This window comes from Ascaphus truei, chromosome 11 (genome assembly GCF_040206685.1).
Source record: "Ascaphus truei isolate aAscTru1 chromosome 11, aAscTru1.hap1, whole genome shotgun sequence".
In the NCBI taxonomy this organism is placed as follows: Eukaryota; Metazoa; Chordata; class Amphibia; order Anura; family Ascaphidae; genus Ascaphus; species Ascaphus truei.
Window position 1 is genome coordinate 18,902,263 of NC_134493.1, and position 72,089 is coordinate 18,974,351.

A 72,089-nucleotide genomic window follows, 5' to 3' on the forward strand; every position below is an offset into this window, starting at 1 on the left:
CAAAGTCACTTCTTGCTCATATACCAGCAGGGAGAGTGTGAGTTTGTTACAATTCCCCTCTGTGTTGTTTGTCTTCATGAGTAAATGTTAATACACTATACCCTTTGCATTTGTGTTCTTGTCTTCATATGAGGTTAACTAGGAGTCCGCAGACCTGAGAATTTCACTATATTGAGCAAAAGTATTTTGTGTATTTCAGTGCTATTTATCACTGGGTTTATTTGCACATTTAACTGTACACTTTTTGTCACTTTGCGCCACGAGCACTTTTTGGTTTAAGGCGTCCTATTACACAGCCGATTGAGGTAGAGGTGGGACCTCGAGAGAGCGCGCGCGTAACCCGCGCATCACTCTGGTGACCCGGTCGCGTGCCATTCGTGCGCGCCACGACACTCGCGTCAGCTTGGGGGCGGAAACCGGAGCCGGGACCCGCAGAGACCGCCGGGGAGAGCACACATATCGCATGCGTCGCGCGTCAATGCTGCAGGTAGGAGAGTGCACCCTGGACACGGGAATCGCGGAGACCGACGGAGCCAGTGCACTGCCCGTGCCGCGCATGAGTACCACCACTGAGATGCCCTCCTTGAGTGCCACTGGATCCTGACGGACAGGTGAGGGTTAAGGAAACAGAACAGCCAGAATGGCGAATCCTCACAGTACCCCCACCCCCCCTCTAGGAGCGACCTCCGGGCGACTCCATGAAGGCTTTTCTGGAAAATGAAAATGAAATCTCCTGACCATTCTTGCCACATGAACCCGATGACTAGGAACTCAAGACCTCTCTTCTGGACCGAATCCCTTCCAGTGAATGAGATAGTACAAAGAGCCTCTGAAAAGTTTGGAATCTTGGATAGATTGAATTTTGTATTTGGGCTGACCCTGTACCTAACACGGAGGTGGTGGGTAGAACAGGGACCGAGTGTGCGTTCTGGATCACTGGTTTGAGTAGCGACACATGGAAGACCGAAGGAATTCTCTTGGATGTAGGTAAGGACAAACTATAAGCTACCGGATTAATTTTTTCAGAAATAGAGAACGGACCGAGGAATCTAGGTGCGAACTTCATCGACGGGACCAGACTTTGTCGCCAGGCCTGAATTGAGGAGCTGGTCTGCGATGGAGATCAGCCTGACATTTCTGTCTCTCGACGGCTGACTTGATATTCCTTTGGATCCTTTTCCACGGAGTTTGAAGCTCCTTGATCCTGTCGTTGACGGCTGAGAACCCTGAGGTAGCAACTGTAAGAGGAAGAGTAGCGGGATGGAACCCGTAATTAAAGAAAAAAGGAGATTCAGTGGTCGATTCACTACGAAGATTATTGTGTGCGAATTCCGCCCAAGGAAGAAGCTACGACCAACCGTCCTGGGAATCGAACACAAAGCACCGAATGAATTGCTCCAAAGACTGGTTGGTCCTCTTCATCTGCCCATTAGTTTGTGGGTGGTACCCAGAAGAAAAGTGAATAGATATGCCCAACTGAAGACAAAAAGAGCGCCAGAATTTAGATACGAACTGCGATCCTCTATCAGATACAATCACTGTCGGAACCCCATGCAGACTAAAGATCTCCTTGATGAATATCTCTGCAAGTTTGGGAGAGCTAGGCAGGCCTTTGAGCGGTACAAAATGTGATTGCTTGGAGAACCGATCTACTACAACAAGAAATGGATAAGTGTCCATGGCCGAACCGGAAAAGGTAATGGCTGAAGTAAACTAGCAGGGAGGTTTCTGGAAGTCTTAGTCCTGGCACAAGTTGGGCACGCAAGTACAAAGTCCTTAACATCCTTCTGCATCCCATGCCACCAGAAGGTCCGGGAGATGAGATCCAATGTCCTCTTTGCCCCGGGATGACCTGCCGTTTTGGAAGAATGTCCCCACTCCAGGACTTGTTTGCGCAAAGGAGGAGAGGTAAACAGACGACCCCCAGGAACCATAAGGTTGTCAGGAATCTGGTTTTGCTGAAGAACGATATTCTTTAAAGCCTCAAAGTTAGTGGAAGAAAGGATGAGTTTAGATGGAAGAATAGGGAGAAGGGGGAGAAGGGTGCTCCACCGTTGACAAACTTCATCCAGTAATCAATAAATCTTGAAGGGCCCCAAATAGACTATAACGGAGTGGGTATATTTCAAAATGGCCTGTGAGTCACCCATATACACCAAGATCAATAGTAATGAGGAAGCATACCTTATATAAACGATCCAGGTAGAGGTACTCAGCTATAATGGTCATAAAGAATAATTGTAAGCTTCTTACCCACTCCTGTAGTCTCTGGTGGTCCACTGTGGCGTGCCAGCCATTGAAATAGAAATCCAGAGCAAAGAGAAACAAGGAGCAAATAGCGCACTGCCAGGGAGTCAGGTGGTGAAAAAAGTTAAATCCTATTTATTTCAGTACATCAACGATAAAAACATCACCCCAGAAGGGGAACAAAAATCCTCCTACGAATTTCGGACGGGTAGGTCCTTTATGAAGGAGTATAAAGCATGGAGCAAACTGGGTGTCTTATATACCCCTCTCTTAATAATAAATAATTGAGGTTGATTGAAAAAATTGACACACCCCTTCACTGCGCATGCGCATGACGTCACGCGAGGCGCCACCATCTCGGACAAGGTGCCAATGGGTAAACACGCCCCCCGTCCACCCGTGCATGCCCACTAGGGTGCTACAATCATTATATACCTCACCATGGGCCTGTCAGTACGCAATACATCCCCGCCCCCAGGACATGCCTTCGGGCCACCGATTGGTCTGTGCGCCGCATCTCAGCCAATAGAAACTTAGGTCAGAGACTGCTACACGCCCACCCGTCAGTGCCACTCCGGACGGCCCAGAGTCCCTCGGAACCTGCACCACGATCTCTGGCAGAGCCACCCTGCAAATAAACACAATGACTGATCAAAGAAAGAAAAATCCCCTTACCACTATGTCTGTAGATGCAGGGTGACGTCACCGCTGGCGACCACCCACCGTTGCTCCAAGTCCCACACATACAACATACAACAATACAGTTTATACACATCCCCTGTCACTATTATGATACCTGGATGACAGGGGCGATTTAAAAGCAGTACATAGTCCACAAATGGACAAGAGATATCACAACACATTTTAACATCATTATTAAAAGATTATATATCGTTCTGCTATCTTGTACATATGTTCATCCTCCTAGAGTGATGAACCGATGACACAACAATGTAACTTCATGATGATTCATAACATTTCTATTTAAATTTAATTTCAATACTAATAACACACCTTTGAGTGGCACTAAATGACTTGAGTGGTGAAAAACCTACAGACCAAAATACCAAACATTAATTAAATAAACTCCTAAAATCGGTATACCATTATTGACTTACAGAATAACCCCTTCAGGGCCACAAAAAAGATCGGAAAAGGAAAGGGGTGAGAAAAAGGGATTACAAAACACAGAACCCCAGCAAGCTCTTTTTGGAAACCCCTGAGCCCCCACAAAATATATATATGTATATGTGTCAAAATGGAGTGCTATTGAGCACTCATTCTGTGTTTTGTTAACCCATTCTCAGCTGTTCCAGCTGGTGGAGGTTAGTGGCTCCTCCTTCCCAGGTTTTAAGCCCGCCCCTGCCCACTTGCCTAGTTTGCAAGTTCCTCATTCTGCTGGATATAGACCCACTGTGGTCTTTCTCCCTCCTAATAGAGGTAAATGAGAATTTTAATCCTAATAGAGGTATATTAGTATTTTATCTGGTAGTGTTAGGACTTGCGAACAGGTGTCTGCCTTGACGTAGCTCGCAAGCTTACAACGCTTTGGCCAAAGGGTTAAACTAAATGACCCTATTTCAAGAGTATATATAAGTATTTTACTGTGTATTTCTGTCATGTTGGATGTAGCATTGGGCTTCTCTGTCATCTGTTGTATTGATGCACATATTAAATGGAGAAAAAATTAAAAGGGCAGCTTGCACTGCTGCTTTAAAGCCTGAGCATCATGACAACACATGAGATCACATAACACAGGAAATCACATGACCACGATATGAATGTGCAATTGGTCCAGGACTCAGAGCTGCTGGAGATTGAAATTGAGCCAAAGGTATTTATTCACTGTCACAATTGCGAATGCGTTTCTAAATGTTTATTTCTAAACAAGAAATATTGCACAGTTGGAGATTGTTGGCTTTCTTGTACATAGTATACTTAAAAAAAAAGTATCCAGTTTCATCGCAAGAGACAAAAAAACAAGAACGTACTGTAGGGAGGTAAAAAAAGCTTAATCAACAACCGGTTTTCTCAAAACAGACTTTCAGTTTCATTTCCTGGCTTTGTTTTCAGATGGAGCCTGCAGAGTGGACTTGCTCCCTATGCCTGAGAATTTGTACACATCCAGTGAAGCTGATATGTGGCGATACCTTCTGCAAGAACTGCATTGAGGATGAGTTTGATTGCCAGCAGAGAGCCGGAGTTTACACCTGCCCTGTATGCAGAAATCAATTTGAGAGCCGTCCTGAACTGATTACAGAGGTACTGTTAGATCCTTATCTTTCTAGTCAGAGACAGCAGGCTGAGATTGTCTGCATTTATTGTGAATACTCTGCAGTACCTGCTGTTAAAACATGCGTCCAGTGTGAATCCTCCTTCTGTGATAATCACCTGAGAAAACACAACAAGTCACTGAACCATATCTTAATTGAACCTACCGCTTCCCTGGGAGGTAGAAAATGTTCCATTCACAGGGAAATCCTAAAGTATTTTTGCTGTGAGGATGCTACCTGCATCTGTACTTCATGCTCTGAGACTGGAAAACACAAGGGACACCAGACAGAGTTGCTGACTGAGTCTTATGAAAAGAAGAAGCTGAAGCTGCAAACTTTTTTAGAGAAACTTACACGTACTTCAAAGAGGGAGGTAACTGAGGAAAGACTCCGTGAGCTGCAGAAAAATAAAAGGGATGTGGAGGAAAAAGCAGCGGAGATAAAAGACAGAGTCAATACTCTGGTTAAGGACATCAGAGAGCACCTAAATCTTCTGGAGATCCAAATCATGAGTGACATCAATGGTCAGAAAGAACACATTTTACTTCAGATCACTGATCAAATCCAGCAACTTGAAATGGAAAATGACACACTGTGCAAGAGGGTTTTTCAAATCAAGGAGTATTGCAATATTGCAGATCCTTTAATCCTCTTAAGACGGAGTGAACCTGCTACAACTGATGCTGAAGAGGCAGACAGTGAGAACGGACAGCAAGATAACCAGAAGGGTGGTGCTGATAATAAACTGGATGAAGTACTGATAACACTGACCTTAGAGAGATACTTTCACAGGTTCACTGACATCATGGCTGAGCTCAAGGTGAAAGGCGGGTTTCATTTCAGAAATGCCCATGATATATCACTGGAGCTCAACACAGCTGCGGGCAACATCGTTATATCAGATGATTTAAAACAGGCCCATTCCAGTTTACTACAGGTACGTGATCAAAGGCCAGAAAGGTTCAAAGTATTTCAAGTACTAAGTACTAGAAGTTTTTCTTCAGGGCAACATTTTTGGGAAGTGGAGACCAGTCAAACTGGACACTGGAAAATTGGTGTCACGTATCCCAGTATACTGAGGGAAACGGAGAAGTCATATTTGGGATATAATGAGAAGTCCTGGTGTCTGCGTTTTTGGAACACTTTAATCCTTAGAGCTCAGCATAATTATACATCCAAAGATGTACACGTAGATTCTCCGCTAAAGAGCTTTGGAATATATCTTGACTATGAGGCTGGAGTTCTATCATTCTATCAGTTGTCTGACCCAATCCGACACCTACACACCTTCACTACCACTTTCACAGAGCCTCTTCATGCTGCCTTTTTTCTACACAACAATAGTTGGGTTAAAATCAAAAACTAGACACATTTACCAATATTCTCCAGCAACAGAAGACCAGTCACCAATACTACAGACATCAAAAGCAAACATGTTCAGCACTAACAAATACGAACATAAAATACAGACACTGATATATGCTTAAAGCATCTTCACCGGGCATTGACACGTTGGCTATTTGTGATTATGGTCACAATAAACTAGAATACCATGGTGTTTGCATACGACTGAAGCTAGTGTTATTGCAACCCGTGGCACGCTGCAATAGCACATACACAACGCGCCAGTGGGAGAAGCAGACATTGTTTTTAATCAGGGGGACCGGGCTATCACGCAGTTTCACCCACACCAGCACACCACGGTTTGCAATACCCTTGCCACATCGGTATATCGGAGTGTTTGAATTTGTTCTTTTGATGCTATTGAGATCCGCATACATCACATCTGTTTGGTTAAGATGTACAGTATATTATTTCAGATTCGTTGTCTTCTTCTTTGGAGACTACTATTCTCATAGCAGCAACAACTAATTCCATGTATCTGTAGCCCCGGTCGCCTTGGGCTCCCAGTGACCCCCCCCCCTTACCTCCGCAGTGGCAGCGGGTGTTGTCGGAAGGTACTGACAGATGGGGGCAAGAGCAGGGAGCGCCATCCGGTTAGCGGGGGCCGCCATCTTTAGTTACGCATGCGCAGAAGGGGTGAGCAGTGCTGCAGCCAAGTGAGGGCTTTTGCGCAGGCGCACGAGTGCAGGAGCGTCTGCCATTGCTTATAGGTTCCGCATGGGGAACTACAATCCCCAGCAGCCCCAGGGGCTGTTAGTCATCTGACCCATGACAGCCAATAGGGTGCTAGGATTCCCTGCAGCAGGGAATAGATACTTTTGGCATGCTGTGAGCCACACCAGTCGGTGCTGGGACAGTATAGGGGTAGGAGGTATGTGAACAGGGGTCAGTGACCCTCTGTACTAAACCAGATTCCCCCTAGGCCCCAGCTAGACCCCGACTCCCCTCAGCTAGTGGTTGCTGCAGAGACCGGCCCATAGTAAAGGGACACGGCCCCGTAGTACCAGAGTGAGTGTGGGACACAGACAGGACACGGCGGTCTCCTGTTCAAAGGTGTTTTGGGACCAGACACCTACTACCTGGACACTCCTAATGGTGGTACCATCCACACGAAACCCACCCACCATAGAGACGAGGACATTGTGGCTCTCAAGTACAGCAGCAGCGTGACCGGGTGTGGACACACCCGGCAGGTACCTTCCTCACGTGCACCAACATAAACTGTACAGTGACGGTGCTGATCCCGCCTAAGGGGTGGGGGTATATTGTGGACACTTATGTGGTAGAGTGCCCGAGGGCCTCAAAAGGTACTGTGGGGACTGTGGACAGAGTGGGGGAGATTGGTGGGCGGTTACAGCCGTGTGTGGCAAGTGGGTAGCTGTAACCAGTAGCCATAATATATATACTGCTATCAGTAAACTGTTATTCTGTGTTGCCCTGTGTGTTCATTGTGTGATCATATGCCTACATACGTATATGGGTCCTGTAACGGGAAAATCCACATAGTAGGATCCGTTATAGGTGGAGGCACTGATGAAGACGGTTCCAGAGTTCACCCCCGGCAGCGGAGGCTCAGACCTCTTGTGAGCCACAGGTATTGCACCACACATACACCGTAGACACATATCTCACAGAGGGTGGGGATACATGTGCTACATATCCTTTAATGTACAGATATAACCAACGTTATTGCAACCACTGGTACGCATCAGCAAGAGAAGCGACCATTGTTTGAAAATAGCCGTGTGCAAGAATGGCAACAGTGGATGCGATAACATTGGCTACATCTGTATGAAGTCACTACTGTTATCATTACATTTACATTTGATGTTTTGGTAAATCTGTAAAAATCAGTTGTGTTTAGCATTGTGTTAAAGATGTAGGTTTATATAGGTCCAAATACCAAGCTTAATAAAGTAAACATGTCAATGGATTTAGTTCATTTTGGTCCTACACAAGACTGTATACCATATTTACTAAGTGGTGCTACTCCATAAGGGGATTTATAGTGCCGGAAGACACCTAATCCACTTCAAAATGTGTCTAATGGAATAGTACCTTTTAGTAAATATGGTGCATGGTCTTGTGAACCAATATGAATACATTTTCATGTTTATTCCATACGCTTGTTACCATATTGAAGCCCATGCCTGAATTTGTTGTTCTTTGTGGGCCCTTACAAACCTCCCAGAGCTTCCTAGGTTATAACTAACCTCCCAGTGCTTCCTAGGCCCTTACAAACCTCTCAGTGCTTCCTAGGTCATAACTAACCTCCCAGAGCTTTCTAGGCCCTTACTAACCTCCCAATACTTCCTAGGTCATAACTAACCTCCCAGAGCTTTCTAGGCCCTTACTAACCTCCCAATACTTCCTAGGTCATAACTAACCTCCCAGTGCTTCCTAGGCCCTTACAAACCTCCCAGTGCTTCCTAGGCCCTTACAAACCTCCCAGTGCTTCCTAGGCCCTTACAAACCTCCCAGTGCTTCCTAGGTCATAACTAACCTCCCAGTGCTTCCTAGGTCATAACTAACCTCCCAGTGATAGAAGACACATTAATGCCAAAGGGTAGGGTGACCAGATTTTGAAAATGAAAAACCGGCACAATTTTTTTTTATTAATACAAGTGACATTACTAAAAAATGAATCTTATAATGATATTTATCTAATACTGTCACCATTGATTCATTCTACCTCTTCCCATTCTCTCTCTACCTTCTCCCCCATTCTCTCTCTACCTTTCCCCCTTCTCTCTATCCCTCCCCCTTCTCTCGATCCCTCCCCCTTCTCTCTATCCCTCCCCCCATTTTCTCTCACCCTTCCCTCCCCCATTCTCTCTCTCACTTCCCTCCCCCATTCTCTCTCTCCCTTCCCTCCCCCATTCTCTCTCTATCCCCCCCCATTTTATCGCACTCTCCTCCCCCATTCTCTCCTTTCCCTCCCCCATTCTCTCCCTTCCCTCCCCCATTATCTCCCTTCCCTCCCCGATTATCTCCCTTCCCTCCCCGATTCTCTCTCTCCCTTCCCTCCCCTAGTCGCTCTCTCCCTTCCCCCCCATTCTCTCTCTCCCTTCTCTCCCCATTTACCCTCTCCCTCCCCCTTCTCACCCACTCTCCCTTCCCCCGTTCTCTCCCTTCCCACCCCCATTCTCTACCCCCCATCTCCCCACTCTCTCTCTCTCTCTTCCTCCGCTCCTCCATCATCTCTCTTTCTCTCTCCGCTCCTCCATCATCTCTCTCTCTCTTCCTCTGCTCCTCCATCATCTCCCTCTCTCTCTTCCTCCACTCCGCCATCATCTCTCTCTCTCTCTCTCTCTTCCTCCGCTCCTCCATCATCTCTCTCTCTCTCTCTCTCTTCCTCCACTCCTCCATCATCTCTCTCTCAATCCCCTCCTCTATCATCTCTCTCTCAATCCCCTCCTCTATTCTCTCTCCCCCCAATTCTGTCCCCTTCCCTTGTCCATTTTCTCTCTTCTCTCCCTTCCCCCCATTCTCTTTTCTTCCCTTGTCCATTCTTCTCTTCTCTCCCTTCCCCCCATTCTCTCGCTGACCTGCACAGACACACAGCCACTGACTGACACACACAGCCACTGACACACACACACAGCCACTGACACACACACACAGCCACTGACTGAAACACACACACACAGCCACTGCCTGACACACACACACAGCTACTGCCTGACACACACACACACACAGCCACTGACACACACACACACACAGCCACTTACTGACACACACACACACACACAGCCACTGCCTGACACACACAGCCACTGCCTGACACACACACACAGCCACTGCCTGACACACACACAGCTACTGACTGACACACACACACACACAGCCACTGACTGACACACACACACAGCTACACACAGCCACTGACTGACACACGCACACAGCCACAAACACACACATACAGCCACTGACGGACACACACACAGAGCCACTGACTGACACACACACACACAGCCACTGACAGACACACACAGCCACTGACATACACACACACACACAGCCACTGACTGACACACACACAAAGCCACTGACTGAAACACACACACACAGCCACTGACTGACACACACAGCTACTTACACACACACACACACACACACACACACACACACACACACAGCCACTGACTGACACATACACACACACAGCCACTGACTGACACATACACACACACAGCCACTGACTAACACACACACAGCCACTGACTGAAACAAACACACAGCCCCTAACACACACATACTGACACACACACACAGCCACTGACTGACACACACACACATCCACTGACACACACACACACACAGCCACTGACTGACACACAGCCACTGACTGACTCACACATACACAGCCACAGACTGACACACACACACAGACACACCAGCTCTGAGGAGCAGCTGCAGGGGGAGAGGGAGGGTGTCCTAGTGTGTCCAACCTTTCACTGTGGAGTATTGGAGGAAGCCATCTTGGGCCCTGGCCGCAGGCACCTCACTTCCGGCTCTCACTGCTGAGGCTCCGCTGTCACTAACCCCGCCCCCACCCTCTGCAGCTAACCCCGCCCCCACCCTCTGCAGTCAGACCGGCCTCAGCTCTGTTCCTTCTCTCCTCTCTGTCTGCATTCTCTGCTCTATGCTGCCCCCCTGCTCTGATGGCCAAAACCGGGACAGCCACAAAAACCCGGGACATTTTAAATAATGTCGGGCAGCCGGGACAGACATTCAAAAACCGGGACTGTCCCGGCTAAACCGGGACATCTGGTCACCCTACCAATGGGAGTAAATGGGCCTAAGGTGTTTTCTGCATTTTATGGAGAAACACCACTTATTAAATATGGCTCTTGATGCCTTTAAAAAACATATATAGAAGTAATTTTAAATAATGTTTTTAAAATGTGTTGTATTTATGTACAATGAGACTTTTAATCCGAGGTACTGTAGTGCCGACGAATATTCTAAAACAAATCTGGGCCAATCACCAACAAGACCCAGGTACATGCTGGGTACATCCTGGGTACATGCTGCAACATTTCAGTGACATTTCTGCAGACGGACTAATGGACCATCGCTGTGGTCCCTGGCAGTCCCATTCAAACTGAATGGGATAGCCAGGGACCCCTGCTGTGTTAATCAGATGGGCCATTAGTCTCTGCAGAAATGTCACTGAAATGTTTGCAGCATGTACCCAGCATGTACCTGGATCTTGTTGGTGATAGCCCCAGATTTTCCAAGGCAAGATTTAGAATACTAGTCGGCGCACCTGTACTTATCAATCTTCTTTACTCCAGCCCAATGATAATGTACTCTAAAACCCTAACCGTAACCCCTTGCCCATAAACCCTTAACCCCTTACCCTAAAAACCCTAATCTGTTACCCTAAAAAAACTTAACCCCTAATCCTAAAGCTAACCACCTATTGCAGGGCTGAAATGGGCGGTTACCAAGTGTTCCTCTGTGTCTGAATGGCCAAGGCTAAAAGTCCCTTTCCGTGCGGCAAGTGGGTAAGGAGACAAAAAAGTTGCTACAAATTCTTATAAACATATGTTAATATACTGTATGCATATACTTGTAAAAATGTAAAATAAATGATATTTTTTCTTCGCTAAGAATTATATATGCAGGACAATTATGCATTATGTATCTGCTTTTGCATATGGCTTTTTAATTCCAATTTCCTGAATAATGCCAAAAGTTCACATACAATATATGTAATGGGAATATACCCACACCACTCTACATGAATGACTTGCACACACCGGAACGAAGAAAAATTCTGTAAAGACACATCAAGAGAAAATGTAACAAGTAATCAATATACAAGGTGATGCTGAAAAGACAGTGTCCCAACGACCCCACTCTAGTCTGAGCGCCCAATAAATGGGGGGGTGGGGGGGAGGAGAGAGGGGACACTAGAAAATAGAACATCCAGGGAAAGACCACCAACAACACCACTTCGTAGTGCTAGAGAAATGTCTGACAAACCCCTAAGGACAACAAAGTGTTAATGCCCACCTCTCTCCCCTGGGGGTGGGGGTGGGCTACACTGCAATTTGCTAAATCTGGGGTGTTCACCATATTCAATAATAAAAAATAAAAAAGTAAATCAGGATTGAAAATCCAGACAAGGATTGCATGTTGTTTTCAACCAATTTGCTGCAGTACCGGGTGAATGCACACAAACATCTTGTCACTACAATTGCATGCCATATAGCAGGCCTGCCCAACTCGTAAAGTGAGAAGTGCCGAACTGCTCCAAGGAAAAAAAATTTGGGCCGCACGGGTTAAATCATCATCATCATCATCATCTCTCCTCCAGCACCTCTCCGTCATCATCATCCTCATCTATCTCGCATACCCCCATCTTTCCCCCTCACCCACACAGTACCACCCTCCACATCAAAAACACAATACCCCCTCCACATCCCCCCAGCCCATTCCATGTCAGCAGCCCCCCCCCCCAAGTCAGCATCCCATGTCAGCATCCCCCCCATGTCTCTCTTCCCTCAATATAACACTCTCTCCCCTCCCCTAAATCACACCCTCTCCCCCTCCTCTCAATGACACTCTCCCCCTCCCCTCAATATGACACACTCTCCCCCTCCCCTCAATATGACACTCTCTCCCCCTCCCCTCCATGTGACACTCTCTCCCCCTCCCCTCAATATGACACTCTCCCCCTCCCCTCAATATGACACACTCTCCCCCTCCCCTAAATCACACCCTCTCCCCCTCCTCTCAATATGACTCCCCCTCCCCTCAATATGACTCTCTCCCCCTCCCCTCAATATGACACTCTCCCCCTCCCCTCAATATGACACACTCTCCCCCTCCCCTCAATATGACACTCTTCCCCTCCCCTCAATATGGCACTCTCTCCCCTTCCCCTCAATATGACACTCTCTCTCCCTCCCTCCCCTCAATATGACACTCTCTCTCTCCCTCCCCTCAATATGACACTCTCTCCCTCCCCTCAATATGACACACTCCCCCTCCCCCCTCAATATGACACACTCTCCCCCTCCCCTCAATATGACACTCTCCCCCTCCCCTCAATATGACACACTCTCCCCCTCCCCACAATATGACACTCTCCCCCTCCCCTCAATATGACACACTCTCCCCCTCCCCTCAATATAACACACTCTCCCCCTCCCCTCAATATAACACACTCTCCCCCTCCCCTCAATATGACACTCTCTCTCTCCCTCTCTTCAATATGACACTCTCCCCCTCCCCTAAATGACACTCTCTCCCCCTCCTCTCAATGACACTCTTTCCCCCTCTCCTCAATATGACACTCTCTCCCCCCTGCAACTCACATCATACACCCCTGCACCTCACATCACTTCCCCCCCCTGCACCTCACATGTCAGCAGCCCCCCCTCACATGCCAGCAGCCCCCCCTCACATGCCAGCAGCCCACCCCCCCTCACATGTCAGCAGCCCACCCCCCTCACATGTCAGCAGCCCACCCCCCTCACATGTTAGCAGCCCACCCCTCACATGTCAGCAGCCCACCCCCCCACACGTCAGCAGCCCACCCCCTCCCACACGTCAGCAGCCCACCCCCTCACGTCAGCAGCCCACCCCCCCTCACATGTCAGCAGCCCACCCCCCTTACATGTCAGCAGCCCACCCCCCTCACATGTCAGCAGCCCACTCCCCCTCACATGTCAGCAGCCCACCCCCCCTCATGTCAGCAGCCCACCCCCTCTCACATGTCAGCAGCCCACCCCCCCTCACATGTCAGCAGCCCACCCCTCCTCACATGTCAGCAGCCCACCCCCCCTCACATGTCAGCAGCCCACCCCCCCCTCACATGTCAGCAGCCCACTCCCCCTCACATGTCAGCACCCCCCCCCTCACATGTCAGCAGCCCACCCCCCACCTCTGCACCAGCCCGTTTTTCACACCCACCCCCCACCAGCCCGTTTTTCTCTCACACAGAGACACACACACACACACACACACACACACACACACACGTGTGTGTATATATATATATCTTATACTATATAATTGAAATTTGTGAGATTGTTACTAGATGTGGTGAATCTGATTGGTCCGTGGGTCTGTCACTCAGCCTCTGGCCAATCAGATTGGTCCATGGCCTGGCCCCGCCCCCGCAAGCCTCTTATTGGCTTGCTTCCTTCTATGACCTCACCCAACCACCCAGTCTCTATCCTCTTCTCCTCCTCACCCCGCGGCCTGCCACCCGGCCACTCTCCTCTTTCCTCTTCACCCCTCCCATCACTCCCCCCCTCACCCGCAGCTCACCTCCCCGCTACCTTCCCCCTCAGCTCTACTCTGGCTCCCAACCCCCGCCGAGGGCGCTCCCCCCTCCCTGCCCCCCACCACGAAAGACCATTTGCCAAACGGCACAAGCCTCTCAGCGGTAGCTCTGCCAGCCCCCTCTCCTCCTCTCCCCACGACAGCTCCAGCGAGAGGCAGGCAGTGAGCAGGAAGCGTCAGTGTCACTCCGAAGAGCGCGTTCTGAGGAGCACATTCACAGCCACACCAGCCAGTGACACAGTCTCCTCCCGCCCCCCAACGCTCCCCAATACTCCCAGCAGCCACAGAGGCAGGAAGGCATTTAACCCCATGGGGAGAGCCCCCCCTCATAGACTGGAGGGAGCCACAGACGTCACAGGCAAGAGACTCCAACAGACTGGCACTGTGTGTGTCACTGTGTGTGTCACTGTGTGTGTCACTGTGTGTGTCACTGTGTGTGTCACTGTGTGTGACACTGTGTGTGTGATACTGTGTGTGTGTCACTGTGTGTGTTTGTAACACTGTGTGCTGCGCAAGGGGCGAACCAGAGCTGCGCATGGGGGGGCCAGAGCTGTGCAGGGGGGGGACCAGAGCTGCACAGAGGGGGGGGGGTGGGAGACTGGAGATGCGCAGGGGGGGGAGAAGCAGAGAGAGAGGGGAAGCGGAGAAAGACTGGGGGAGCAGAGAAAGAGACAGGGGGAGTGGAGAGAGGAGGGAGCGGGAAATTTTAATCCCGGGCAACGCCGGGTCTCTCAGCTAGTGTGTATATATTCTCTCCCGTCTTGATTACTGTAACCTCCTGCTGTCCGGCCTTCCTGCCTCTCACCTGTCTCCCCTACAATCTATCCTAAACGCTGCTGCCAGAATCATTCTACTCTTTCCTAAATCTGTCTCCGCGTCTCCCCTCATGAAATCGCTCTCCTGGCTTCCGATCAAATCCCACATCACACATCAATTCTCCTCCTCACTTTTAAAGCTTTACACTCTTCTGCCCCTCCTTACATCTCAGCCCTAATTTCTCGTTATGCACCATCCCAACTCTTGCGTTCTGCTCAAGGATGTCTTCTTTCTACCCCTTTTGTATCTAAAGCCCTCTCCCGCCTTAAACCTTTCTCACTTACTGCCCCGCACCTCTGGAATGCCCTTCCCCTCAATACCAGACTAGCACCCTCTCTATCCACCTTTTAAGACCCACCTTAAGACACACATGCTTAAAGAAGCATATGAATAGCACGGTGGATTATACTGGACACATGATACATAAAGCTTGGTCCCCTGCAGATGCACTTACCAGAATTCCCTCCTACTGTCTCTGTACGTTCTCCATACCTACCAATTAGACTGTAAGCTCCTTGGAGCAGGGACTCCTTTTCCTTAATGTTACTTTTATGTCTGAAGCACTTATTCCCATGACCTGTTATTTATATTATCTGATATTTATTTGATTACCACGTGTATTACTACTGTGAAGCGCTATGTACATTATTGGCGCTATAGAAATAAATACATACAATGGGGACTATGCACTAAGCTCAATGGCTTTGCGTTCTGATTTAGCCAAAAAACAGGTTCGTTAAAAAGTGAGGCCGGGGACGCGATGCACTAAGGGGCCATTTTTTAACGTACCTGCTCAAAATAGCTCAAACAGCTACAGCGTACGTGTTGCTTTTTCCCCCCCTGCTAGCATTCTGAACCTCTCCGTACGCTAGCTGATAGAAAAAAAAGCTGCATGTAACATTTGCATGGAGATTTGCCATCTCCATGCAAGGCTGTTACAGGCGATCGTACACTAAATAAATACATTTTCATAATAGTGTACATGAGCAGGCGGTCTCCCGAGCTGAACCGCATTGGTTTCAGGTCCGAGGACCCCCTACTTCAGGAGTTACAGGCCCCGTTATGGGGTGCCGGTATCCCCTGCACTTTAAAGCTCCCGCGTCACGTGACCGGGTTATTTACATTCTGCAGGGGATACAGGCACCCCATAAAGGGGCCTGTATCTCCTGAAGTTGGGGGTCCTCGGACATGAAACCAATGCGGTTCAGCTCAGGAGACCCCCTGCACTAGTATTAAAACACACATAACAATAAATAATAATTCATTACCTTAGCGGCTATCCGCTATGGCAATGAAGCAGCATTAATGTATTTTTAATAATAGTGTGCGGGAGCAGGGGGTCCCCTGAGCTGAACCGCATTGATTTCTCCCTCAGAGACCCCCTGCTTCCAAGTTACAGGCCCCGGTATGGGGCATCGGGTGCCAGTGCCGCCGCCATCTTTATTTTTTGTGGGGGGGTGAGAGTGTTTTTTTGGGGGTGGCGAGTGACTTTGTTTTGGGCAAGCGCGGTTTTTTAGACTTTGTTGAGCCCTGTTAATGACTATTTGCCTCAAGGAACATTATAGATAAGTCACAAGAATGCTTTTGGGGCCTATTCTAGTAGGTTTGATAACTTTGCTACCATCTCGAATGACGGGACATGTTCCCACCGAACTGTTTGTTATTTGAGTTATCACGGTACTCAGAAAGAATCTGAAAGCATTTCCACAAGTCTCAAACCGTGAGGTAGGAAAATGCCAATACCGCTCGGGACAGCAGCGATGAGATCTCAGCCTCCCTCAAAGTTCTCCCCCGTACAATCGGGCCGCAGTCAGTAAGAGCTGCACAGAGAGAGGCCTCTCCCTACACCAGCGGTGCGCAAACTGGGTGGCACAAAATTATGTAGGGAGGGCGCGGGCTGCTTGCAGGGAAACCTGGGGGTGGGCAGAGCTGTGCACGGGCGGCCAGAAGCTCCGTGGTGCTGCTTCTTTGTGTCAGTGTCTTGCAGAGGGGGCGGGGCTTCTCTCTGCACACAGTCAGCCCCTCCTTCTCTTCCTGTCTTCTTCCCGCACCAGTTTTCAGCAGCATGGGGGGTTGGGGGATCGGAACATGTCGCCCCCCCAGGTGAAAGTATCTGTGTGTGTGTATTGTGTGGGGGGGGGGGATTATGTGTGTGTGTGGGGGGGGGTTGTGTGTGTGTGGGGGGGGGTATTGAGTGTGTCTGTGGGGGGATTGAGTGTGTGTGTGGGGGGGGGGATTGTGTGTGGGAGGGATTGTGTTGGGGGATTGAGTGTGTGTGTGTGTGGGGGGGGGGATTGAGTGTGTCTGTGGGGGGGGATTGTGTGTGTGGGGGGGGATTGTGTGTGTGGGGGGGGATTGTGTGTGGGGATTGTGTGTGTGTGGGGGGGGGATTAAGTGTGTGTGTGTGTGTTGGGATTGAGTGTGTGTGTGGGGGGATTTAGTGTGTGTGGGGGGATTGAGTGTGTGTGTGTGGAGGGGATTGAGTGTGTGTGGGGGGATTGAGTGTGTGTGGGGGGATTTTAGTAGACCATGTGACAGAGGCTTGGGGGAGAACGGATGTGATGTCTTTGAAAGCCTGTCACATGGTACTAGAGCCAATCAGAGTTGAGATGTATTTCCCACGCTCTGATTGGCTACCGTACCATGTGAGACCGGCCATGTTTCTTTTAATGACGTCATCTTAAAGGCAATTGAAGCAAAGCCATTCTGATTGGCTGTGCTTTCATTGCCTTTATATGACGTCATTTGGCTCGGCCAAATCACATGTTTTTCACGGCCCAATCAAGACCGTGGGAAACATTTGACCAAAATGTGACGTCATAGGCCTATAAAAGCCTATGTCGCCTCATTTTGAAGCTAGTCGCCGAGGAGGGAACATCTCCCCTCCTAAGAAGAGAAGAGGGCGTGGCGTAAGAAGACGGAAGAAGCCGGAAGAAGACCCCAGAAGACCCCAAAAGACCCCAAAGAAGAAAGAAAACACAGACGTGGATTTGTTATGGTTTTTATTTTATGACTTACCTGTAGATTGGTTCCTGTGCTTCTGGGTCGCTTGGATTTCGGTGAGTGGACATCTAATGGTGAGTAAACACAAGAAAAGTTTATTATTTTTACTTTTACAGGTTTTTATGATTTTTGATTAATGTCTTTTATTTTTTCACTCCCATTTAATGCCAGTTAATGTATCTATGTATATAATACATTCACGGACACTGAATGTATGTGAATTTTATGCTGTATTATTGCCCCTGTATGTTATGTTTATCTATCTGTATGGATAGACATACAGGGATAATAATTGATTGTTTGGCTCATGTTTAGCTTCTTTTCATGTATGGATAATGTATTTAGCATCTTTATTTTGTCATTGTTGTGAATAATGTAATTTGTATTTAGTAATGGCATCTTTATGGTAGTTAGATTAGAATGATGGTGGTTACTTTAAATTAGAATTGTTTTGTCAATGGTTTGGCTTTAGCAATTGAATAGGGAATTGTATAATTGATTTGTATTGTATTTTAATTGTTTGAGGAAATTGATTAATTGATTGATGCTAATTGTATTGATGTTGGTTAGTTTCTAATTGATTTTCATGATTGGCATTGGTGGTTAGGGGACATTGTTCATATTGTATTTTATTGTTACATATATTTTGCATAGTGTTACATGATGCACAGATTAATTGCATCATGTACACACTCTATGCAATTGTGTGACATTTCATATACATTTGTGGAGCTGCTGATTTGTTGGCTTATATTTACAATAGATGCTGGATTTATTTTAACGTGCAATGTGGTGATTTTAAGATTAAAAATGCATGTTTTGATTTATACATGTTTTATGAGTTTAATAATGGGCAAATAATCTATAATCCATATCTGGATAATAATTATTTTGCACATTATTGTACTGTAGGTGTTGGGGGGGGGGTGTATGTATTGAATGTATAGGCCAGGTTTATTTATTTTACATTCAGGGTTGGTTCCTTGGTTCTGCGTGAGACCTCTGGAGACCACCTGTGGTATCCTCGGGTATCTCACGGGTATCAGGCTGGTGGTTCCATGGGTGACACCTGCGGGAAGAACCAGTGGCCTCACATCTGTGGGGGCACCGCGGACCCATAGTGTGCGGGAAAGAACCGGTTGTCCCTCATCCGTGGGGGCACCGCAGACCCGTAGTGAGCACTCATGAGTCCCCAGACCCCCGTGAGAACCACCCGAGGCCCCGCAGACACCTGTGGGTCTGACCCGGGGCTCCCAGACATCCGTGGGCCTACCGTGGGGACCCAATTGTGACCCACGGTGACCCGTGGAGACCACCTGGGGGCCATGGCGCTTGGCGGGACCCACCAACAGGCCTCCAGAACCTGTATGAAACAAGTTGCTGGTACCCTGTAGGTCTGTCAGGTGACCCACCAGGCCCGCCGGGGACTCGCGTGGGGCTGGGGTATGAACCCTGTATGTAAAAGGTTAAATCATGTATTTATGGGGGGGCACAGGGGGTGGGTTATGTATTTAATAAATAGAATGATGTTTATTGTGGGGCAGTGTATTCTTTTTATTGTGGGTACTGGGGGTGGGGGGAGGGTGTATTGGCCCCAAAGGTATGTGGGTAGGCCTCCCTTATGGGTAGTGGGAGAGGGTGGTTAGGCCTCACGTGTGGGGGGGTAGTGTGGGAGGGTATGTAGGCCTCCCGAGTGGTGGGTGAGGGTGGGTTAACCCCTTAATGACTGTAGCGGTTAATAACAGCTATGGTGATTAAGGGGTTAGGGGACATTACATTGGCTATTGTAATTGTTGTGCATGTTTTGCAGCACCGTAGGGGCATGGGCAGAATGAAGATGAGGATGAAGACGGCCTTCATCGTGGGTGCCTGTAAAAGGTAAGTGTAATATGTTTTGACTGTATTTATTGAATGTTATATGTATTTAAAATGGCCAATTGCATTATTATCCATATTTGGATAATAGTAATTTTGGCCATTACTGTATAGTATGTGTTAGGGGGGTGTATTTAGTAATAATTATTGTTTATTACTTTGAGGTGCAACATTGGTACCGCAGGCCCGCGGGTACCCCCGGACTCCCGCAGGGACCCCTGCACTCCCGCTGGGACCCCCGCCTGGTGAGCCGGACACTCCCGGACACCCGCGGGGTCAGCCGGGGAAACCCGCGCGACCCCCGGGCTCCCTCGGAGACCCCCGCGGGGTCAGCCGGGGACACCCGCCGGCCTGCTGTATGGGTTTTGCGCATGCAAAAATAAAAAGCAAGAATTTTTTCTAAGTCCAGATTTCTTTGCGTCTACTCTGACCTGACGTGTTCTGATCAACGCAACTTTCGCGTTTGCTAAGGTTGCGTTGCTTAGAGCATCCCGCTGGATCGGCGCATCCCATCGTTCTTCCAGGCAGTGCACCCGGCAGGTACCTACATCACTAAGTGCACCAACCAGGTAACACACACCATAGTAGCAGCGCTGACCACATATAGGGGTGGGGGTTAGACTGTTGTGGACACCGGGGTGGTCGGGTGCCCGAGGGCCGTATCAGGTTCTGTGGACATGGTGTGGGATGACATGGTGTTGAGTCAGGCTGTGTGAGGCTGGATGGGTAGCTGTAACCAGTAGTATTAATATTCTCATTATCGATACAAGAGACCAAGAAAAGACCATTCCTTAACAGGTCTCAACGTCCTAGACTCAGCTCGCGGAGTGAGATCCATCTTGGAGAAGCTACCCTTCAACCTCCAAGAAAGGTGGATTTCACAAGGCTACAAATACAAAAGGGAGAAGCAAGTCGCCTACCCCCCATTTTCAGTCTTCTTAAGCTTCATTCGTGAAGCGGCAAGGACGAGAAACAACCCCAGCTTCATCTTAGGTGCGCAAACCACATACAGTGCCAGCCATCCGAGGCATGAAAGGTCAGCAGCGAGATACAAGGATGCCAGACCACCCATCTCGGTCCACAGGACAGACGTGTCCCCTACGACCCACGTGAGTCCCGACCAGGCGGCTGTCAGGAACAAGAAACCAAGGGACCTTAACCAAGAATGTCCCATACACAAAAGGCCGCATCCGCTTAACAAGTGTATCGGATTCAGAATGAAGCCCATAGAGGAGCGAAAGAACTTACTCAGGGAATGGGGAGCTTGCTTCAAATGTTGTGCTTCCACAGCTCATTTATTCCAGGGCTGCAAAGAAGCTATGAAATGCACAGAGTGCAATAGCGACAGGCACATAGCCGCTTTACACCCAGAGGCTTTGAAGCCCAGATCTAGTAAGGCCCCTAACCCCACGACAAAGCAGGGCGTGGAGGAAGAAGAGGGAGATACAGCCCCCCACGACGTCGGTAGCGTCCAAATGCACAGAGGTATGTGGAGAAAGAAACGACTGTAGGTCTTGCTCTAAAATATGTCTTGTAGCAGTGCACCCACAGGGACAACCCCAAAGAGCTAAAAGAATGTATGCTATCATCGACGTCAAGAGCAACCGGTCGCAGGTCAGGTCAGAATTCTTCGACATGTTCAACATACAAGACAGCGCCTCTCCCTACACACTCAGAACGTGCGCAGGACGAATGGAAACTACAGGGAGGAGAGTGAATGGCTACACCATATGCTCAATAGACGGCAAAGTGAAAATGCCCCATCCCACACTCATCAAGTGCAATCACATGGCGGAAGATAGGAGCGAAATCCCCACACCAGACATGGCGCGACACCACCCCCATCTCAAAGCTATTGCCGATTGAATCCCACCACTAGACGAAGGCGCCCAGATCATGCTGCTACTTGGCAGGGACATCATGAGAGCACACAAGATCCGCGAACAGCGAAACGGGGACCACAACGCCCCAAGCGCTCAAAGGTTCGATCTAGGATGGGTGATAGAGGGAGAAGTATGCATAGACAGGATACGCGGACCCGACAACGTGGATGCCCTACGTACAAACTTGTTGGAGAACGGTTGTGCATCCCACTTCAAACCCTGTCCAAACCACTTCCAGGTCCATGAGAAGCTCGAGACCAAAAAGACATATGCAGACGTGCCTGTGAAAAACAAATACACTGATGACCTAGGGTGTACAGCGTTCCAGACAATAAAGGACGATGACAAACAGGCGCCATCAATGGAAGATAAAGAATTCTTGAGGTTAATGGATAAGGAGCTCTTCAAGGACGAATTAGGCAATTGGGTGGCCCCACTTTCATTCCGCTCATCAAGAAGACGCCTCCCAAACAACAGAGACCACGCTATGTCTAGGCTCAATTCGCTTCGCCTTAACCTTCAAAGGAAACCGGAGACCAAGGAACACTTTGTGGCCTTCATGCAGAAGATCTTCTGCAGTGGTCATGCAGAATCGGCGCCCCCACTGAGAGAAGGCGAAGAATGCTGGTACCTCCTGTCGTTTGGCGTCTACCACCCCCAGAAACCTGGCCAAATTCGAGTGGTATTCAACTCCAGTGCTTAGCATCAGGGAGTCTCCCTAAACGATGTTCTCCTCACCGGGCCGGACCTGACGAACAGTCTTCTGGGATCCGCTTCCGCAAGGAGCCAATCGCCAAAACAGCAGACATTCAACAGATGTCCCACTGCTTCCTTGTGCGAGAAGACAACCGTAACTACCTGAGATTCCTGTGGTACCAAGATGACGACATAGAAAACTAAATCATAGAGTACCGCATGAAAGTACATATCTTCGGTAACAGCCCATCACAGGCGGTGGCTGCCTACGGCCTCCGAAGAACGGCTCAAGACGGAGAAGCAGAGTTCGGAAAGGACGCGAGGAACTTCGTTGAAAGAGACTTCTATGTGGACGACGGATTAAAATCAGTTCCCACCGAAGAAGAAGCCATAGACCTGCTCAAAAGGACACAAAAGATGTTAGCAAACGCCAACCTAAGATTGCACAAAATAGCTTCCAATAGTGCCATAGTGATGAAGGCGTTCCACGCAGATGGAAACAAAAAGAAAACAGCGCACAACGCCAAATTGTTCCACGCAGATGATCACTCAAACGATCTCAAGAATTTGGTCCTCGGGACCGACACGCCTCCCATACAGCGGAGCCTGGGGATAAGCTGGAATCTTAAAACAGATACGTTTACGTTCCAGGTAGCCATCGAGGAAAAACCCTACACACGACACGGAGTCCTGTCCACAGTTAACAGTCTTTACGATCCGCTAGGATTCGTAGCTCCTGTCACTATACAAGAAAAGCCTTTTCTCAGAGAAATGTCCTTCGAGAAGCAGGACTGGGACACCCCACTACCTCCAGAAAAATGGAAAGATTGGGAAGCGTGGAAGTATTCCTTGAAGACCCTTGAGCAACTTCAGATCCCACGTGGTCTATCTAAAAACCACGGACATGGGTGGAAGTTACCATATCAGGTTCATCCTTGGCAAGGCTAAGCTGGCGCCACAACCCGACCACACTATCCCCAGACTCGAGCTATGTGGCACAGTGTTAGCAGTAGAACTGGCGGAGCTCATTGAAAACGAGATGGACTGCAAACCAGATGCTGTCAGATTCTACACAGATAGCAAGGTGGTACTGGGCTACATATGCACCAAGAAAAGAAGATACTACGTATACGTGGCCAACCGCGTAGAAAGAATCAGGAAGTCAACCCGACCAGAACAATGGCACCATGTGCCCACAGACCAAAATCCTGCAGACCATGCCACAAGATCAGTACCAGCAGCGCAACTGCAGAATACGTTGTGGCTCACAGGAACAAAGTTTCTTGCGCAGCCCGCGGAAACGCCACCAACCCCAGTTGGCGACTTTGAGCTCGTGGATCCCGAGAAGGATACGGAGATAAGGCCCCCACAAATATCCGTGTTACTCACAAATGTACTGCACAGAAATGCATTCGGATCACATCGATTCCATCGCTTCTCAAGGTGGACAGCCCTCCTGCGAGCAGTAGCCCATCTCGGGCATATAGCCTTTTCCTTCCGCCAGACACCAGATGGTAAAAAAAACGGCTGCCACGGCTAGCACATCTGCAAAGAGTTGCGCACCGTGGAGGAAGTTACAAGGGCAAAGGAAACTGTTCTCCGTCATGTTCAGAGAGAAACGTATACGGAAGAAATCAATTGCATTCGTGGAGGGAAGAGTGTCCCCAAAAACAGCCCACTTTGGAAGTTAAATCCCTTCATTGACGATGACGGCCTCATGAGAGTAGGAGGCCGCCTCAACAAGTCCCAACTGAGCAGGGAGGAAAACAATCCTCATCATCCCTGGCCAGCATCACATCGCTACTTTGTTGGTGCGCTACTACCATGAACAAGTCATGCATCAGGGACGACACTTCACTGAAGGCGCTATTAGGGCAGCGGGCATTTGGGTCATTGGCATGAAAAGGTGCGTGGCCAGTAATCTCCACAAATGTGTTAGGTGCCGAATGCTGCGAGGCAAAAGCCAAGACCAAAGGATGGCAGACTTACCTATCGACAGACTTAATACAGAACCCCCCTTTACCTGTGTAGGACTTGATGTATTTGGGCCATCATCTCGCGTAGAACGAGGGGCGGACTAGCAAACAGTAAACGATGGGTGGTACTCTTCACCTGCATGAGTACGCGAGCTATACACATCGAGATCATAGAATCTATGGACGCTTCAAGCTTCATAAATGCCCTCAGAAATTCTTTGCAGTCAGAGGACCAGTCAAACAAATACGCTCCGATTGCGGTACCAATTTTGTTGGAGCATGTAAGGAATTACAAATAAACACTAAAGATAATAGAGGCAACAGTATCCAGAGATACCTGCGTGACCAAGAGTGTACGTGGACAGTCAACCCTCCTCACTCCTCTCACATGGGTGGAGCATGGGAACGCATGATCGGGATGGTCCGGCATATCTTGGACTCTATGATGCTGAAAAACGATTTGACTCGACTCACCCACGAAGTGTTAACCACATTTATGGCCGAAATATCAGCGATAATTAATGCTAGGCCTTTGATTCCAGTGTCAACAGATCCAGAATCGCCAAGTATTTTGACACCAGCAATGCTTCTAATCCAGAAAGTAGGGAACATCCCCACCCCAGTCGAAGATTTCAACTCTAAGGATATGTACAAACGACAGTGGAGACATGTGCAGCGCTTGGCCAACACATTTTGGGATCGCTGGAGACGCAAATATCTGGTGACACTCCAGGAATGCCATAAATGGCAAACGGTTAAACCAGATATCCAAGAAGGAGATGTGGTTCTGTTGAAAGACAAACAGGTGACAAGAAACGAATGGCCCATGGGACTTATTATCAAAACCATCCCAAGTGAAGATTAAAGGGTCTGCAAGGTAGAAGTTCGGGTGACCCAACATGGGATTGTTAAAACCTTTTTAAGTCCCATCACAGAGATTATCCTCCTAATGTCTAAATCGGACTATAACAAGGAGGAGCTGACTACCAGTTATGTGGACTCTGAGAGACGTTGTGGTGCATCAAGCTAACCTAGAGCTGTGCATCCACCTGGCCTCCTTTACCGAGATGGCCAAAGGACTTTAAGCTGGTGGTACCGGCCGGTATCCCATCGTTATGTGGACATGAACCTTCCATTGTTATGTTGTTGTATTGCACATATGTTCCACATATTCCAGGAATATAGTGGTATCTCCAGATACCAGACGGGGAGTGTCCTGGAACTAGATTCCATATTCCTCTGTCTCCCTTTACAGCTTATGGGATTCATTTCTCCATAGTTCAGTTGCCTGTTATTTCCCCTGTTTCAGCAGCTTGCTGCATGTGAAAGGGCAACATTTTGCTACACATGTTGTTTACTTGGACATATTCAGTGAGTTGCTATAGCAACCTCAGCCTTTCTATCAGAATGGGCTAATCTGCTCTCTCCCCCTCTGCCTTGTTCACAGATGGTTTGTCCCCAGGCTATCCTGTTTCCCAGAATTCCCTCACTGCTTCCTTTTCACCTTCAATATTGGCTGAGTGAGTACTTCTGTAATTTGCTCTACTGGCAAGGCCTCATCCTTTTCACCTTTCCCCACTATCAAGCGCACTCACCATAGAGACATTCTCCCACAACACCATCATCCACAAGAGCCTTTGTAAATCCATGCTTTTCTCAATAAAGTGAAGAAAGACAAAGAACTTGTTGTGCTTGTAAAAGGAACGAGTTGAACCTATCTGGGCTATTCATACCACACATGACTCTGGCCTCAGAATAGTGTGTGAGGGGGCGGGAGAGAGGTGTGGGGGAAAGAGGTGGGTGTGTGCAGGGGGGGAAGAGAGGTGGGGGGGGTGAAATAGAGGGGGGTTTCACAAGGCCGCCAACAGTGGGGGCCTTGCGAGACCACCTATATATGTAGTTGTGATTAGGCTCTATCATTACCGTCCAAGAAGCTTGTATTTATTTAAATAAAATGTATCCAACATTTAGTGTTTGCTTTTTTATTATGGCTAACACTGTATCCCCTATACCTGACAAAATATGTAGTTTACCAGTAAAGTATGTAGGTGTGGAGGGAAAAGCAAAACCAGTCAAACTAGTTTGCGGAGTCAAAATAGTCAAGTTTCATTTCTTACAGCTACTTTGGTGCTTTGCTACTTTACCATTCTATCTTCCATGCTGAGAGAGGAGCTAAACTGTTCTATTTGCCTAATATTTACACAAATCCTGCCTTTCTAAGCTGCAGCCATAATTTCTGCCAACACTGCAGTGATAGTGTTATTGATCGTTCTGGAGTTAAGACCTGTCCTGAATTAAGAGCAGAGTTTCAGGAGCGGCCTGCATTGCGAAGGAACCCGAAGCTGTGTAATGTGGGGGAATGTCACCTTACCAACGAGCAAAAGCATGGTGAGGTTGTGATATTCTGCACTCACTGACACTTACTCCTGCTGTTAAAACATGTCTGCAGTGTAAAATCTTCTTGCGTGATAATCATATCAAAACACGCAACAAATCTGTAGACCATTTGTTGCCTGAAACTACTGCTTTGGACGAGGGACGAAGAGGCCTAGTTCATAAGGAGCTCTTAAAGTATTGTTATTTTCAAGATGGTATCTGTATCAGCTTGTTTTGCAGCTTGATTAAATCGCAAAGGGGACAGCAGTCAAAGCAGCTGAATAAAGCCAGTGAGGAGAAGAAAGTGCTACTGTACAATATTTTGGACAAACGGACCTAAGAGATGGAGGAGACCAGAAACAGAATGCAAAGGCTGCAGGAACAAATAAAAGGAGCTCGGGGAAAGGCATCTGGTTTAAAGTGCCAAGTCACTGCGCTGTTTCGGGACATCAGAGAACAGCTGGAGATTATAGAGAAGAGTGTGCTGAGTGAGATCACCAGACAAGAAGATCAGATTATACTCCAGCTCTCGGATGAAATCCAGCAATTGGAAATCCAAACAGGGGAAATATTTGGGAAGATGCTTCACATTGAGGATCTATGCAATAGCAAAGATCACACAACTCACAATGATAACGGAGAAAGAAATAATAATATGGATAATACTTTGTATGATCTGGATGAGATATTGATCTCTGTGACATTACAGAGGGGTTTCAACAAGCTGGCCGAATTCCTAACTCATCTGAAATCACGAAAAGGTTTCCATGTGGGTTATGCCTCCGATATACTACTGGATAAAAACACAGCCGCTTGTGACATAGTAATATCAAGTGACCTAAAAACGGTGTCGTATTCTGCTGCAAAACAGTCACGACCACAGAGACCAGAAAGATTTGCAACAGGGCAGGTGTTGAGCACCCAGTGCTTTTCCTCAGGGCAACATTACTGGGAAGTGGAGACTAGTGACTTGGGCTACTGGAAAGTAGGAGTGGCATATCCAAGTATAAAGAGGGAAACGTCAGGATCCTATATAGGATGTAACAACAAGTCGTGGTGCCTGTGTTGTTGGACAAGTAAATGTCTTACAGCAGAGTATGAGTCTAAATGGAAATATTTCCGCATGAAGTCCGCCTGTAAGGCACTTGGAATTTATCTGGACTATGAGGCTGGTCTCCTGTCCTTCTATCACCTGGCTGACACAATCAGTCTCATACACACTTTCACTGCCACCTTCACAGAGCCTCTTTATGCTTCTTTTTCTGTATGTAACGACGGCTGGGTCAAGATCAGAGGTTCATAAAAACAAACACTGCAGAAGCAAATCTTAATATTAACCCAGATTAAATGGGAACAATATGTTGCTGCAAATAAGTAACTATAGGATTTATGCCTTTTCTTGAGCTTTGTAACCTTTCAGACTATTCAAAAAGCTGAGAAAATTGCCTATAAAAAGATATAGAGCAATATCTACTAAAAAGGACACAAATTGTGTCAAAGCTGATATCAGTTGCATATAATACTAAAATGGTTAAGAGATGCAAGATGAAAATGTCTTTCTTACCATCAATTTAATGTCAAAATCACTGTAACGAATGTACCCCCAACTGTTAATTCTATCAAGCACTCAGTAGCGTGATATGATGTACAGATGTAGCAGATGTTATTGCACTGATTATGGCGTGTTAAGGAAATAATTTTTGTGTTGTGGTTAGAAAATTGTGCGAATTGGCAACTCATGGCTCCCTTGAATTGTATTGCAAATCGCCCTGTAAAAATTGCGACTGTGGTAACGTGGAATCACACAATAACGGGAGAAAGAATGTCTGCTACATTTGTGTAAATTCCCGGACATTCCACTGACTCTAAGGAGAGATTTATTCTTGCCTTGTGATATCTATTCTTTATGTTTTAAATCTTCACGTTTTCAAATAATATTCTTCTCAGTTTAGAACTTACAAAAGGGACATCCTTTCTTCCTCTATGTTCAATGCCACAGAATTAACCATTTCCCTCCCTCCCTCCATGCCAAAACAAAATTTGAAATGCCATCAATTTGTGGATTTTGTCATCATGTCCTAGTATTCTCAAACTTCAGTTTAAAAAACGGTAATGTCTGGCCAATTTAATACTCACGCTATTTTTTTAAATTTTTTTGAAAGAAGCTTATAAATCAGCCTAGTTTCCACGGACAGTGGAGGCACCGGGAACGAAGTTGACCAGAAAGACTATCTATCGTCTGTCACAATGATAAGCAATGTCTTGAAGCCAAAGAAAATGATTAATATTTATTACCCTCTCAAATTAATAGTATATCACAAACTCCAAAACACTCCCACGTGACAATGACAATCTTATTAGCAACTAACTATTCGAAAGTTGAAAAGCAAAAAACACACAAATCTCATTATTATCAAGACGGCCGTGACCTATGAACAGTTATACTGACATCGTCAATACCATGGGGAAAAAATCAAAAACCAAATGCGCCGTGAATAATTATCACTGCCACCTACCGTAGATGACAAAGTAAATGTATAGGTTGTTATTGTACAGTGTTGTTTCTTTACTGTGGTTACCAATTTATTTTCATTTTAAATATTTAATTTCGCTGAAGTGGTTGAAGCAAATTGTGTACAAATTGCAAAATAATAAATGTCATGTTTTGTATCGGGAATCCGGCCGATGAGATGTGCTGCTTAACTTTTTTCTATCACTTCAAAAAATAAAAATAAATATTTTCAAGATGAGGGCTGCACCGATTTGGTTGAAACTTCTGGCAGATCTAAGTTAGGCTGGCAAAAAGTACAATCCAAATTTCATCAGAATCGGCCAAGCGTTTGCTCTGTGGAGAGACAACACAAACAAACAAAAAACAAACACACCCACACACAAAGGTCCACAAAGTCTAATTGCTGGCTTCACTTTGCTCGCTAATCCAAAAATGATAGGGAGGAAGAGCGGCTCAGTGAGACACTGGATCTGTAAATGATGACACTGAGTTTGAATCAGGGGAACCTGGTTTAATTCCTGGTGTCAGCTCCTTGTAACCTTGGGCAAGCCACTTAGGGCCTCATGCAGAGAGCAGCGCTATTTAAAATTGGAGAGGGGAATAAAAAGTAGGTTTAATGGAGAGTTTTATTCTCCATATGCAGAAATGGGTGAAATCCGCTATTTTTAGCATTACTGCATGTGGAGAATTGTAAATGAGGAGATGCGCGCAGCTGAAAGCCGGCGAGCTCCTGCTTCTTGCCAACTTTAGTTGGCGGAGAAAATTGGAGAAAATCGCGCCAAAAACAGCCGCTAGATGGCGAGCGCGCCTTTCTGAATTCGGATATTTTTCAGTCTGGCGAGATGTAGTTTCTCGCCAGCCGCGCGATTTTCAAATAGAAAAAAAAATGGCGCTTTTTTCCTACCTCGCCATTTTCAGCTGTTTTTAGCGCGATTTTCTCCGGAAAATGGCGAGATTTCAAATAGTGCTGCTCTCTGCATGAGGCCCTTAATCTCATTGTGCCAAAAATGTACTAACTATTGTATTGTAATGCCCCTGGATAAGGGTGCCATATAACTGCTATAAATAAAATGTATAGGACTAACTAATACTAACATATAAATAAACCAATATAAACCATGTAGTTTGATAAGGTTCTAACATAAGAAATATTTAAAAGATAAAGTAGAATTAGTGTTAGACTGTACAAAAAGTTGGATGAGGTTAGGGTTAACATTATGCTTCGGCAAAAATGAGCTAAAAACACCTGACCTTGCCAGACGGGACAAGAAGTTCGATGATACAGCAAGGTATATAAAATGTAGCTGAAAAAAAATCCAATGATAAGTGGAAAACATCAAACATATGGTACGTATATACGTAGTTGAGATGAGGTTTTTAGAACTTAATTGGTCCAAACAGGGATAAGCTGAAAAACGTAACGGTTACTTGGTAAAACCTCTTAAGTTTGGACAGATAAAATGCTGAATCAGAATACTGTAGGGCTCTGATTTGTTCCTCACACCGCTCCCAGTCCGCTGGTGTGGGCTGTCTATGCTGTTGTCATGAACTGCACAGTATTTGATAGAGTACAGCTGTTTGGTACTATATGGTGACGATCTTGAAATGCCTCTCACTGGGGAACCTGGGGCTGGCAGCAGTGTCGGATGACTTCTAGACAGAGCAAGGTTCAGCTTTCCAACCAAAAATACCAAGTAAGTGGAAATATAATACCCGAGATCAGTAATATTTAACAGAAAGGTTTATGCCATCAATTCATGTACAGTCTGAGACACTGAGGGCCAGGTTTACTAAGCAGTTATAAGGTACATCATGGCCCATTTAAGTGAATGTGCTGTAGGGTTTATTACAACTTAGCACCACTTATTAAATGTGTCGCTGAAGGCCTTTCAATTTTTTAGATTAATGCCAAATTCTTAAACCCATAAAACTCAGGGATTTAATCTGTTTTATATTTACACACATTTCTAGTCACTATGGTCCCTATATGCTGCTTCCGAATGATCGAGAGGATTTCAGCTAAAATCTCCGGAACTGGTAGAGTACAAATTGTTAATACCACCACATTCTTGCAATAAATATTCTTGAAGCTGACAACAATGTAAGAAAGCGTTTCAAAATACATATAAAAAGAAAAAGAAACTGTATTGAAACACAGATAAAAATAGTAACTTTCACTTACATGTGAGTTAACACCGGCGGGTTCCCGGCACCCCACACCGAGTCCCGGAAGCAAAATGCAATGTTCTCGCGAGACTTCGCCTCCGCTGTGATCCCTTGGCGCCAGGCTCGAAACAGCAGTCTCTCTGTTCACCGGCAGCACCTCCTGTTTTCGGCTCACGCTCGAGGGGGGGGATACACTTAGTCTGACTATGATTTCTTCTCCTTGCTCCACTGCAAGTGCCTATTAAGCAACCCTATGCGTTTCGCACATTAGGCTTCATCAGGGGATGATGGCCCTATTCCTCTCTGCTTTCTATAGATTCTCACTAATTAGTTGATATAATAGAACAATTGACATACACCTCTACGGAGTTTCAACTTGTAATATTGTACTATTTTGAGTCCTTATATCAATTTACTAATAGCCCCAAGGCTTAGAATAGTGAATTTGGCATAGTTGAACAGAAGTATGATATAGGTGGCTAAATATGAGTAAATGTCTCCTATTTGGTATTAGACAGTGTGTATAGAGAATTGGTAACTATTCAATATAATTGACTGAAATTTAGTCTATTGCATACAATAAAACATATATGAAATCTTTATACACATAATAAAAATAAGGAAAAACAGTATACACATCTATCAAAAACAACAACAAACTCATAAAAATGGAACAAGATCTATTTGTTCATTTAACCTTTTGGTACCTTCCCTTTGTTTTAGATTGTTGTCCCTATCTCCACCTCTTATGTTGAACTTGACCTGTTATACAATACATATGTTTGCATACTGTAGGGCATGGGTGGCCAACTCCAGTCCTCAAGGGCCACCAACAGGTCAGGTTTTAAGGATGTCTCTGCTTCAGCACAGGTGACTCAATCAGTGGTTCAGCCACTTGTGCTGACGCAGGTATATCCTTAAAATCTGACCTGTTGGTGGCCCTTGAGAATGGGAGTTGGCCACTCCTGCGCTAGTGGGACATTCCTCTACACAACTATTTAATATCCACTGCATTCTTTTGCTTTTCAACCTCCAGGTAATCCCATTACTTATGTGTTCTGCCTTCGGGCACAGGAGCATTCCATGAGTCATGGTTCAAGTTAATTAAATGTCAGTCGTATAATGTTTGTCCTAAAGAGCAAATGGAGCTGTCAGAGGTAAGATAATGGAGAAAATGGAGGGAAAAGAGAATCCTTTGGATTGCTTATGTAGCCCATGTATCCCCCCCCCCCCCCTAGTGAGATTGGGGGTATACGCTATGGATGCGCTTACCTGTTGGCTCACAGGGGCCTAAGCCTCCACCACAGGGAGCCCGGGGTGATATAATACAATACTCTCGGTGCAACGCCTCCACCTGTGAGGGATCCCAGCGTAGTGGGAGGTGCCCTGCACAGGACCCAATAACATCAATCACACACTGTGTATAAAACAATAACATTTACTGACACAGGTATAACTCTTAACACGCTAATGTTTACTAATAGGTACAACTACCCCTTTGCCTCGCAGGGCCTTAACCCACCACCGTGCTCCCCCACACCGTGTACCCAAGAGCCCCCCACCCACGCAAGTGTGAGACAGCGCTGCCCACTAATTTCAGTTGAGGGTTGGTGCATGTGTTGTGGTGAAGGTACCTGCCCAGTGTGTCCACACCCGGGCACGCAGATGCTGTACTTGAGATCCCTGCTCCAGAAGGGTGATCCCACGTCGTGATCCGCCTTTACTATGGATGGCTCCCGCATGGAGTGATCCACCTTTAGAATGTCTTTTATCTCTGCTAGCTGCCGAGAGTGATTCAACTTTGTCACCAATGGCCAGGATATCCAGGCTTCCTGGCTGTAACCCTCACTTAAGCTGGCTCTACAGGACCGTGTCCCAATCCTATGGAGCGGTCCCTGCAGCAACCACAAGCTGAGGGGAGTCGGAGCCTAGCTGGGGCCTAAGGGGGATCTCTGGCCTAGTGCAGGGGCTACTTGCTCCCTACACACGCACACGCTACCCAAATGCTCTCCCAGCTCCAACTGACTCACTGGTGCCAGTGCGCGAAATGTATCTATCTCCTTGCAGGAGATCTGGCCGCGCAAGTGGCTGCCCGGCGTCAGGTGGTTAGCAGCCCCATAGGCTGCTGGGTGTTGTAGTCCCTTGCGGAGCCCTTTCCTATTGCCGCCGCGTGTGCTATCTGTACTGCGCATGTGTGACTTTGTAATGGCCGCCGCTGCTCGCAACTGCGCATTGCCACCTTTGGGAAGGTCCTGAGCTACGAAGCGCCACATCTGCTATTCCTCACTAATATTAATGGCCGCCGCAACTCTTCTGCGCATGCGCGAGCCTCCACGTATGCACGAACATAACAAACATGGCGGCACCCTGCAAAGGGAGCCGCCGGCCAGACCGTCAACACCCGCTACAGCCCTCACCCTGACGGAGGTACTGTAAGGGAGGGGGAAATGGATGACCGGGGAGCCAGAGGGGACCAGGCTACATTTATAAAATGCTCGCTTATTTTTATATACGCAATCGTATGTAACCCCTCTTTTACTCCCTCTGTATGATATACGGTATATATATATATATATATATATATATATATATATATATATATATATATATATATATATATATATATATATATATTGAGGGCAGTCCACCTCCCACTAACTATCTTGTTGTAACAGTGCACTAAAATCAGACAACTCGCCAGACACAGACGTTGGGGCTAACCTTTCTTTTATATTGGAAAAGGGAGAGCCAGGCTGTACCCCTGGTATAACGGGGTCGGAGGCCACTGCCATCTGACCTTAACACAGATTTAAAACACAATTTATACAATAATACTTCCCGGTTCCCAGCGCTTGCGCGATTGTCCCAGCAGTGTCCCTGCGATATCCCTGGGTCCCCAGTTACCGGGTAGCACTAATGTGTGATGAGCAACATTACAGGCCTGTGTTGTGGCAAACAGAGGGGGGCCAGCTGTTTATATGCTGGGGTCCCCATAGGCAATTGTACTTGCGCAGATCGCTCCCGTGGGCCAGGTTACTCATGCTTCTACTCCCTTTTCAGGGCTCGGGGTGGTCCGGTTCCATTGGGAGCAGCCAACCTGCGGTTCTGTACTGCTGGTAAATCGGTCCCTCTCAGCAGGGGTAGCTAAAGCTGGCAGCTGAACACACATCCCAGCAACTCACAGCTCTGCAGGTGCAGATCGCTGAGCTCAAGATACAGCTCACCAAAAAGGAAGAGAATGAGCTGGTGCCCGTCCGTCAAGTTGCCAGCCTGACACTGTACTATGAGGCCAAAATGGCTGATGCCTGCGAATTGCTGGACCACACGGCCAATGAGAGGGGGGAGCACTGGCAGCTGCAGGTGAGAAATAAAGAAAGAAAAGGAAACAGATTTAAGCCTTGCTCTGAGTCAGCTGGGAGATGTGGAATCGCGACTCTACTCCATAGAAGCTGAACTGGCAACTGCATTGAATGGGAAAAGAAATGTAGAAGGACAGCTTCAAGAGCTGAAAACTCAAATAGCTGGTCTTAAATGCTCTTTAAATTATACCAGGACAGTAGAATAATATTCCGGACATAAGACAGAATTCAAAAGCAAGCTGGCAGAGGCTTTGCAAGACTTGAGCAAGAGTTACAAGGAACAGACATTTAGTGCTATATTGGAGTCTCAAAAGATGAAGTTGGAGAAAGAGATTCCAAAGCTACAAGAGATACGTTGGTCACAAAAGGAGATCACAAAAAGTGAACTCAATGTTCTCACTGATTTTTATGAAGAGCCTGATGGACTGGTTGCTGGTTCCTGTGCCATCACTGTGGGGACAAGTACTTTGCCCATCAACAAACTACCAGAGGTGGGTCACCCCGAGTCTGCCTTTGACTAAGGTCTCCTTGAAGAGCCAGGAGGATCGTCCGGAGAATGCTCCTGAGAGGGGAGAATAGTGTCAGAGTCTTCCTAGACATCCTGCTCCCAGCCACAGTTCCCTTGTATGTTCACCAGGTGTGCTGCTGTTTCTGTCTGCTCTGGGGTTCCTCTGTCTGTCTCCTCTTGTTGGTCCTGTCCTCTGTCCTTATAGTTTCCTGTTTCCTGTTCCTCCCTTGCTTTTGTTTTGTGTCCTGACTCCTTTTGCCCATGCTTCTACTTCTGCTCTGTATTGAGTCCGGTACTTATTAAAGGCCCTTGCCTATGATCTGGCTTGTCCCCGTTTGTTTACTGCTCCCTGCTCCTTGGTCTCAGTTCCTGCTCAATAGTCTCAGTTCCTGCTCCCCTGCCCTGTTCCTGTCTGCCACCTACCCCTGCCTGTGCCCCTGATGATCCTGCTTGCCGCCTGCCACCGACCTCAGCCCGTGACCCCAACAGTCCTTGCCTCCCCTGCTGTTCTGGCCACCGAGGTCCTACCTGCTCCTGTAGTCCCTGTGACACTATGTCTATTTTTAGTTATGTTTTGTCTTGTATTGTAATGTAAGGTCATGTATGCACGATATCTTAATATAAGATATATTAAGATTATCTATTTATATATTTTTTTTAATGTAATGTAAAAATGTAATGCATAGGATACAGCCGCCTAAAACAAGAAGGAACCGGCTCTCCAGAAGTCTTCATACAAAAAATAATAATAATGTAATCCACACAGATTTAATGTGTGACATCTCTTGAAAAATAAAAAACTGTTATGGAATAAAAAAAGCAGAAAGATAACGGCCCTCTCTTCGGAGGTAAATATCTCTGGAAGCAGGGGGAGCTGGAGCTGAAATTACTGGGGTTCAGCCCCAGAGACCCCCTCCTGCAATCCCCTGTAAAAGAAAAAAAAAACAAAACTGAAAAATATAAATCAATGGCTTGTCGGCTCCGGGGACAGCTGGTGCCACTTTCCCCCTCCCCTTATCTTTATTTCTTTATTGTCACTCTGATAAAACACAGGGCTGACTAAGGGCTGGGACCCGCTGCGCCCGGCGGCACGGGCGGCCACACGAGCGTTGCCCACCAGCAGGGGAATCCTCCCGAGCCGGTCCCAGTCCCCCCTGGCTGCACAACTCACTACACGTAATCCCTAGCGTCGACGCGTCACGTGGTGTGGCTGTGAGCCAATGAGGAGGGGAGGCTTCGGGAGGAGGGGAGGCTTCGGGAGGAGTGTGGAGGGAAAGCAGCGTAAGTGCCTGTGTGTGTGTGTGTTTGTGTGTGTCTGAGTGCCTGTCTGTGTGTGTGTATGTGTGTGCGTGAGTGCCTGTCTGTCTGTGTGTGTGTATGTGTGTGCCTGAGTGCGAGTGCCTGTCTGTGTGTGTGTGTGTGTCAGCGTCAGTGTGTGAGTAGGGCAGTGTGTAGCGTGTGTAGCATGTGTGGAGGGAGGGGGGGAGTAGCGGGTAACATTGACCCTGTGTGCAGGGGTCTGCCTCTCAGGTGGTGCCCTGCTGTGGAGTGATTGCAGGATTTTAGGGGCAAGCAGTAATATTTTCTTGCATTTCCCTAGAAGAATATGGCTTTACACTGAGCCGGGAGGGGTGGTTAGTGGGTCCCTCCGCTCAAACCACGCCCCCCCTCCCTCCCACTCCCACCCCCCTCCCTCCCACTCCCGCCCCCCTCCCGCTCCGGCTCCCGCTCCCTGCAGACCGCATATCGCGGTCTGTGTCTGTCAGCGCCCCGCCTGTCTGCAGTGCGGGCGCGCTGACTGAGGGTGCGGGGCCTTAGCCTAAGAGTAAAGAAAACATCTGACAGACAAACAATTAGTTATTCGGAGGCCCCTAAGAAAATCAACTTACAATTACTTTCCCCCAAAAATGAAGGGAGATAAATGCTATAAGCAAAGAGTTGTAAGAGAAATAAGAGTTTATTAGACTGTTGAACTGAAAGGTTTTCTAGTGTGTTAAGTGGGTTTGCACCTTTAAAAGCCAGCATGGTTAGGGCGTTTCCTGACAGAACAGGAAGTCATGTTACAGCAAATGTTCCGATTCTAGAAGCCACGATAAACAATCTAAGAAAATGTATTTCTCCGAAGCAGTTCTACACGTAATTTCCTGGTAAAAGTAGAAAACACACACAAATGGTTTTACAATGTATTAAACCTTTACCGAAGGAGTTATACGGGTCATAAAAAGAAGTGAGCATTAACAACAATAGTAATACTAACCTTTACAGTGCTGGAGGTCAGACCACAGTGCCACCAGAACTCCAGCACTGGTGATCGCTCCAGCTATGATCCACAAGCCCCCCACCTAATGAAAGCAGAATAGAGGGGGCTTAATTTCTGTTACAATTAGGCCAACCGCACCACTGAAGCAGTCAGTCAGATCAGTCCCTTGAAAATGTGCATTTTCCTATCAGAAGGATCCCTGGCGTGCCAGGACCCAAACGTACCAGCTATGTCATAATACACTATAAAGGTTTTTCCTTGTGCTGGATAAGACATAGGCAGCTCCACAATTGGAGCGGACTAACTAGCTTATTTCTCCCCTATTCCAGCTTCAGGTGGGAAAGAATCCGAAGTGATTAATATAGAAAGAAAGAAGCCATATATTAATATAGGATGTATTGAGCCATATTTACCAAATGGTGCTAAGTCAAAGGACACCGTACAACCCTTTTAAGTGAATGCAGGTGTCTTCGGGTACTAGAAGGTGTCTTATGGAGCAGCCGCGCTATGTAAATATTGGCCATTGTCTCTGCCATACTGGTGAGTTACTTTCTGTAACGTATCATAGACTTCAAACATTAGATACATGTTTTTAGATTTACATCTTCATCTTAAAAATAACATTTATAAAGGTTAACTTCATCTCTACTCTATCCTTGAGGTTCAAGCAACTACACTTATATGGATATCATAGCACAATTTCACATTTGTAATATTAAGTGAATAGAAAAAGACATAAAGAAAAAGATAGAGGCCCATATTGTACGTATATCTTTATTTATACAGCGGCCTCCATGTACCTAGCCATTTACAGCAGTAACACGGGACATAATAGGAATAGGCGCTTCAACATAAAATAGAAGAACAAAGACAAGAAGCGGTAAGGTGAGCAATAATATTAAAAGGAGGTAGTGACAAAAATAAACTAACATGACCACAGTGATGACTGATAGTGTTTTTATGAAAACAAATGCAGCCCCAACATTTAAAGACTGTGTATCTCAGTCTTATAGTGGTGGGAAAAAAAGGTGTTTGTGGAAGTACAAACAGTGGCAAATAAAGCTATAATATAGGCAACATATTAATTAAATGGGAATAAATTAGGAGAATCCTTGATGGAGAAGGATTTAGGAGTGCTTGTAGACAGCAGGCTTAGCAATGGTGCCCAAAGTCATGCAGTAGCTGCAAAGGACAAACAAGATCTTATCTTGCATTAAACGGGCAATGGATGGAAGGGAAGTAAACATAAGTATGCCCCTTTATAAAGCATTAGTAAGACCACACCTTGAATATGGAGAACAATTTTGGGCACGACCCCTTAGAAAAGACATTTTGGAACTAGAGAAATTGCAGAGAAGAGCTCCAAATTAATAAAGGGGATGGATAATCTGATTTAAGGGTTCTTTACAGGAAGGGCAGTTGAAATGTGGAATTTATTACCCATGGAGACTGTGATGGCAGATACAATAGATATGTTCAAAAAAAGGTTGGACATCTTTTTACAAAGGAAAGGTATACAGGGACATACCAAATAAGTAAACATGGGAAGGATGTTGATTCAGGGAGTAATTCGATTGCCAATATTTGGAGTCGGGAAGGAATTTATTTTCCCCCTTAAAAGATATCACTAAATGATATTTCCCTGGGTTTTTTGTTTGCTTTCCTCTGGATACATACACTGTAAGTACGGATATAGGATAAAGTATCTGTCGTCTAAATTTAGCATAGGTTGAACTTAATGGACTTTTTTCAACCTCATCTACTATGTAACCATATATAAAAAAAAAATTACATATTATACCAATAGTGAATATAAGTGATATAGTGACAAAAAGTTTTTTTAAACGTCTCACTCCATAAACTCACATACAGAGTTTACAGGGGTTTGAAATTGTCAGGTTTTGTTTCTTTTTGGTCCTCACTGCAATGTGGGTCCCACCAGTCTCTCAGAAAGAGAAAGTAGACATAGTGCAGATGGTATAAAACAAGTATAGTGCAAGAAACAGAAATCTTGGGGTTATCCCTCCCACATGAAACATAAAAGTAGACAATAGGAAAAGGATTCCCTATCTAAAAAGTCTTCTGCAATAAGAAACCTCTGGTGCTGGAAGACAACTTTCAGCCCATCGATAAGAAGGTGTCTTATGGAAAAAAGAATACATAGTAAATATGACAAAAAATGCCTTCCAGGACCTGGGCCATAACCCTCCCTCCAGGAGGAAGCTGGAATCACAGCGAAACGCGTTGAGTTGCCATACCAGAGTGGGAGAGAAAGAGAGAGTTTGGAAGGACTGTGATTGCCACGTCATCTGTTTCAGAATGGCTGTAACCGGAAGAGACACCACCGGATGGTATGTCACAGCCGGAACCAGTACACGGAGGTGGTGAGATCCAACTCACCACTAACCTGGGAGTTCCTGACTTACCTATTGCTTTAATGCTGTAAATAATGCATTTCCAACTTGCTGCACTCACCAGAACGTTCATCTACCAGTTTGCCACGTTTTGTGATTTGCTTGAAATGTCTGCTTAAATGCGAGTACAACATTCGGAGATTTATAAGACACTCCATCACTCAATCTGAAATAATACTACTCTATGGTGCAATTTTTGTGTTTTCTCTCCTATGGTGCCGTCCCCAGCTCCCCTATTTCTTTGAAGACATCGTTTAAGAGGAGACATTGGAAACTGTCTCATATTCGTAGCCCCGGAACCCTTGGGCTCTCAGCGACACCCCCTTACCTCCGTGGGTCATGTGGGTGTGGGGGATGCCTCCGGTGCTTGCGGGTGTCACCGGAGTCAGCGACAAACAGCTGACTCCTCAGAAAGGTGGGGGCAGAGTGCAGAGAGCGTTCAGGTGCTTCAGAGGCTCCGCGGCAGCCCGATCTCAGGGCACCGCCATTTTGTAGTTTGCGCATGCGCATTGGATGCGACTCGCACGACGGCCAGTAGGAGATAGCGCGCAAAGCGGCAGCCAATGGGAACAGGCTATGGATTGGGAACTACAGGTCCCATGAGCCTCGGGGGCGGTCACCTGTTGCGCAGCAGGCAATAGGGCTCTAGAGTTTCCCTGAGGAGAGGATATTGTCATAATACCCAGATGATGTGATTCAGTGTGTGCCAGGCAGGGATAGGGGACAGAGGGTCCATGCAGAGAGGCAAGTAGCCTCTGCACTAGGCCAGCATACCCCCTAGGCCCCAGATAGGCCCTAAGTCATTGTATGAGTTTGTGGTTGCTCCAGGCACATGCCCTAGAATAGGGAACAGATCCCCTTAGCACGGCAGGATAGTTATGGACACAGCGGACAGTGCAATCCTTGAGGAGAGGTCTGGGACCCGGGAGAGAGAGACATTACCCGGGTGGGATCACCCCTGACGACGTCGTGGAGGAGCGAGGATCGGCGGATCCTTTTTGAAGCCTCTGCGTATCGGGTGCTGGAGCGCCCAGCAGGTACAGTCTGTAAAGTGCACCAACACACCGGTACAACACAGGCGTTGATCACGCCTATAAGGGTGGGTTCTTTGGGGACACTGTTGGGTTAAGTGTCCAAGGGACTACGCATCACTGTAGACACGGAGTTGGACACACGGTGCTGGGAATTACAGTTGGGAAAGGCCCTGCAAGGCGTGGGGCAGTTGTGGATCCATCATTATAGTTATTAGGGTGAGAGTCATATCACATATATATCGTTACAGTAAAGGTTATCCTATTTTTTATTTTTTTTTAAACAGTTTTTATTGAGTAGTAAGGCAAAAATATACAGATATACAGCATGGTTAAATGGGTATTCAGGGGGGGGGTTGGACACAGATATAAAAGGGAGGGGGAGCAGGGGGGTGGAACAGCAAGTTGGCGGGCTTTCAAAAACATAAAACTTGTCGACATAAAATAAATTGCTTTTCCAAAGGGGATTCTGGAGCATCTTTTATGGGGTCTGTCAATGAGAGAACCGGAATGGTGAGGCGGAACTTAGATTTTGTGGGATAGAATGTAGTAGTGGGCCAGGGGTGGCAGCCAGGTGTGCCCTCTGGACATGGTGTGAGAATGGATTTGCGTGATTACAAACTGAGGGAGCTTAATGCAACATTTTGGCTACCTGCAAACAATATCCAGGGTAGCCAAACCTTCTGATAGTTGTCGTATGTATCATTTAGAAAGCTGGTGAGTTTTTCTGGTTATCCTATTTTTATCACTGTGTGTATGTTCAAATTATTGGGTCCTGTGAGGGGCTGCTTCTGCTCTGCTGGGATCCCTCACAGGTGGAGGCGCTGTACCATAGTAAGTATATACCCCAGGCTCTCCGTGGCAGAGGCTCAGGCTCCTGGAGCCAACAGGTATAAGAGCAGTTTGTGGTATATGGGAGAGTGAACCCCACGGTGTCCGGTGCTCTAAGAAACCCACTGGTAAAACTCGGTGTACATGAAAAAATATATATAGAACAGTCTCTGACACATAAAATAAGGAATGGGCAACTAAACCGGCATTAAATCCTTTGTAGAATGAGACGGATGTAAGGCATATACAATGGGATAACAGACTTAAACCTAGGTGGGGGGCTAGTGCACAGGAGATAGTTAGAGACAAGATGAGAGGCACCCGTAAGATACCCCCCTCGAGTACTCACGCTGCTATCGCCTGCTGCCCTTACCCGACCCGATGTCTTCACTGCCCGTGCCTGGCCGGTCTCAGCTGATCGAGCGCCGTGCTGGCGTGTGACGTCATCCCCAAGGGCCGACAGCAATGCTGGGGATGATGGTAGCGTGCGTTGCGTTCCAGCGCTCCTGGACGTCCCAAGGAGAGGAGCGGGGGGCGGATCCAGACGCACTCATCGGAAGGGGAGGGTAGAAGCCAGCTCCCTGCTCTGGATAGTTGCCTGCGTGCTCCACGCAAATAGATAGAGTAAAAAATGTGGTTGGTAGGTGGTCACTGCAATAGGAACTCAGCCAAAGGAATAAATAAAATCAGCTTTATTAAACTTGAATGCTGCACATCACAGAGAACACCTCTGACGCGTTTCGTTCCGTGGTGGAACTTTATCAAAGAGTAAAAGATCTCTCAACACTGATGTCTTTTATGTACAGGTCCTCTCCCATGATTGGTTAAAACATAATTGCAAACAGGAGATGGCAATCAATTGATTATGCTAATAGACCATGGGAGGACTCAACAGAAAAATCAGTGTCTGGATTGGACAAACAACAATAATCATGAAATTTAAACAATTCAAAATTGAACATATAGGTTAAAAACAAAAAGCTTATTAGCATAATCAATTGATTGCCATCTCCTGTTTGCAATTATGTTTTAACCAATCATGGGAGAGGACCTGTACATAAAAGACATCAGTGTTGAGAGATCTTTTACTCTTTGATAAAGTTCCACCACAGAACGAAACGCATCAGAGGTGTTCTCTGTGATGTGCAGCATTCAAGTTTAATAAAGCTGATTTTATTTATTCCTTTGGCTGAGTTCCTATTGCAGTGACCACCTACCAACCACATTTTTTAAGGTATAAGAGCAGCACTGGTAGCTTCCTGTGTTCTGGGGGAAACAGAGCTACATATTTAAGGTTTGAGTGGAAGATTATTTTACTACACTCAGTCTGGCATTATTTATTTGCCACTTTTTTCACTTTATCCATTATTAGCACTTGGAATAGAATTTCTTATCTCTTCCAGTATTTTTATGTTCCGATTTTCGTCACCATATATGTAATGCACATTATTTATCTTTATTCTATAAGCGATTGCTTTTTATAGATTATTTATTGTGCACTCTAATGTGTGATGTTGGAGACTGTGGTTATCTCTACCACACCTGACAAATTCCGGTGAGAGCGCCACCCTAGATTTTTGTATACATTTCACAACTTATGCCTTACTTACGTGTACTGTATACACACACCGTTGTACCAACGGTTATTGCTCTCGCTGGCATGTTATGGTGGGATACTGTGTGATATTCTGCAACACTGCTATTAAAAGCTATGGGAACTCTGATATTCTAGATTGTAAGCTCTTCGGGACAGAAACTCCTTTTCCTATTGTTTTATAGGGAAAAAAGTATAGTAGCGCCAACCGTGTGTTGATTCAAATGCAGATATTCAATAAATGCACAAAGAAGTCCCGCTGCCACAGTTCATAGAGGTGATTCAAAGTCCTCCACACATTGTCAATCAAGGAAAAAAGGAGTCCTCCGGCGCGTGGTTATACTCGTGGTTCCCAAAACATGTAGGGAGACAATTAAAACAACAAACCGCAGAAGAAGGGTGGTTAGAATGGAATCAATGTGCAGCCTGATATTGATTAGTGTTAAACAGAGGAACACTTACATAAACTGCAACTCCTTGAAAAAAGATTCTACTTAAATGTGCCTCAAAACATAAAGGAGAAGGATATAGTGTAAAAACGTCTAATGAAGACAATAAGATTTAAAAGAGAAGGCTCACTCACAAATGTCCATAGGCATATGGCATTGAAAGGGTTTTCACTCTGGCCTCTACAAGCCTATCCCTTGTCTCTCAAGGCGTTGGTGCAGCGTCCGTCTCGGCGTAGGATGTGTCGGTGTCACCGGGGGACTCTCCTGGGCTCGTGCACAGCCCTGGTTGCTCCCTTCACTGATCCTCTGCTTCAGCCCTGCTCCTGCACATGCGCATCAGCAGTAGTTCAATCCTAAAGCCGGGTAGAGCTTCCTCCTTCCAACTACGGTGGCCTAGAATGTCCGAATTCTGTCAAACGCGTTTCGCCTTTGGCTTTCTCAGTGACATAATCTCAGCAGGGTAACATCAACATACATAGCAGTCTTAATTGAATGTAATTACTTGCAACTGTAGAACAATAGATGAGCACACCATATAGGGCATTGCAGACCCCTTATATCAATCTCTTATGGCTTCATCTTGGTACTTCTAAAATAATAAATAGTATAAAACCCTTAAAATTGATTGCTGTAAAAACTAGTTAAAATAGCTCTGATTAAAAGTATATAAAATACCATAATTAGGCCAGCAGAAATGGACATAAGACATATGAACATAAAAACTTGGTCAGTGGCATGAGAATCTGGCTTGAAAATGTAGTTAAACAATGCAGAAAGATAAGATTCTAAGATGGGTAGCTTCAATTTAGATAAATGCACCAACTTCCATATCTAAGTTTAACCCGTTGGGTGCCAGAGTCTGGAGGGTAAAGATCCAAAAGGATTCTCGCCTAGACATTTTTTTGGATGAAATCACCCCCCCTCCAGTCTGGCTTAACCTGTTCAATACCCCAGAATCTTAGACACGCTGGGTCCTGGTTATGTTTGACTTTATAATGATTGGATACGCTATGGGTTTCTAGACCTTTAATAATATTGCGTGTATGTTCACCTATACGTGCTTTTAATTTCCGTATGGTTCTTCCTACATATTGTAGGTGAGGTGGCAGCTACATTGTAAGGCATAAACTATCCCCTTGCTATTACAAGTGATGTGAGATTTGATGGGATAGTCAACAGAGGAAATGGAACATTTAAATGCCAGTGTTTTAGTTTCCTGTTTGATATTATTTTTGCAACCCTTGCAGTTAAGACATTTCGTAAAGCCTTTCGATGGTTTGTTTAACCAACACGGTTCTTGTCGTGGGGATAGATAACTAGGTACCAATTTTTGTCTTAGATTGGGGGCCCTTGAAAATATCACATCTGGTTTGTCCCCAATAATTTCCTTAAGCCACTCCTTTTTTTTTATTATATGCCAGTGTTTCTTCAAGATTCCCCTAATCTGATTAGATTGGGTACTAAATGTTGTTATGAAAGGAATTAAATCATTTTCAATTGAATTCTCTGTTTTCTTATTTTTATTTCTTATTTTTATATTTCAGCATGTTGGGTCTATCCAATTAATTTTCCTATTGTGTTATAATATTACTGTATGTCACATGTATTACTGCTGTAAAACGCTTTGTACCTGGATGGCGCTATATAAAGATATACATACATATTCTGCTTCATAACGCAGAATTGAATTGTTGTCTTATCAACAGCAATTGTGTGTGTGTGTGTGTGTGTGTGTGTGTGTGTGTGTGTGTGTGTGTGTGTGTGTGTGTGTGTGTGTGTGTGTGTGTGTGTGTGTGTGTGTGTGTGTGTGTGTGTGTGTGTATTAAGGTTATGGTGGGTAAAAAAGTGACAAACCCCCTCCACAGTAAAGCATATAGCAACTGTAAATATCACTGTATATTCATTTGCATGTCTTAGATAGGTCTGCAACACTGTCTTTCACCATTATCACACAGCACTTCCACTGCAGCAAGGGATTCTGGGAAATGACATGCAAATGAGCACACAGTGCCACCTTTTATGTCAAGCTCACATTACATGAGAGCCCTTGCTTAAAAGCTGTGTCTAAAGCAGCATGCATTGGCTAAGGGTTGTTCATGTAATGTGAGCTTGAGATAAAGTGTGGCTCATTTGCATGTCATTTCCCAGAATCCCTTGCTGCAGTGGAAGTGCTGTGTGCTGGGCGATAATGGTGAAAGACAGGGTTGCAGACCTATCAAAGACATGCAAATGAATATACAGTAATATTTACAGTTGATATATATATATATATATATATATATATATATATATATATATATATATATATATATATATATAGACCATACGATACCGGTTGCAACACGACATCAAGGGACAGCACGCAGGTAAGTAAATCAAAAATGTTCTATATTTGATAGAAGACACAAAAACCGACGTTTCGGTCCCCCAGTGGGACCTTTCTCAAGGTGGTGCCACCTTGAGAAAGGTCCCACTGGGGGACCGAAACGTCGGTTTTTGTGTCTTCTATCAAATATAGAACATTTTTGATTTACTTACCTGCATGCTGTCCCTTGATGTCGTGTTGCAACCGGTATCGTATGGTCTGTTATTGCTTTATGGGATAAGCACCAAAACTGATTTACTTGCATATGGTGTGCCGGCTGTGCATTGGATTCTATATATCTATATATATATATATATATATACATATATATATATATATATATATATATATATATATACATATACACACATTATATACATTATGTGTGTATATCTATAAATATATATGACTGAAAAAATGTTTGAATGTGTGTTTGTTCCCTCATCTCATTGGCCTGCGGGGTGGGCTGATGTCACGGCCACGCCTACGCAGGGCGTGACAGTCACACCACTCTCACACCGCGTTCCCCTCTTGGCCTCACTGTCCATTTTGTGACTGCCACACCGCACAGTTACTCCTACTCCTGCCAGGACCCCACACTCACTGCTACTCCACAGCCTTCCTCACTGTCTCCCCCTTCCCCCCGCGCCGCCATCATCCCGGTCACACCACCACCCCACTACACAAGCACCTCACCACCCCCGCGCCACCGTCCTCCCCCCTCTGTTCAGCTGCGCCTGTCACGGCCGCCGCCGCTCGCCTCACCGCGCCTCACAGCCGCCGTCCTCCCCCCTCCGTTCAGCTGCGGCTACCTGCCAGGGGCGCCTCCACTCTCCTCACTGCCCTCTCCCTTCCCCGGCTCCTACCTGCAGCCTCCACTTCAGGTATGGGGGACAGCAGGGGGAGAGATGCAGGGGGGGGAGAACACACCCAGTCACTCACCCACCCACTCACCCACCCAATCACTCACCCACCCACCCAGTCACTCACTCACCCACACAGTCACTCACCCAGCCACCCACCCAGCCAGTCACCCACCCAGCCACTCACCCAGCCAATCACTCACCCTGCCAGTCACCCATTCACCAAGTCACTCACCGAGTCACTCACCCACTCACCCAGTCACTCACCCAGCCAGTCACTCACCCACTCACCCAGTCACTCACCCAGCCAGTCACTCACCCAGCCAGTCACTCACCCAGCCAGTCACTCACCCACACAGTCACTCACCCACCCAGTCACTCACCCACCCAGTCACTCACTCACCCACCAAGTCACTCACCCACCCAGTCACTAACCCACCCACCCAGTCACTAACCCACCCAGTCACTAACACACCCACCCAGTCACTAACCCACCCACCCAGTCACTAACCCAACCACCCAGTAACTTCACTAACCTAGCCACCCAGTCACTAACCCACCCACTGATCTCTGAAGGGGGGGGGGGGGAACGGAGCTGTGAAGGGGGGGGGCGGAGCTGTTAACATGGGTGGCCGCATTCACATGCGGGCCCAGATTGCTGACAGGGGGGGGAGAAAGGGGAAGGGGGGAGAAGGGGGGAGAAAGGGGAAGTGGGGGAGAAAGGGGAAGGGGGGAGAAAGGAGAAGGGGGAGAGAAAGGGGAAGGGGGGAGAAAGGAGAAGGGTGAGAGAAAGGAGAAGGGGGAGAGAAAGGGGAAGGGGGGAGAGAATGGGGAAGGGGGGGAGAAAGGGGAAGGGGGGTGGAGAAAGGGGAAGGGGGAGAAAGGGGAAGGGGAGGGAGAAAGGGGAAGAGGGAGGGAGAAAGGGGAAGGGGGAGGGAGAAAGGGGAAGGGGGGAGAAGGGGAAGGGGGGAGAAAGGTATAAAGCTAAGGTTATGCAATCACGTATTAGTAAATGGTTACAAAGTTTAAGTATGTTATTATTATTCTTACTTAGGGGAATCTCACTTATTGGGGATCCTGGGTAAGTGGAGGCGCTGCCAAGACCCTAATATTACCCCAGGCTCCCAGCTAGCGGACGCTCAGATCTCGCTGAGCCAACAGGTACATGCAGCACTAGTAGTCGCTCTAGATCAGCAGGAAAGAGGGCTACATATATATATATACAGTATATATATGTAGGGATGTGTTAGTTACCTCAGGTGGTTGCAGTGAGGGCTCGGAAAGAGTGGTGCAGGTTCCGCGGCGGCCCGACAGTATAGGGCACCGCCATGTTATTGCGCAACCTTTCAGAGGGCACTGACAGAGCGGAGAGGTCGCGCATGCGCGGTGCAAGCGCGCGAACGACGGACCAATAGGGAAAAGGCTCCGTTAGCAAACTACAACTCCTATGAGCTCTGGGGCAGTCAGCTGATGTCAGGAGCCAATCAGAAGGCTGGGATTACGGGAGGAGGAAAGGGAAGCGTGGGGGAGAGACCACGCTAGGCAGAGGGGATCTGGAAGGTAAAGGAGGAGGGTGTATGCGTGCAGGGGGTCCGTGACCCGCCTGCATAGGCTAGCTTTACCCCACAGGCCCTTAGGAGAAACCCCAGAGTCACAGTAGGTTGCTGTGCTGCAGGGACGGCCATAGTGCTAGCGATCAGTCACCTTACTGTGTAGACAGTTAGGGACAAGCGTGCGGAGCAAAGAGGTGCCGAGCTGTTTGGGACCAGGCAGCTGCACCACGCAACATCAAAGACAAGCAGAGGATTCGTCTGATCCTTTTCGAAGTGTTACCGGTCACCGCCGTGACCAGAAGGTATTTACATCAAGTGCACCAACACCGGTCAACAGGCACTGATCCCGCCTTAGGCGTAACTCTTTGGGGACACTAGTGAGTGGCCAAAGGCCTAAATACACGGAGCAATCCTCTCTATTAGTACAAGGACACGGTGTGTGGGGCACGTGGTGACGGCTCAGAGACATACTCATTAAGAGCGTGGCCGAGCCACTCACGTTATAAGGACATTACCAGTTAGCTGAGTTAAGGATAAGCGTTATAGTATAAGTGTGATGTTATGTGTTGACTGCTATGATAGAGTGCTAAGGTTACCGTGAATAATAGTAAAACTGGTTTAAATCATATGTGTGTGTATATGTTTCTTGCCCAGGGGAATCTCACATCACGGGGATCCTGGGTAAGTGGAGGCGCTGCGCTAATAAGTGTTACCCCAGGCTCCCAGCTAGCGGAGGCTCAGATCTCCTGGAGCCACAGGTGTGTGCAGTTACCCGTAGTCTCTTTAGAGTGTCAGAAAAAGGGCTACATATATATATATATTTGTACATATCAATATAGAAAAAACAGTGTTAAGGATTTGGACCTCCAATATTTCAAAAGTGAGAAGATGCAGCGTTGTTGATGTCCGTGTTGATTTATTGCAGACCTTGTCCTGGAGTCTTCTGATGGAGAACAGCCATTCTTTTACACTTTAGAAACATTGCAATTTGATTTCAACCCACAATATTTCTTTTGTTTGGTTTTTATTAATACTCTTTGTATTTAAAAAATACTTCACTTTTTATGTTCTTTATACTGACGTACTGTAGTATGACTGATACATTTCAATAGATTATTCAGATTAATGCTCTATCTCTAATACAAGGAAAACTATCCAGACTCCTGTGTGCATGGATACTCAATGGGTAAGCACTGACAATGACATGAAAGCAATATGTGAACAGTTTGTAATGACTTCCCTCTAGTGGCGAGCGTTGGAAAAACAAGAAGCAGTATGAAAGTTGTAGCCTCCCAGAAATCTTACCACTGCTGGGCTCTGGAATTTGATTCTGCATATCCTAATTTTTGTACAGATCCCATTTGCAGGGTTGCTTACTGCAAATACTTATGTTAAAAACGACCTTGATCCATACTGCAGGGGGATAATCATCTCTAATGAAAAGGCGTTGGCTTGATACAATACATTTAAATAATCACTGATCGGGATGGGCACGTTCCCAGGTTTGAAATTATAACTTTGCTGATTTTTTTTTATTTTATTTATTTATAAAAATGTTTTACCAGGAAGAAACAGTGAGAGTTACCTCTCGTTTTCAAGTATGTCCTGGGCACAGAGTTATAAAAAAAGACATGGTTACAATAAAAGAAAAGGGTTATACAGTCACTTCACAGACATTTCATGGACAGATAAAGTAGGAAAATTGGGTACAAGGGATAAAGGGCTTGTGAGTTTCAGATAGAAATAGAGCAGCTTTAACATCAACTAACATCAGTGAACGGCAGCAAACGGCTCACACCCATTGGCTGCCCTTCGGCTGCGCCAAAGGCTGTGCGCCTTTGGGGCAACGCAGATGTACGCTGGAGTGGGTGAGGTGGAATCTGATGCGTCTGCACTTCTGATTTGGCTGATGTGGCGTTCCATTCAAACGCAGAGTAAAGCAGTTTGAGAATTTGGCATTCAATTCGAACTCAGTGAAATTTCTAAATTATTTTTACAGGAAATAAAGAATATCACTAGTGAGCGCATTCACATGTCTCAGACAGGTCTGCAACCCTGCCCTTCCCCATTATCTTCTAAAATACAGGGCTTCCACTGCAGCAAGGGATTCTGGGTAATGACATGCAAATCATCACATTGTGTCACCTTTTGCTTCTAATCCATTTTAACATGGAACCCTATGAGCTTATTTATGCCTGCCGCATTACACAGCTTTTCAGCACAGCCTGGGTTAAAGAAGTGCAGAGCCAGTAACTCTACTCACAGACAGCTTTTTCAACCATTTGGATCTTGAGTCTGTTTTTTTTACAATTTAAAGATGGGGAAATTATTTTGGGAATTTGCGCACAAAGCGATAAAAAATACCTTTTTATTAATATGTTTGAAGGTTTCTTTTTACTTAAAGCTTGTGGTTCCATGTTTTACATATTTTAAAAAAAATCAAAGTTTTGGCAAAATCCAAAACACACAGTTTTACAGAAACCAGAACACCAGGGAACATTCCTATCCTAAAATTAGTGATGTTATACATACACCCACACAGGGGAGCGCAATCATTTTCCCTGTGCCCCTGCCAGCTCTTCCCCTCTCTTCACGCCCCCCCCTCTTACCTTGGCTCTGGCATTGGCGTCATGACATCACGTTGCCATGGCAACGTAAAATCACATGACCTCGCGGCGTGATTTGATGCCGCGTTGCAATGGCGACGTGTCTCCAGGAGCAAGGTGAATGCAGTTCACAGAGGCCTTCGCCGCTTCCCCGGCACTTAATTTAAGTGCCTCTGTAAACCCCGCGCCCCCCGCATACAATCTCGTGCCCCCCAGTTTGCACACCGCTGCACACACACACACACACACACACACATATATATATATATATATACACACACATACACGTGTGTGTACATATATACTGTATGTGTATATGTGTGTATATATATGTGTGTATATGTGTGTATATATATATGTGTGTGTGTGTGTGTGTGTGTGTGTGTGTGTGTGTGTGTGTGTGTGTGTGTGTGTGTGTGTGTGTGTGTGTATGTGTATGTATGTATATGTGTAAAAAAAAAAAGCAAAAAATTGTAGCACCAAAAACAGTACCGTGATAATTTGTAATGAGTGAACTATAGTACCATCAATCAAATGGATTGTGTTAATATTGTTGAAAGTGCATATATTAATGTGAAAATGGGGTATTTTTATGTGAAATAAGTTCTTTCAACAACATATAGTTAGTGAACAATATAACCTAATAAACTATACTAAAACACAACCTATTTCATATACATAAAAAGTGCAAAACGTGCTGAAAAAAAGAAAAAAGAAAATTATGTAAAAAAGTCCAACCAGTCCTTCAATAGTTAGTCCATAATGGTGGGTATTCGGTGTAGATATAGGGGTCTTCGGCTGCTCTCACACGGGGTTAACCACCTCCACAAATATCTAAAAACAGAAAAAGAGAGAGAGCGCACAGCCCATAGCATAACACTGTATGTTTTATTGTAAAAAGGGGGAAGGAGGATGGGGGGTGGGGGGGATTGGAATCGCACTCACAGGATTAAAATATATAAAAAGCAGTTTGTGATTTCATATCACCACCATCTGGTTCTGCATGGAGTATAACGTCTCTAATGGTGATATGAAATCACAAACTGCTTTTTATATATTTTAATCCTGTGAGTGCGATTCCAATCCCCCCCACCCCCCATCCTCCTTCCCCCTTTTTACAATAAAACATACAGTGTTATGCTATGGGCTGTGCGCTCTCTCTCTTTTTCTGTATGTATATGTGTGTATATATGTGTGTGTGTGTGTGTATATGTATATGTGTGTGTATATGTATATGTGTGTATATATGTATATGTGTGTGTGTGTATATGTGTGTGTGTGTGTGTATGAGAGAGAGAGAGAGAGAGAGAGAGAGAGAGAATGAGAGAGAGAATGAGAGAGAGAATGAGAGAGAGATTGAGAGAGAGAATGAGAGAGAGAGAGAGAGAGAGAGAATGAGAGAATGAGAGAGAGAATGAAGAAAGAGAGAGAGAATGAAGAAAGAGAGAGAGAGAGAGAGAATGAAGAAAGAGAGAGAGAGAGAGAGAGAGAGAGAGAGAGAGAGAGAGAGAGATCCTGCACTCCAGTGGTGGAGTAGTATCCCTCAATGTTAAAGGACTACAGAACAATAGAAAGAGACGACTAGCTCTTCAAGAAATGAAGAGATCTGGTGGAGATATTATTTTCCTGCAGGAGACGCACTTTACATCTCAGGACCGGCCCAAAACATTTCAAAACGCATTCACCTTGGGGTTTTATTCCTCATTTAGCAGTAAAAAAAAGGGGAGTTGTGATTTTAATCCGACAAGGAACCCCATTTAATCTAACAAAAACAGTAACAGATCCAGAGGGTAGATTTCTAGTAGTGTATGGAACACTCGCAGGTACGGCAATAGCCCTGGTAAATCTCTATGCCCCAAATGAAAATCAGACGGTATTCCTGAAAAAAATACTAGAAGACCTAGACCCAGAGTACCTATGCTCGATGATAGTGGGAGGTGACTTGAACATGGTCCTAAACCCAATAGAAGACAAATCCCTCGTCCCGGGGCGGCTACACACGCCCCAATCCCTGAGCAAAGGGAAGAGGTTCAGAGACATACTTAAGGAGTTTTCTCTGATAGACATATGGAGAACCCAACACCAAGGACAAAGAGACTTCACGTCCTTCTCAACACCTCACCAGACCTATTCACGCATCGATTATTTTCTGGGATCCAAGAACGTATTAGAGGCTTCCACAAGCTCAGATATCGGCCCGACAACATGGTCAGACCATACGCCGATCATTTTGACTTTATCTATCCCCTTTGTGAAAACTATCTCCTACAATTGGAAATTGAACGAATCATTACTAAATTGCCCAGAAGTGGAGAAAAATATTAAAAAAGCCCTCAAGGAGTACTTCACTAATAACTGTGGCTCTGTTTCATCGCCCGCGATCTTATGGGAAGCCCATAAGGCGGCAATTAGAGGTAATCTTATTTCAATTGCTTCCCATAAGAAGAAAATTAAGGCAAAAGCAATAAAAGACTTGACGGAGAAAATAACTAACTTGGAACAACAACATAAAACTAAGCCATCCAAAAGAATTTACAAGCTATTGACCGTCACCAGAAACGAGCTAAAAAGTATCCAACTTGAAAATGTGGAAAAAGCCCTTAAATGGCCCAACCAAAGATATTACGACAAGGGCAATAAGGCTGATAGACTCCTGGCCACCAAATTAAGAGGCATACAAAAAAGGTCCCAGATAACGTCGATCAAAAATGGGTCTGGCGAGGTGTTATACAACGAGAAGAAAATAGCGGACGAATTCACCAAATTTTACACCAAACTCTATAATCTAAAGACCCAGAAGGGGGTCTCAGAGTTGTCGAGAGCTGAGATGATCTCGGGCTACCTCGACGAATGTGAACTCCCCACACTGACAGAGGAAGAAAACTCCTTCCTCAATACCAAAATTACTAAAGAGGAGTTGGTAACCGCGGTGAAGTCCTCTAAAGTATCTAAAGCACCAGGACCTGACGGCTTCTCCAATGCCTATTACAAAAGATTTCTCCCAATATTAACTAACCATCTACTCAACTTGTTCAACTCATTCCTGGAAGGGAACCCTATCCCCTCGTCAATGTCCCTAGCTAACCTGGCCATTATTCATAAAGAAGGGAAGGACCCGGCACAATGCGGGAGTTACAGACCCATATCACTCCTAAACAATGACCTCAAATTATACAGCAAGATCTTGGCGAATAGACTGAACCCTATTCTGCCAAGATTAATAAACATTGACCAAGTGGGATTTGTCTCGGGGTGTCCGGCCTCAGACAACACCCGAAAGATCATCAACATAATCGAACATGTCCACCTCACAAGCTCCAAGGCAATGCTACTAAGCTTAGATGCAGAGAAGGCATTTGATAGAATTGATTGGCTATTCCTTACCAAAACGTTAGAAAAATTTGGCTTCAAAGATGCATTTTTAGAGGGAGTCCAAGCGCTGTACCAGAACCCATCTGCAATTGTCAGACTTCCGGGTGGAAGCTCAGAGAGATTCCAAATTAGAAACGGTACGAGACAGGGATGCCCCTTGTCCCTTCTCCTCTTTGCTCTCACCATAGAACCACTGGCGACTAAAATACGGAATAATATAAATATCCAAGGCATAGCAATTGGAAAAACAAATTATAAAATCTCCCTATTTGCTGACGATATTATTCTGACCCTAACCAAACCCTAAACTTCCCTTCCTAATCTCCAAAGAGAACTGGAAACCTTTGGCTCCATATCAGGATACAAAATCAATAATGAAAAATCAGAGGCACTCAACCTGAGTCTCACAGAGCCAGAAGTGAAACTACTTAAAATAAACTTTGCTTATAAATGGAGTCCTTCATACATCAAATACCTGGGTGTGAATGTATCGAAGGACTACCAGTCACTATATCAGCATAACTACCCAGCTCTCTTTGACAAAATCAAAAAGGATTTGAGCAAGTGGGAAGGTTATCAGATATCATGGATCGGAAGAATGATATCCGTAAAAATGAACATACTTCCTAGACTACTATATTTTTTTCAAACCCTACTGGTCCATGTCCCTGGCACAGAACTCAAAAACATCCAAAACAGGATGTTCCACTTTATTTGGCAAGGCAAAAGACCCAGAGTAGCGAGATCAGTGCTATTGTCACCACGTGGGAGAGGGGTCATGGGAGTCCCGGACATACATAAATACTACTAGGCAGCCCAGCTAGAACTAGCTGCACTATGGAACTCTGACCCAACCCAACGATGTTGGCTCAAAATAGAGACACACCACGCTGAAATGCCTTTTCTGCCATCATGCCTTTGGAGCATGGAAAGAGGTGATATGCCCCTGCAAAAATTTAAATTAGGGACGACAAGACACACTTGGGAGATCTGGCTAAAAACCAAGCTCAAATACAAGCTCTCTTCCCCTGGCTCACAACTCACGCCAATATTCGATAACCCCAAATTCCCCCCGGGATGTAGGTCTAGACTATTCAATCAACTAAAATCGAAAGGGATCAAGACAATGGCGGACGTACTGAGCCTAGGGAGGTTCCTGAGCTTTCAGGACCTTAGAAATAAATATAGGACTCCAGATTTGGATGCGTTTAAATACCTCCAAATCAGACATTTTGCCCAAAAAAAATCCCCAAACCCTGAGTTCCCCTTGCTTACTAAATTCGAGAGACTATGCAAAACTGACGCAGAACATAAGGGACTTAATTCCAAAATTTACTCGATGTTAGAAACAGGGGAAGACCCCCCAAGACATGATTATATGCTTAAATGGGCCGCCGATCTGAATATAACTATCGAAGAGGAAGACTGGAAGGAGATCTGGGGAGCAGCCTCCAGGGCACATCCATATGCACCACCACAAAAGAGAACATTTATAAGATACTCTTCAATTGGTATCTCACACCAGTGAGATTAAAACAAATATACCCTCTGGCATCGGATCTCTGATGGAGAGGCTGTGGTCAAAAGGGGGACATGGCTCACATTTGGTGGACATGTCCAGAAATTAAGAAATACTGGACTACGGTCCAAAATCTAATAAAAGAGGTCACAAGCCTCGAAATACCTATTGAACCACTGACCTACCTGCTGGCTAGACCGACTGAGGAAATCGGTCGACCGGTAAGGAAATTAATCTCCTTTTTCTCACAGAGGCGAGATGTGAGATTGCGGCCTCCTGGAAGAAAATATCCCCCCACCCCCCGCCCTAAAGGGAATGATTAAAAAAAGAATTAACGAGGTGATGCTGATGGAAAAGCTAACAGCCTACCTGAAGCAAAAAACGAACCCATTCTACAAAGTATGGGAACCCTGGCTGATCTTATAAAGAAAAGTCCACCCCCCCCCCCCCTCAGGATGGGATTCCTTATACAGGAAAGGTCAAGTTCGGTAATTTGGAGGCCGGTCACCCGGGGAAGACACTCTTCCCCCCCCCCCCCCACTCTCGTTACCTGTTACCTTCTTCCTACTTTCTCACTAGCCTAAGCTTCCCTCCCCTCTGGGAAGCCCCACCTTTTGGGCAACTGGCTTTGCCCCTCTTCCACAAAAATTAAAGAATGTTACAATGTATTGGGATGTAAAAAATGTTATCTGATTGTATGTAATTGTGTAACCACCCAATAAAAATATTTGAAAAAAAAAATAAATACACAGCATATAATACATGAAAGGTAAAGAGACAAAGGCACTCAGCAGTTCAGTAATGAAAAAAATGTATTAAAGTACACAAATACTTGCACAAAAAGTCCAACATTTCAATCCCGGAGAGAGATCTTTATCAAGGGGGGTGCAGAGAACAAGTGAGACTCAGTGACATTTATACCCTAAAGACACACCAACCAATATCAATTAAAGTAAAAAAAAAAAAAAACACACACAAATGCAGGTAACTGCAAAATTACAATCAAATCAGTCCACTGCTGTGTAGGGAACCTCTCTATTGGCTGTTGGATTGCACGTGATGTAAACACAAGCAGGGTCTTGTGTAGTCATTTTGAAAAGGCTGGATAGCCAATCCGGGTCCCCGGAGCCACATGAATAAAGACCACATATCCAGAACATTACTGACATGCCCTAAAGAATCGGAACCATAAGCATGTGAATGTTAGTAACCAACCATAAAAGTATATGAATAGTATCAAGGAAAGCCACAAAGTATCCCTATGAAAATTTGAGCAGCTATATCAAAAAATCAACAATAACATTATTGCAAGCAAATGCACCAATATTATATGGTGGAGATTAACAAGCTCACATAAAGCCCTAAAGGAGTCAATAATGTGCAGTGGGTGAGAGAACATATTGGCTGAACTATACATATAAGAAAAAAGGGAGTAACCAAAAAGTGAGAAGTGAAAGTGACGGGGGGAGGAAAAAAGGGGAGGGGGGGAGGAAAAAAGGGGAGGGAGGGAGGGACGGAAAGGAGGGAAGGGGGAAAGGGGTAAAAAAGGGGAGGGGAAGGAAAAGGTGGAGGGAAAAAAATGTCAAGGGAAGAAAGCAGACTGTATATAGAAAAGCTATAAACATGCAGTAAAGAGAGCAATTTTGACAAATGCTAGCGGATAAAGCGGATATCATAAAGTGGGAAATAAACAGACAATCAATTGAATTAAAGCGAATGATCAAAAGGGTGCTATAAAAAGCATCCAAGATTCATGTCTTCATTAAGGCCTTTTGGGGCCATAGTGTCCAATTTATGTATAGATCTGGCCTCCAATTGTAAAAGCAACTTATGTCTGTTCCCACCTCGGGGTGGAACAAGCGCCTGTTTGATGGGCATACATCTGAATGTTGCAAGACCATGTTGCTTTTGTTTAAAATGTCTTGCCACTGGTAGTAGTTTCAAGTCATCAATATCAGTAGAGTCAGATAGGGCCTTCCGGATAGTTGACCGATGCATGGATATCCTCTCCTTCAGCATCCTTGATGTTTTGCCCACATACAGTAGTCCACAAGGACACTTGATGATATAAACAACGAATCTAGACTCACAAATAAGGAAGCCAACAATTTTGATAGGATAACCCTTATGCGGATGCATGAATGTATTACCCAGCATGAGGTATTGACAATTGATACACCCTTTACATTTATGGACTCCTGGAGCCCTGGTCAGCCACATAGGAACAGTGGCATATTTCTCAGATGGATCTGCCTTAACGAGTGAGTTACCAATGTTGCGACCCCTCCTGTAACAAAAAAAGGGGGGGTGACGTAAAATGTTGGCCTATACGTTTATCATTGGCCTGGATGTGCCAGTGCTTCTAAATGCTGCGTTGGATGTGACTTGAGGCAGTATTATAGGTAGAGATGATGTTGAAACGGCTAGTATCCTTAGCTCTTGTTGTGGTCTTGAGTAGATCCTCTCGTGTTGGCAATTGTGCTTTGAGAATTGCCTCCTCAATCTCTCTTCGGTCGTAGCCTCTTTCCCTAAAACGTATCGCCATTTGTTGAAGGGCAGCATCAAGTTCCTCAGTGTCACTCGTGATACGTCGCACCCGTAGCATTTGGGAAAAGGGTAACCCCTTCTTCAATGGGGGTGGATGATGACTGGTGGCCTCCAAAAGGGTATTTTTATCTCTGCATTTCACATGTATCCTTGTACCCAGGTTGTTGTGTTGTTTGCAAACAATAGTATCAAGGAATACTATCTCCGTTTTACTATGTTGAAATGTGAAACGGATAGTCGATGGTATTTAATTGAGGTATTCCATGAACTCCATCAGATATTCATCCCACCCATCCCACAACAGAAACACGTCATCGATGTATCTTGAGTAGTGTAAGATATGTTCAGCATGGGGAGCATCATGTAGAATGTGGGTATGTTCGTATGTATCCATAAAAATATTTGCATACGCCGGGGCCATATTGGACCCCATGGCGTTTCCCATTAATTGTAAGTAGTAAGATCTTTCGAACCTGAAATAATTTTTATGGAGTATGAGATCCCCCAGTGTCATTAAAAATTCCGGTGGAGGTCCAACATAATGACCAGAATAAATCAAATGGTGCCTGGTTGCCTCCATCCCTTCATGGTGGGGTATATTCGTATAGAGACTGGAAACGTCAAGAGATACCAGGAGGACATCCGTCATATCAAAAGACAACATTGCCAGCCTGTTCAGAAAATCTGTAGTGTCCTTGATGTATGATGACATGTTGCAGACTATAGGTTGTAGATAGAAATCAACCAATTGCGACAGGGGTTGGCATATTGACCCCCTTGCCGATATTATGTTACGCTGTGCTCACCACAGACAAGGAGGGACCCCGAAACTGAGGTGAGATGGGTAACAAACTGCACCAACAGCTATGGGGACACGCCTGGAAAGTGGAAAATAGACGTCTGGAACCGTCTGGGAGTATAAGATAAAGTAAGATACTCGCCAGACGAGAAGGGAGATTCCAGAAGATAGGTGGTACCGAGAGCCTGGGGTCCAGAGCCGGGAGGTAGGTCAGAATACGCAAACCGAGGTGAAGGGGTGGAGGAGTCCAGGAGGTCAGGATACAAACCAAGGGTAGAAGACCAGAGCGGATCCACAGCCAGGCCGGTTCGGTACGCAAGGGATCACTAAGGAGACAAAGAGACAGGAACTGAGGCAGGCACTACCGTGGTTAACACAGGTCATACAAAGCTATGCTCAGCCAAAGAATGAATGGCTGAGCAAGGTATAAGTAGGAGGAAGGACCAATAGGGAGAGGGGGAGTAACGAGGGAGCGGCCCCAGGGAAGATAGGGATTGGTAGGGAGACTTACCACAGCTGTACTAGATGTGTAGCTTGTGAGCGGTGCACACGCATCAGGCGTGTGCGCCGCACGGGAGAGGCGCGCATGGCCTCAGCTGGGGGCAGAAGTTCCCCCTGAAGGAGGACGTAAATGTCCTCGGCCGTGCGCGCGCATGCGCGAGATCAGTAGCCGCCGCGGGAAGCGGATGAGAAGGGAGATCCCACCCGCGGCGGCGCGAAGGCAGAGCTGGAGCGGGGGTAAGTGAAGTCGCGGGGGGAACCCCTTTAGAGAGAGGTGTTCCCCCGGACCTTACATATTATCGGTCTGCCCGGTGGGGCTGTTATGGATTTATGTACTTTGGCCAGGGCATATAGGACTGGTATAATTGGACATTCTGTAGTGAGGAATTTAGCAGTATCTTCTGTAATCCAATTGTTGCTTATTCCCATATTGATAATGGAATTAACCTCACGTTTATACTGAGCTGTAGGGTCTTCTTTCAGTTTCTTGTAGTGGTCTACATTAGCCAATTGTCCAAGTATTTCATCCAGATAGTGGGGGTATTGCAACACCCCGATGCCACCACCCTTGTCTGCGGGTTTGATAATAATCTGCCGGTTAGTCTTTAGTGATTTAAGAGCTTTGTATTCGTCCTTGGTAAAATTTTGGTAACTGACTCGAGGATCATTAACCCGTTGTCGAGAGTCAATTCAATCAGGCCCATGAACATATGAATGCTGTGATTGTTCACATGCGGGTCAAAGGAGCTCTTGATTTTAAATTTCCTCGTATCCATTGTAGGATTGATTACTGTATTAGTGGTACTTGTTACATCCATCTTACTGTAAAAGTCTTTCAACTTCATTTGACGATTAATTTAGAACAGATCCACCTCCCAGTCAAAGGAGTATGGAAGAACCGTCGGTACAAACGAAAGTCCCTTATTTAGTACTGAGATTTCACTAGCACTAAGGGTATGCTCTGATAGATTGAAAATGATTGATTTCCTTCTTTTGGTCTGGCGAGGCAGAAATCTTTTGTTTCCACCCGCCCCTTCGGACTGGTCTCCGGCGGCCGCCTCGGTTAATGGTGGTTTTCTGTAGCCTGGGTCTGTTGATAAAAAAGACTCAAGTAGTGGTCTCCTGAGGATCCGATAAATCGGTATCACTTGTATTGTACCGAGATCCAGCAAGGGCTGCTTTCCTTGATCTTGAATAGCGTCTTCTTTGTCCAAGGCGGTCTTGGGTGTTGTCACTAAGTCCTAGGAGCCACTTATAGACTTTCCGATCTTTATACAGGCATACCCCACTTTAAGTACACTCACTTTAAGTACACTCGCGAGTAAGTACATATCGCCCAATAGGCAAACGGCAGCTCACGCATGCGCCTGTCAGAATGTCCTGAACAGCAATACCGGCTCCCTACCTGTACCGAAGCTGTGCGCAAGCGGGGAGACTATAGAGCCTGCTACACATGCATTATTTACATCAGTTATGCACGTATATGACTATTGCAGTACAGCACGTGCATTGATAAGTGGGAAAAAGGCAGTGCTTCACTTTAAGTACATTTTCGCTTTACATACATGCTCCGGTCCCATTGCGTACGTTAATGCGGGGTATGCCTGTAGTCTGTAGTGACTTGTTTTAGTTTATCTCTCTTATATTTTATTAATTTGGCATGATGGAGATCAATAGCGGTCTGTATTTTGTCAGTCCAATTATTGGCCGAATCCACTTCCAAAATATATCTGTGTTTTCTTGAATGTCGGTAATATCCTTTCTGATCTTTGTTAGTTCTTTCGTGGACTGTTCAATCACTAATAGTGTTAAATCGAAAGAGCATTTATTGAGTATTGCTACCCATTTTCTGCAAAATTCTGGGTCACTACGTCCAATCGTTGGCTGATTCTTAATTCTAAAGCCAAGTGGGAGAAGTTTCTCTTTATGATAATGAGAAAGCTTAACCGCGTGCTGGTAGAAGTCCACCTCTCTTTTCTTCAGGTGCACAAGATCATTGTATATGTCGGTAGATTTTTCTGGTCCAAAGACCACCTCCACAGATTCAGTGTATCTCATTTTAGCTGCATGGTCACAGCTTTGAGAACAGCCAGGGTTAAGGTGCTCAAAGCTGTGACCATGCAGCAAGCTTAAGCCTATAGGGAACCATGTTAAAAATGGTTTTTGAAGCAAAAAGTGGCACTGTGTGCTCATTTGCATGTCATTTCCCAGAATCCCTTGCTGCAGTGGAAGTGCTGTGTGCTGGGTGATGATGGGGAAAGGCGGGGTTGCAGACCTGCCTAAGACATGCAGATGAGCATACAGTTGTATTTGCATATTTGCTTTGCTGTGGAGGGTTTTTGTCACTTTTTTTACTCACCATAACTTAACTCAGTATTATGGTTTTTATATATATATATATATATATATATATATATATATATATATATATATATATATATATATATATACAGAAAGAAATCAGCACTAGGACTAACACAAATGAAATATTATAAGTGAATAAATGGGTGACTAATAAATGCACTGACGAAGTGAAATGAGCTAGCAGGATGCAGGCCGAATGAGGATATGCCTATCCTGATTAAATTGAAGAAAAAAGGCGCAATCCTGTGTAGCAATAAAAAACAGGAAAATGTATTAATTAAGCAAGAAAGGCTAGGTGACTGAACAGATTAAAACAAACACAATGATGCCAATAGACACAATAAACACAATATATGACAATAAAAAACAAGAGTACTCTAGAAAATAAAAATGAAGGGAAATGTGACGAAAAAAATGTCCAATTGTGCAAATGTAGAAGGCAGTGAGATGTGGGAGGAATTGTCACTCGATAGTTTAGCAAATGACTAGAGCAACAATTGGGGAGAAGTAATTGACCTCTATAGATGGAGATGGGGGGTAAGCAAATAGCATAGGCACGGGATTAAGGAATGGTCTCACCAAAGGAAGTAACCGCGATGACCACAGGGGTCTCCGCGTCCCTCCGTCAGCACACCAACGAAATCACGCTGGAGATGAACATGTGATGCTGATCTGGGTAACACTGGAGACGCTGTTCCACTTCCACTTCCACTTCCTGGATTACCCCCTCACAAGAGACAGCTGTATTCGTTCAAGTTGAATATTCACTCGTGTCTCTGCTTGATGTCACACTCAGACTCAGCCAGACAGACAGACAAATGCAGCCTTCCACTTTGTTCCGCCAATATAACTGAAATAGTTGCTCTCACTCCTCACATACGATTAGGCACTCTTCTCACAGTCAGCTGTCGGACATTGATGACCCGAACCTACGCGTTTCGTCAGCTGTTGCGCCGACTTCTTGAAGAATTGTAGAATTCACTTTACTTGCAGACATTCCACAAGACGAAACGCGTAGGGCATATCATTTGAAGTACATTTATTGTACATAACGCGTTGAACTTTTTACATTACGTGCAAACGGAGCCGCCTATCCCTGTGTCATCGGGACGGACTATCACTGCAACGCTCACTGTGGTGAGAGCGATACAGCTGACCAGGAAGTTCTCTATGGTGAAAGGAGCGACTGAACAGCAGAGGGGTGTGCGCATCCTGCTTCCGATACACGGAGTGTTTGCCACGATCATCCGGCCCCCCCTGCACAGAGACGTGACACTGTTCTACAACGGTGGTTCAGCTGGGTTCCTGCTGCAGTTGTTGGCGATTGAGATACTATCTCATACAGGCGATTTTATTTGATCCGTTTGTGAGTGCGCAGTTCATATTTTAATTCCAGTCCCATTTAAATTTGTAACCTTACTACACTATGAGTGCGCCTGTTTTTTGTTTGTTTTTCCTTTATATATGTAGCCCTGTGTAATTTTGTGGTTACATGTCTTTCTCCTCCTGTGCAATAATCCCTATTAAAGGGCAGGTTTGCCAGGAGTAATCATGGGGTTTGCCCTCACTTCATATGCTGTGTATTATTCAGTGAAGGAAGTGACATCAGACTCTGTGTCCACTAACAGTGACACAGGGGTGGTGCCTACCGAAGCTATATAATATGCAGCACTTCCTGAATTTAGTGAGTGTGTGCCTCACCATCTGAGTGAGGTGAGTCTATCCAGCAACCTGTCAGGGCTCTGGCAGAGTTCATGGCCCTCCCTCCATGGAGTGGTGTGGAAGACTATACCTCTTAATTCATTACGGAGTAAGGGAAGAGCTAGACCTGCTTTCAGTGCCCTTGACTGGGAGTGCATGGTCAGGGACTTCCTTTGGGTTGGCAACCTGAGGATGAGTGGCTAGATGACCAGCCACTATGATGGGCGGCTGTCCATGTCTGCTGTTAATAAAGGATGCCAAAGAGAAAGAACGCTTCTGTCCTGATTGTTGAGCCAGTTGGGAAGAAGGTGCACATAGAGGTTCTCTTTCAGAGACTCCTCCCTGCTACGCTGGGGGTCTGGAAGAGATGGAGGCGCTGTACCATGAGTGAGTATAACTCAGCATTACCTCAAAAGCTAGTCCTGATGTCATTCCCCTTAATACCATCAAGCGGGAGACTCAGGAGTCCTGTAAGCCAGCAGGTGAACCATACTATAGCCATGTGTAACCAGAGTAGTATTTCCCTAGGGGGCCCTATCTGCGATTGGGGGGGTGGGGGGGAAACCCGTTACATATATATATATATATATATATATATATATATATATATATATATATATATAAACAAACAGAAAAATAGCGCTAAATCAACACAATTATTGCAAATATAAACTGTGAATAATCCATATATTGTCCAGATAACCAGAAACAAACGTAAAAAGGATATAATGGATGAAGTGGGACAGATCCCAGGGGTCTTAGCTGCATCTGATGGAATAGCCAGTTCTAGGAAGATTCTAGTAGACAAAAAAACAGAAGCGCATGTAATTTAAAACACAGTTTGTATAACCTGATACTGGTAGAGATCAGCACAACACGCCGGTAGCAGAATCCTTGTGTCTTGCTGGAGCAGAGATGGAAAAAGCTCAGTAGCAAACACACACACCACAGGGGCACAGCTGACAGTTGCACAGTGATCTGTAGGCATATTCCCCTGAGGAGGTGTGAGTGCCATTCGCACTGACGCGGGTGCAGTGGCGCGCACGAGTGGAGCGCAACCGGGTTGCCAGCATGATGCGTGGGTTACCCACGGGGCACGCGCGCTCTCAAGAGGTTCCACCCCCACTCCTAACCGTCTGCACAATAGGACGCACCTGCACAATCCAGCAGTGAGGGCATCTCCACTTCCTGGTTGCCTCCCATTGGAGGGAGGTCCTATTTATACCCTGTCTGAACTTGCATTCCTTGCCGAGCATAATCTATGTTTTGTGACGCTGCATCTCACTGCATCCAGTACCCTGTCTTGTCTGCCTCTTACCTTGTTGCCTGACCCTGCTTTAGACTTTAGAGTTTGTGATACTCTCCTGCACTGACCCTGGCTTTGTCTTTACGATGACTCTACTCTCTCCAATCCTGACCCCGGCTACGTACCCCAACGATCCCCTAATCTCCACTCCTAGACCCAGCAAGTACACGTTTACGTTGTCCTCTATAACCCCGACCGGGCTTGCAAGACTATCATACACTCTAGACGCGCCCTCGCGGTTGTGGTCGCCGTTCTATACCAATCCCTACCTCAGCCCGCGGTCGCGCCTCGTTTGTGGTAAGCTAACTGTTACAGTATGCTCGGCCAAACAAACTTCAACCCCGCTGAGGTAGGAAGAGTCCTGAGCACGCACACCAACATCCTGTCTAGCCTTGAAAACAGATTTGAATCTAGTGACCAACACCTGAAAACCCTCCAGGAGGACTTTAGGACCCTGTCCCTCCGACTACATGGGCCACACACAGACCTCTCGCAGTTGGGCACTTGTACCAAGTCCATGCCTTCCTTTCTGTCCGTACCCCGGCTTCCCACGCCCAATTGGTATGGTGGGAATCCTCACGAGTGTCGGGGTTTCCTAAATCAATACTTCATTCAGTTTGAGATTAATTCTTCCCGCTTCACTTCTTCTCGTTCCAAGGTAGTCTACATAATCTCTCTTCTCATAGATGATGCACTTGCCTGGGCTTCTCCTATCTGGGAGCGAAGATCTGACCTCACCCAAAGCTTAGGAGCCTTTACCAAGGAATTCCGTAGGGTGTTCGATACACCGGGTTGAAAGTTATCTGCAGCTTCTGCTTTATTCTATATATCCCAGGGTAACCGGCTGTAAGGAATCCACTACTGGCTTTGACTATTGCCTTGCAGACCTGTGCAGTTGCAGGCTTCCTCTGGCAATCTATGGCACAGGTGCTGCCTCTCATTGCAGCTTCTGCCCTGTGCTACTTCATTGGAGGAATTCTCACACACCCTCCTCCTGTGATTGGATCTCCGCCCTTTATATTCTAGGCGTTGGCTCTGAACCAGCGCCGAGCATAACTATTCCTACCTCTATGTTACTGTCTCTGCCACAAACCACCCCAGGCCTCTCTCCTAGCGTTCTTACCTTCCAAGTTCCTGAGTATCCAGAGGCCTGGTCCTGGACGTCTGTGCTGAAGCGTTGTTGCCAGCACTGGCCTGCTGCTATCTCCTTGCAGTGGCCTACCCTGGACGTCTGTGCTGAAGCGTTGATGCCAGCACTGGTAACTGCTGCATTCCCTCCTAGCAGTGGCTACCCTTCCTGTCCTGTGGCCTGCCGCTATTCTCCTGTAGTGGCCTATCCTGGACGCCTGTGCTGAAACGTTGATGCCAGCACTGGTAACTGCTGCATTCCCTCCTAGCAGTGGCTACCCTTCCTGTCCTACGGCCTGCTGCTATTCTCCTGCAGTGGCCTACCCTGGACGCCTGTGCTGAAGCGTTGATGCCAGCACTGGTAACTGCTGCATTCCCTCCTAGCAGTGGCTACCCTTCCTTTCCTGCGGCCTGCTGCGATCCTCTTGCAGTGGCCTGCCTTGGACTTCTGCGCTGAAGCGTTGGTTCTTCCCGACGCTGCCCTGCGGTGAACTTCGGCCAGCCTGCTGTCTTCTCCTGCTGAGATCGGCGTCATGGGCCGAGGCCGCTCCTCGCGCAGAAGCCACCCTCGCGCTCACGCTCCTAAGCTGAAGCAGGGCACTTCTGATTTCCTGTTGCCGAACTACTGCTTCATTAACGACGATGCTGCCTTCTCCAATCCTGACCCTGCGATGTACGACTACGAACTGCGCACTCCGGATCAGTCTGCGTGGACTAAGGTCGGTGATTATATAACCCCACCTCAGCCCCGCGGTCCGGTCCCGGTTTGTGGTGATCATCGGCGTAACACCGGCCAGTCACTTGTTATGCACTCGAGTTTAGGACATTTGCCGCAGAGACAGACTGGAATTGGAGAATCATTGTCTGTTGCCTTCTGGCAAGGCCTGTCTGAAACTGTGAAAGATGAACTTGCGACTCACAAGCGGCGTACCGATCTGGAAGACCTCATTACTGTCTGCATCAAGGTGGACCATCCCATTCAGGAAAGAAGGACTGAGAGAAGACTTCATCGCACGGCTCCTACCAGGATAAACCTCAGCCAGGTGAGCCAGTTTGAACTACCTGTCATGGACTCATCTGAACCTATGCAGTTGGGCGTCCCTAGATGCTGGTCTTTGTCTGTATTGTGGGGGTCCTGGACATTTCGCATTCTCTTCCCCCAACAAGGCGGGAAACACAAGTTTCCCATGAGGTCTAGGGGAATCTCATTGGGAACGATCTTGTTATCCCCTATAGACATTTCTAATCCCACAAGGATTCTTGTGCCTATCTCCCTGTCAGGTGAGGGATTCTCTGTCTCCACATTGGCCTTTCTTGATTCTGGATCCGGTGGCAACTTTATTGATCCAAGTTTAGCAGAGAACCATAATATCCCTCTTGTGAGCAAGAAGAATTCCATTGCCTTGGAAGCTATTGATGGTAAACTGCTTCAGCCTGCATTCATTTCTTTGGAGACTCAGATCCTTCAGCTAAGATAAGCAGATATTCACTTGGAAGACATTACTTTGAACGCTATTCACACTCCTTCCATAGCAGTGATCCTGGGACTAACCTGGTTACAGGTCCATAACCCCCAGATTAATTGGCTGAACAAGGAACCTATCCAGTGGAGTCCATACCGTGTTCAAAATTGTCTCGAGGGCCCAAGTAGTGTCTGCGCTACAACCGTATCTGAGGACAAAGTAAGGGTACAATTGCCGGAGGAATATATCGACTTCAAGGATGTCTTCGACAAAGTCAAGTCTGAAATACTTCCTTCACATCGCCCCTACGATTGTCCTATCAAATTGCTTCCCTGTACCACACCGCCTAGAGGAGCCTCCTATACATTGTCTATGCCTGAAACTAAAGCCATGAAAGAATATATTGCCGAGAACCTTCAGAGGGGGTACATCCGCATATCCACATCTCCCGCTGGAGCCGGCTTTTTCTGCATAAGAAAAAAGATGGGACCTTGCGACCTTGCATTGACTATCGGGGACTCAACAAAATTACTATTAAAAATCGCTATCCTCTTCCTCTCATTTCCGAACTGTTTGATCGTCTTCAAGGAGCTAGAACCTTTTTCAAGCTGGATCTACGGGGTGTTTACAACCTTATTAGAATTTGTCAAGGCGACGAGTGGAAAACTACATTCAATACCAGAGATGGACACTACGAGTACATGGTCATGCCTTTCAGCCTTTGTAATGCCCCAGCTGTGTTCCAAGACTTTGTCAATTAAATATTTAGGGATCTTCTTAACTCTTTTGTAATCATGTATTTGGATGATATCCTGATATTTTCTAAATCTATGCAAGAACATGTAGGACACGTCAAACAAGTACTCCTTCATCTGCGAGAAAATCATTTATTCGCTAAACTTGAAAAATGTCACTTTCATCAATCTTCTACAGTTTTCTTAGGATACGTCATTTCGGATACTGGTCTTACGATGGATCCTGCCAAAGTCAAAGCAGTCTTAGACTGGCCTCACCCCACTACTCTCAAGGCTGTTCAACGCTGCCTGGGTTTTTCCAATTATTATCGCAGGTTTATTCAGAATTTTTCTTCCTTAGTAGCTCCCCTGACGGCTCTTACAAAACAGGGTGCTGATCCCTCATCTTGGCCTTCTGCTGCAGTCGAGTCTTTTGATTTCTTAAATAAAGCATTCGTATCCGACCTCGTTCTTGTTCATCCTGATCCTAAGCTCCCCTTTACCCTCAAGGTGGATACATCCGATGTCGGAGTAGGTGCTGTTTTTTCCCAGAGGAAGAATCCTCAGGCCAGGTTGCATCCCTGTGCTTTTTTTCTCCAAAAAAATTTCTTCAGCTGAACGTAACTATGATTATGGTAATCGAGAACTCCTGGCCATGAAACTTGCATTGGAAGAATGGAGACACCTTCTAGAAGGAACAGAGGTGCCTATAACAATTCTTACGGATCACAAGAATTTGTTATACATCGAGGGAGCACGTCGCCTGGGAGCTCGCCATGCCAGATGGTCACTCTTCTTTTCAAGGTTCAACTTTATTATCTCCTACCTTCCAGGGACAAAAAATGTCAAGGCAGATGCTCTGTCTCGTCAGTTCTCGCTCGAGGATAATTCGGAGGATCAACTCAAATTTATTCTTCCATCTAAACTTATTCTTTCTTCCAATAACTTTGAAGCTTTAAAGGATATCGTTCTTCAACAAAATCAGATCACTGACAATCTCACAGTCCCTTGGGGGTCGCCTGTTTACCTCCCCCCATTGGAGTGGGGACATTCTTCCAAATCAGCAGGTCATCCCGGGGCAAAAAGGACATTGGATCCCATCTCCCGGACCTTCTGGTGGCCTGGGATGCAGAAGGATGTTAAGGACTTTGTACTTGCGTGCCCAACTTGTGCCAGGACTAAGACTTCAGAAACCTCCCTGCTGGCTTACTTCAGCTATTGTCTGTTCCTGATCGGCCATGGACACACTTGTCCATGGATTTTGTGGTGGATTTACCAGTATTTAAGGGTATGAACACTATTCTTGTAGTAGTAGATCGGTAATCCAAGCAAGCACATTTTGTACCGCTCAAAGGCTGCCTAGTTCTCCCAAACTTGCAGAAATTTTCATCAAGGAGATCTTCCGCTTTCACGGAGTCCCGACAGTGATCGTATCTGACAGAGGATCGCAGTTCATATCTAAATTTTGGCGCTCTTTTTGTCTTCAGTTGGGCATTTCTCTTCATTTTTCTTCTGGGTACCACCCGCAAACTAATGGGCAGACGGAGAGGACCAACCTCTCTTTAGAGCAATTCATTCGGTGTTTTGTGTCCGATTCCCGGGACGATTGGTCAGAGCTTCTTCTTTGGGCGGAATTTGAACATAATAATATTCGTAGTGAATCTACCACAGAATCCCCTTTTTTCATAAATTACGGGATCCATCCCTCTACTCTTCCTCTTGCAGTTGCTACCTCTGGGGTCTCAGCCGCTGATGATAGGATCAAGGAACTTCAAACTCTTTGGAAAAGGACTCAAGGGAATATTAAGTCAGCCGTCGAGAGGCAGAAACTTCAGGCTGATCGCCATCGCAGACCAGCCCCTAAATTCAGGCCTGGCGACAAAGTCTGGTTATCCTCCAAAAACATTAGGCTGAAGGTTCCGTCGAAGAAGTTCGCGCCTAGATTCCTTGGTCCATTCACCATTTCTGAAAAAATCAATCCGGTCGCTTATCGGTTGTCCTTGCCTCCATCCATGAGAATTCCGTCGGTCTTCCATGTTTCCCTACTCAAACTTGTGATCCAGAACGCACACTCAGTTCCTGTTCTACCCACCACCTCCATTATGGTACAGGGTCAGCCCAAGTACGAGATTCAGTCCATCCTGGATTCCAAGTTTTCAAGAGGCTCCTTGTACTATCTTATTCACTGGAAGGGGTTCGATCCAGAAGAGAGGTCTTGGCTTCCTAGTCATCGGGTTCATACGGCAAGAATGGTCAGGAGATTCCACTTGAACTTCCCAAAATTGCCTTTGTTATTACAAAACAAGAATTTGATTTTCTGTATAATTTATATCCCAAAATACCCATTTTTTATATAATACCTAAAATTCATAAAAATTTACATTTTCCACCTGGTCGTCCGATTATATCAGGCATCCAGTCACTCACCTCACATCTTTCCTAATACATAGATCATCAGTTACAACCATATGTTATTCAATTGCCATCATATCTGAGGGATACTACCCACATACTGCAGACCTTAAATGACATTCAATGGCAACCTCATTATCACTTAGTTACAGCAGATGTAACATCACTGTATACAATTCTCGACCACGAACAAGGGTGTGAAGCTATTCTTAAAACATTAAATAATGATCCACATATTTCTGCTACACTAAAATCTTTTTTAATTTCTGGAATTAAATTTATTCTTTCTCACAACTTTGTTTATTTTAATAAATCTTATTATTTACAGGTATGTGGCACCGCCATGGGAACCAGGTTTGCACAAAGCTATGCTAATCTATTTATGGGCAGCTGGGAACAACAGTCTATCTGGTCCAGCTGTCCTTATGGTGCAAACCTGGTGCTCTGGTGGCGCTACATCGATGATATTATTTTTATTTGGTCGGGCACTTTATAACAATTAGAATCATTTAAAAATTATATGAATGATAATATATACAATCTTAAAACAGAAAAAGAGAGAGAGCGTACGCCCCATAGCATAAAACTGTGTATTTAATATGAAAAGGGGGAAGGGAAGGGGGGGGAAGAAACACACTCACAAGAGTAAAATGATAAAAAGGCAATTTGTGATTATATCACCACCATCCGGTTTCATATTAAATACACAGTTTTATGCTATGGGGCGTGCGCTCTCTCTCTTTTTCTGTTTCTAGATACCCCTGGATGTGGTTTATCCCATGTGAGAGCAGCCGGAGAACCCCTTTATCAGCATCATTTACCTTTATTCATGGACTAACATCTAAAGGACTGGTTGGACTTTATTATTCTTCCTTT

The 72,089-nt window shown here is 45.9% G+C and overlaps 2 protein-coding genes across 2 annotated transcripts in view; both read left to right on the forward strand.

The window, feature by feature from the left end:
• LOC142462859 (uncharacterized) overlaps positions 1 to 7,358 on the forward strand; it is a 13,494-nt gene extending 6,136 nt beyond the window's left edge. The window contains exon 3 of the mRNA XM_075565075.1: positions 4,321 to 7,358. Within this exon, the coding sequence (XP_075421190.1) occupies positions 4,321 to 5,886 (1,566 nt within the window). The 3' untranslated portion in view covers positions 5,887 to 7,358. The remainder of the gene's footprint in view (positions 1 to 4,320) is intronic.
• Positions 7,359 to 26,489: 19,131 nt separating this feature from the next.
• Positions 26,490 to 30,050, forward strand: LOC142462945 (zinc finger protein RFP-like). Its single transcript, XM_075565164.1, has one exon. It carries the CDS (start codon positions 27,200 to 27,202, stop codon positions 28,157 to 28,159), a length of 960 nt encoding a protein of 319 aa, XP_075421279.1. The 5' UTR covers positions 26,490 to 27,199; the 3' UTR covers positions 28,160 to 30,050.
• The last annotated feature ends 42,039 nt before the right edge of the window (positions 30,051 to 72,089 follow it).

Excerpts from the sequence above, each read along its gene's own strand:
- LOC142462945 (XM_075565164.1), top strand. The coding sequence starts at position 27,200 with ATGGAGGAGACCAGAAACAGAATGCAAAGGCTGCAGGAACAAATAAAA.